Source organism: Acinonyx jubatus, chromosome D2, assembly GCF_027475565.1.
Source record: "Acinonyx jubatus isolate Ajub_Pintada_27869175 chromosome D2, VMU_Ajub_asm_v1.0, whole genome shotgun sequence".
NCBI classification, from domain to species: Eukaryota; Metazoa; Chordata; class Mammalia; order Carnivora; family Felidae; genus Acinonyx; species Acinonyx jubatus.
Window position 1 is genome coordinate 940472 of NC_069393.1, and position 71850 is coordinate 1012321.

At 44.9% G+C, this 71850-nt stretch overlaps 2 long non-coding RNA genes across 9 annotated transcripts; both read left to right on the forward strand.

The window, feature by feature from the left end:
• Nucleotides 1-8847: 8847 nt before the first annotated feature.
• Nucleotides 8848-29335, forward strand: LOC113595825 (uncharacterized). 5 transcript variants are annotated; one of them, XR_008292108.1, is made up of 5 exons: nucleotides 8848-10293; nucleotides 21077-21335; nucleotides 24446-24741; nucleotides 25464-28104; nucleotides 28807-29335. It is a non-coding gene; the product is annotated as an uncharacterized LOC113595825 (long non-coding RNA). The 5 variants fall into 5 exon arrangements; XR_008292109.1 differs by lacking the exon at nucleotides 28807-29335 and having other exon boundaries at nucleotides 25464-25682; nucleotides 27809-28714; XR_003416436.2 differs by lacking the exon at nucleotides 28807-29335 and having other exon boundaries at nucleotides 25464-28714.
• Nucleotides 29336-39083: 9748 nt separating this feature from the next.
• Nucleotides 39084-46932, forward strand: LOC113595827 (uncharacterized). 4 transcript variants are annotated; one of them, XR_008292136.1, is made up of 4 exons: nucleotides 39084-39336; nucleotides 40087-40233; nucleotides 41712-42479; nucleotides 42678-46932. It is a non-coding gene; the product is annotated as an uncharacterized LOC113595827 (long non-coding RNA). The 4 variants fall into 4 exon arrangements; XR_008292137.1 differs by having other exon boundaries at nucleotides 41712-42015; nucleotides 42323-46932; XR_008292135.1 differs by having other exon boundaries at nucleotides 40084-40233; nucleotides 41712-46932.
• Nucleotides 46933-71850: the final 24918 nt, after the last annotated feature.

Genomic DNA, 71850 nt, shown 5'->3' on the forward strand with positions numbered 1-71850 from the left:
TCTGCCAAGCAGGGCACTGCTTCTGAAATTCAAGGGGGCATCCAGACATACGTGTTCTTCACCGTGCTGGCAAGGAGTATCATCCTTCAGTCTTCTGCCTGGGTTGATCCCCTATTATTTTATTTTATCTATTTTATTTTATTGTATTTTATTCTATTCTATTCTATTCTATTCTATTCTATTCTATTCTATCTATTCTATTTTATTTTATTTACTTTATTTTATTTTATCTATTTTATTTTATTTTATTTTATTTTTTCTATTCTATTCTATTCTATTTTATCTATTCTATTCTATTTTATTTTATTTTATCTATTCTATTCTATTTTATTTTATCTATTTTATTTTATTTTATTCTATTCTATTCTATTCTATTCTATTCTATTCTATTCTATTCTATTTTATTTTATTTTACCTATGGTGGTAAAATACCAAACCATAAAATTTACTAGTTGAACTGTTTTTTAAAAATATTCATTTATTTTTGAGAAAGAGACAGAGCACGAGTGGGGGAGGAGCAGAGAGAGAGGGAGACACAGAACCGAAGCAGCCTCCAGACTCAGAGCTGTCTGCACAGACCCCAGTGTGGGGCTCGAACTCACAAACCGTGAGTTCATGACCTGAGCCAAAGTCAGAAGCTTAACTGACCGAGCCACCCAGGCAACCCTAGTTTATTTTAAGTGAACAATTCAATGGCAATGTTTTTGCCACCATCATCGTGACCCACCTGCAGAAATTTTCATCATCCCAAAGAGAAACTATCCATTAAACAATAACTCTCTATCCCTGGCAACCCCAGGTTACTTCCATTCTCCTCTATGCCATTCCGGACTCGCCTATTCTGTGTACCTCCTATAAGTGGAATCATACTGTATTTACCCTTTCGTGCCCGGCTAATTTTATCCAGCATAGTGTTTTCAGGGCTTACCCATGTTGTAGCAGGTATCAGGATTTTTCTTTATTTTGTGTCTAGTTAATTCCATGGTATGGGTAAGCCACATTTTCTGTATCCATTCATCTGTTGATGGACATTTGGGTTATTTCTACCTTTTGGCTATTGTAAATCATGCTGCTATAAAGATTGGTGTACTCGTGTCTATTTTTGGGCATATATATCCCTGGGAGTAGAATTGTTTGATCCTATGGTACCTCTAGGTTTAACTTTTTGAGGAACCACTGAACTGTGTTCCACAGTGGCCGCGTCATTTTACATTCCTACCAGCAGTGCATGAGAGTTCCAGTTTCTTCACATCCTCACCAAGACTTGTTATTTTCTGATTTTCTACAAGAGCCATCCTAATGGGTGTGAAATGGCGTCTTATCATGGTTTAGATTTGCATTTCTCGAATGACTAAGGATGTCGACATCTTTTTTATGTGTTACTGTATGTCTCTTTTGGAGAAATGTTTTTTCCAAATCCCTCTGCCCGTTTCAAAATGGGTTTTTGTTGCCGAAGTTGAGTTTTACGAGATCTTTCCATATTCTCTATATTAACCACTTCTCAGATACGTGATTTGGAATCTTCTCTTCCATTTTGTGCATTGTCCTGTCACTCTGTTGACAGCATCCTTTGATTCACAGTTTGAAACTCCGATGAAGGGGCACCTGGGTGGCTCAGTCGGTTGAGCGTCCGACTTCGGCTCAGGTCACGATCTCGCGGTTCGTGAGTTCGAGCCCCGCGTCAGGCTCTGGGCTGATGGCTCGGAGCCTGGAGCCTGCTTCCGATTCTGTGTCTCCCTCTCTCTCTGCCCCTCCCCCATTCATGCTCTGTCTCTCTCTGTCTCAAAAATAAATAAACATTAAAAAAAATTAAAAAAAAAAAAAGAGAAACTCTGATGAAGTCTGGGATGCATGGGTGGTTTGGCTGGTTAAGCATCTGCCTTCAGCTCAGGTCATGATCCCACAGTCGATGGATTTAAGCCCCGCATTGGGCTCTGTGCTGATAGCTCAGAGCCTGGAGCCTACTTCGGATTCTCTGTCTCCCTCTTTCTCTGCTCCTCTTCTGTTCACACTATGTCTCTTTCTCTCTCTCTCTCTCTCAAAACTAAATGAACACTTAAAACATTTCTTTAAAATTTTGATGAAGTCCAATTTATCAATTTTTTTCTTTTGTTGCCCAGACTTTCGGTGTCATTTCCACGAAATTACTGAATCCCGTGTCGCAAAGCTTTTCTTCCATGATTTTGGCTTTTAAGGCTAGGTCTTCGATTCATTTTGAGTTAGTTTTTGTATAGTAACTTTTTATAGTATGAGGTTTGGGTTTAACTACGTTGTTTTCGCATGTGGATATCCTGTTTTCCCAGCACCTCTTTCTGGAAAGGCTGTCTTTTCCCTGTTGAATAGCCTTGGCAATCTTTTTTTTAAAACAACTTTTTATTAAAAAAATTTACTTTTTAAAATTTTTACATTGAAGTATAGTTTGCGCAGTGTTACATTCGTTCCAGGTACAACATCGTGATTCAACAGCTCTGTATGCTGTGCTCACTGTAAGTGTAGGACATCTATCATCATTCATCACTACCACAACACCATTGATTCTATCCCTCTGTTATATATTTCATCCCCGTGACTTATTCATTCCTAAACTGGACCTCATACTCCCCTTCACTCATTTTGCCCACCCCTCTGGGCCTCTCCCCTCTGGCAACCACCAGTCTGTTCCCTGTATTTGGGAGCCTGTTTCTGCTTTCTTTGTTTGTTCATTTGTTTTGGCTTTTAGATTGCACATATAAGTGAAATCCTATGGTATTTGTTTTTCTCTGAATTCACTTGGCAGAATACCATCTAGGTCCATCCGTGTGGTTGCAGATGGCAAGATCTCACTCCCTTTGATGGCTGAGTAATATTCCTTTGTGTATATATAACCACGTCTTCTTTATCCCTTCTTTATCCCCATTGCTGGACACTGCGTTGGCTTCCCTATCCTGGCTATTGTAAATAATGCTGCAACAAACACAGGGGACATATATCTTTTCAAGTTGTGTTTTCATTTCCTTTGAGTTAAATATCCAGTAGGTGTCTTGGCAATCTTGTCAGCAATTGACCGTATATATGAGAGTTTATTTCTGGGCTCTCTATTCTCCTCAATTGGTCTCTATATCTACCCTTATGCCAGTGCCATTCTATTTTGATTAGCGCTGTTTTGTACTTAGTTGTGAAATCGAGACGTGGAAGTCCTCTAAGTTCATTCTTCTCTTTAAAGATTGACTTGTGGATCCTGAGAAACTTAGCGGAAGACGATGGCGGAGGGGAAGGAAAAAAAATGGTTAGAGAGGGAGGGAGACAAAACATAAGAGACTCCTAAAAACTGAGAACAAACTGAGGGTTTATGGGGGGTGGGAGGGAGGGGTGGGTGGGTAATGGGCATTGAGGAGGGCACCTGTTGGGATGAGCACTGGGTGTTGTATGGAAACCAATTGACAATAAATTTCATATTAAAAATTAAATAAATAAATAAATAAACATTTAAAAAATTAAAAAAATAAAGATTGACTTGGCTATTCAGTGTTATTTGAGATTACATATGAATTTGGGGATGGGTTTTTCTAATTCTGCAAAAAACACCATTGGAATTTTGATAGGGATTACATTGAATCTATAGATTACGAGTATTGTGAGTATCAAGTCTTCTAATCTATGACCATGGTGTACCTTTCCTCTTATTTAAGTGTTTAAAAATGTATTTTGGCAATGGTTTTCAGTGTGCAAGTCTTTTGCCTTCTTGGTTAAATTTATTCCTAAGTATTTAATTCTCTTTGATGGCATTATAAATGGAATAGTTTCTTGGCTTCCTTTTTGAGTTGTTCATTACTAGATATAGAAATGCAGTTAATTTTTGAACATTGATTTTGTATGCTGAAAGTTTTCTGAATTCATTTATTGGCTCTAACAATTTCTTTTCCTAACTTCCTTCCTTCCTTCCTTCCTTCCTTCCTTCCTTCCTTCCTTCCTTCCTTCCTTCCTTCCTCTCTCTCTCTGTCTCTGTCTCTTTTTCTCTCTTTCTTTCTGGTGGAGTCTTCAGGGTTTTCTACCTATTAGATCATGTCATCTGTGGACAGAAGTAATTTTACTTCTTCCTTTCCAATTTAGCTGCTTTGCATTTCTTGTTCTTGCCTATTGGCTCTGGCTAGAACTTTCAGTAATACGCTGAATAGTAGTTGTGAAGCGGGCATCCTTGTCTTGTTCTGGATCTGAGGGGAGAAACTTTCGGTCTTTTATCATCAAATGTGATGTTAGGTGCGAGTTTTTCATATGTGGACTTTATTATGTTGAGAACGTTTCCTTCTTTTACTAGTTTGCTGACAGTTATTTTATCACAAAAGCGTGCTGACATGCTTTTTCTGTGTCAACTGAGGAGTCTCTTTAAATTCCCTGGAAGCCACTCCAGCCCATGAGGATTAAAACGATGGCTGCCAGCCCCTCAGTTCTCAAAAGAAGCAATCAGCAATCGGAACACACAGTCTTGATATTTGGAGGACTTGGTGCTGTTGGTCACCCTTAGCTCCAACAAGCCACCTAAGAAACCTAGGCTAGCCATCCCCCCAGAGGCTTGCCACTGTGGCTGACAGTCTCTGCCAGGCAAACAGGCTGAAAGTCACTGAAATTTACCAGCCTCTTCATCAAGGTCTTGCTACAAATGCTCAGAGTGTTCGACTGGATACAGAGTTCCAAAATAGTTAACTTCAGACAGTTGCAGCCAGTTTAATAGTTGTATGGGTGCAAAGAAGGATTTCTGGAGCTTCCTATGCTCTCTTCCAAGATGTCACTCCTGGGTTGATCTCTTCCTGCTATTACTGTGTCCACTTTTTTCCACCACCTCGTTTAAATTCCACTTAAGTGGCTTTTTATGATCAGTCAGCTTAGAATCCCTTTCCCTGAAGGACCGCTTAGCACTTTCGTGTGGTCTTTGTTTCACATTTATTTTTGTATACTTTCTCCACCGCCGGATTATTAGTATATATATATTTTTTATTATTTATGAGATTTTTATCCAATTTATGTATATATTTAATTCTTTTGTTCTTAACAATTAGTGCTTGTTTGTTGGTTTTTAAGTCAGAGTCATGCCTATAAACATAGAGGACAGGGGCGCCTGGGTGGCTCGTCGGTTAAGCGTCCGACTTTGGCTCAGGTCACGATCTCACAGTCTGTGGGTTCGAGCCCCGCATCGGGCTCTGTGCTGACAGCTCAGAGCCTGGAGCCTGCTTCCGATTCTGTGTTTCCCTCTCTCTCTAGCCCTCCCCTGCTCATGTTCTGTCTCTCTCTGTCGCAAAAATAAATAAAAATGTTAAAAAAAATAAAAAATAAATAAACATAGAGGATAAACTGATGGTTGCCAGGAGGGAGGGGGGTGAGGGAGATGGGCAAAATCAGCGAAGGGGAGGGGTAGGTACAGGCTTCCGGCTATGGAAGGAATCAATCTGGGGCACAAAAGTGACAGCATTGGGAATATATTCAATGGTATTGTAATAGTGTTGTATGGCGACAGATGGAAGCTATGCTTGTGGGGAGCATAGCATCGTGTGTATACCTGAGACTAATGTAACATCGCGTGTCAGCTATACTCAAAAACATTTGGAAGTAAATATTCACATACATTTTGGATTTGCTGTATAATGAAAACATTTGCGATCTCTAAAGGATACAATCGTTCAAAAAAAAAACCTACCCAGTGCCTTTATCTTACCTTTTCCCCTCGCTCTGATGTTCTGTGATGGGGTTGCAAATCACAGTTTGGTCTTCAGCTCAGCAGGACCTGGTCTGGAGGCCAACAGCCACGCGTGGGCCCTGTCACCATTTCTGTCTGTGCAACGGCATATGTATTTAAATATTTTATTGCATTGGTCCTTATTATTTTTATAAAAGCGGAGGGACCTTGAAAATCAACCATAGTGATAAAGAGGAGAGATCTTTAAAAAAATTTATGATTGAGATTTAGCTGAGATACAGTGTTATGTTAGTTTCAGGAGTGCAATATAGTGATTTAACAATTCTGTACAGGACTCAGTGCTCGCCATGGTAAGCGTAGTCATTCTCTGTCACCGTACAATGTTGTTACTCTCTTACTGACCATACCCCATAGGCTGTACTTTTCATTTCCAAGACTTATGTATTTTATAACCGGAAGTTTGTACCTCTTGATCCCCTTCACTGTATTGCCCCCTCCCCCGACCCCTCCCCCCCCCCCCCAGCCGCCTTTAGCAACCACCAGTTGGTTGAAACAGACTATTAGATACAGACAGGAGTATAGACCTAACAAACTTAATTTGACTGCAACAATGAACCAAATCACTAGATATGCTGCTGACAGGGGAAACTTAAGTCTCAGTTGGATGTTCTTTAGAGTTAAGCTAGTTGAGGATGTATTCAACTGTGAACGAAAAAGGACAAAATTTAGAAGTGTGTGCAGAATGCTGAAAATGTCATCAAATATCAAGTCAAAAAGGCCTGGTGTAACGAGCTACTTTACAATTTCTTATCTCCTTGGAAATATAAGCCTCTCATAACGTGTAAAGGCATTAGCAGTTTTCATATTTTTACTTCAGTGTTGTTTTTCAGGGACTGTTAGTATTAAAGTAAAGGACTTAGACCTTAGCAACCACATTTGTTCTTTGTATTTCTCAAACCATTAAGGGAACAATCTTATTGTCTGACTCTCTTCCTTTTTACTCATTGATTCAACAATAATTGAGTGTGCCAGAGAGAGGCAATTTCCTAGAGAAACTGTTGTGAATAAAATCCTACACCATGCTTACATTCTAATGAGGGAGAGGGATATTAATCGAGTAATTAATGAACGACTATTAAGCTACCATTGGAAAGAGGGATGGCACTTCTGAGATGGCCTAGAGTGCAGGGACTTGGCATAAGCTAAAGGTGTGGGTGAGGCTTCTTAAGGAAGAGACGGAGGAGGAACTGAGATCTGAAGGATGAGCAGGAGGAGTTTCCTGGCCAGTGAGGCTCTGGGTGGTGAGTGCAGCATGTGCAAAGGCCCTGTGGTGAGAATAAACGTGGAGAATTTGAGGAGCCAGCAGGAAGACAATATGAATGGCGTGCCCGGAGAAGAAGATGGAGAGGCAGGCAAGGTGTGGATCACATGGAGAATCTAGTCTTTACTGGAGGCTATTCCTCGAAAATATTTTGTTCCCTTATATAGAACATGTATATATAATTGTTACCAAATTCTGAGTTTTGAACTTCTGCAAATAAGTTGGATACCTTATAACACATAAATGTAAAGGATGTGAGTCGTGCTCTAGCCTCCAGCGTTTCTCATGCAGGTTGCTGGCAACAGTTCACAGTCCCAGGTGGCTGGGGCTGCGTCTTGGGCTGCTTTTCCAGCCCTGACCTTCCCCCTGGGCTGCCTGCTTTTGCACCCAATTGCCTATCCAACCGCCATACATCCAGTCAACTCCCGGTTTCTCTCACCAGGCCTGCTCCTCCTCTCATCTTCTCAGTAAATGGTGACCCAGTCCTACCAGTTGCTCAGACAGAAGTCCAGACTCTTCCTTGAACCCCCCTCCTTCCTACTGCACATCTAAGCCATCACCCAGTGTTGACAGCTCAGCCTTCAAGACATGCTGAGCTCTGACAGCTTCCTTCCGCAGCCATCACTTCCGCCCTTGTCCCAGCTACCATCTGTCCTGGATGATGGCAGTCACCTCCCAAAGGTTTTTTCTGCTTCTAATCCAGCCCTAGACAGTCTTCTCTTCTGGCCCAAATGATATTTGGACTAAATGATATTTAAAAAACCTGTATCAGGTCACATCTCTTCTCTATTCCAACTCCCTAATGTCTTGCCAGCTCACTCAGAAGCAGAGCCAAAGTCCCTAGCATGGCTTGGCACCCTCCTACTCACCGGCACCATTCCCATCACGTTCTCCTCACCCATCCCTCTAAGCCACACTGGGCTCCTTACTATCCCTCCAACATGCTTAAGCTGCTTTCTGCCCCAGGCCTTTTGCACAGTCTCTTTCTTTTGCCTGGATTTCTTCCCCCGGATATCTGCACGGCGCACCGCCTCTCATTCTCTCTCTTCCTTCAGATCTATGTTCAGACGTTACTGTCACACAGGATCCTTTGTATAAGGATTTTTGTATAAAATAGGAACAGTCCTCATCTTTTTGTATAAAATAGGAACAGTCCCTTGAAATGTGTGATATTTCCTATCATTTACCTTCTTGTTTGTTTTCTCTTTCCCATTGTGCTCTCTTCGCTACTCTCGCTTACGTTATGTTACGTTTCTCTTTCCCATTATGCTCCCTTCGCTACTCTCACTACTCTTCGCTACTCTCGCTACTCTCGCTTACTCTCTTTCTGATCTCCAGAAAATGTCTGGCTTCCCGGCAATGACATCAGGAATGTAATTCCAACAGGACACAACCCATACTTCTCCAGGGTTTTCTAGTTCCTGAGAACAAGAACGGGAATGGTTCTTTTTTTAAAAAAAAAGAATTCGCATGTAAATGTGGGAGAGGGCCCAACCTGGCTGCCGAGGAGAGACCATCATTGTCTGCTTTCTTGGCAGAAATTCCCTCTTACCACCTTTAACACATTGCTACCCACCTTGTGTTCCACATCTTTATGGGATATCAACTACTCGGATCACACCCATTAGGATGGCTATAGTAAAATAAAACCACCACCACCACCACCACCACAACAACCAGAAAACAACAAGCGTAGGCAAGGATCAGGAGAAATTGGAATCCTTATGCGCTGTTGGTGGGATATGAATGTGGAACGGTGTAGTCACGATGGAAAACAGAGTCTTGTAGAGATGTTTGTACGCTCACATTCGTAGCAGCGTTATTTACAATAGCCAAAAGGTAGAAACAGCCCCTGGGTGGGCAGGGGAATAGAGAGTTGTTTCATAGGTATAAAATTTTAGTTTTGCAAGTTGAGAAGAGTTCTGGAGGTTGGCTTCATAACAAGGTGGAGGTACTTAACACTACGGACTTTACACTTAAAAATAGTTAAGACAGTAAATTGTATATTATGTGTATGTTACAGCAACTTAAAACATCTTCATCGATCAATCACTGTGAAAATATACTGGAAGATGGAACGTGGGAAAAGGGATTTATAAAATCTCACTGAATGTCTTTTGAAAGCTTACAGACCAAATTTATATATAATATTTTAGTGCTGGGCAAATGATCAACTGTGTTAACGACTAAATGCATCTAAAATATAGCAGCTTAAAAATCTGCTGAAGACTTACTGTATTACTAGAAATGAATCAAAATGATATTACTCAATGTTGGCAATATTTTGGGGAAATAGCTATCCTAATATACATTACCATTATACTATTGTTTTATTACAATTTTATTATATATCGACACTTTTTTTTTTTTTCTTAATTTCTGGAGAAGAATGTGGCAACGTGCAATGAGATCTTTTATTTCCTCAACCTGGTTATTCTACTTTGGTGAATTTACTCATTCAATGAATAGTCACTAAACATTTACCTTTGATAAATGGAGGTTCTGGGTGTGGTGAACACAGTGGCGATTGACGTCCACATCATCCTTGCCCTCAGAGCTTACAGTCTTAGAGGGAAAAACAGACACAGTCCTGGGTGTAAGGGACATATATTATTTGGTACCGAGCGTCCATATTTCCATTTTCTTTTTTCTTTTTTTAATTTTTAAAAAATGTTTTGTTGATTCTTGAGAGAAAGAGAGAGCATGAGTGAGGGAGGGGCACAGTGAGAGAGGGACACAGAATCTGAAGCAGACTCCAGGCTGTGAGCCATCAGCACAGAGCCCAACGCGGGGCTCGAACTCACCAGCCGTGAGATCATGACGTGAGTGGAAGTTGGACGCTCAACCAACTGAGCCACCCAGGCGCCCCCGTATTTCCATTTTCTGATAACAATAGTCCAAATCGTCCTTAGGAAACATCTTTCCTCATTTCTACCATGTGAATGAATTGACCACTCACCCATCCATACCTACAAATATAAGTCTATCCTTGTATTTTACCCTTCTGGCCTCTGTGATTGGTTCGGAGATGGCACATAACTCGTGTGGAGCCAATGAGATGAATAAAGATGTTTGCCGGGCTTTCTGAAAATACTATGTTTCTTTCTCCTGTATTATGAAGGTGTGAGGTTTCCAGCTGCCGCCACCATCACGATTCCCGGGGGCATGTCCAGACGGAGGATGAAATCGACTTCTAGAGAAAGGCAGAGCAAAAACAATTAGAGAAATGGATGGTGTCCTCTGAGCCTCTGGATTGAAGGACCTGCAGCCAGCTCTCTCCTCGGACTTTCAGTTGTGTCAGCCAGTAAGTTCTCTTTCATGTACGAGCCAGTCTGAATCGCAGGCTGTCACCTACAACAGAAGGAAAGTCAACTCATACACATTTGGTGTACTGACGGGATGTCACATGGAGTAATGGGGGGAAGAAGTGAGTCTGGGCATTGCATAGGGAGGAAGTCCTGAGGCATATACCTAAGGAAAGAGCTAAGAAGAAAAATAGAGCAATTTATACCAAGATGTTTATAGCAACCTCTTTCCTAAGAGGAAAAAAATGGAAATAACCCAAATGTTCAATAATGGGTACATTATTAAGCACATCATGGCCTATAAATATAATGTAATACATACCAATATGATGAAAAGCCATTTAAGTTGACAAATGTGTGCACTGTTTGGATACACAGAGATGCTCAGTCTGATTTTGTTCAGCACTAGGAACTCAGTGGGATATTAACATGAAATAGTTTAATGTTTTTCCAATCTCTGTGCTCTGTCGAGTCCCCCCCCCCTTTTTTACATTAGCAACATTTTTGGCCAATCCCATGGGTTTCCAGGGACTTTCAGCTATTCAAACTCCAGGCTTAGAGCTGATCTCAATCTGAAATCGACATCCTTTTCTCCCACCCAGCCTCAGCAGAGCCCAGGGGCCTCGCTTAAGAGGGTGAGGATGTGGGCTGGTATTTCAGTCTCCTCACTGCAGCCAGCTTAGAAGGAAGGCTTATTTGGAGTTCTGATTTTAGAATCAGCCTCTCAACTCCTACCCATTCTCAAAGCCCAGTTCCTGTGGTGTTGGGATTGGAAGAGGAAGAGAGGTAGAGATCTCATGACCCTGACTTGAGAGTGGACTTTCTTGGCACATGGCTGCTGGTCATCATCTTGGCATCCATATCCCTCTTTCCTCTATCCTCTAGGCTCCTTCCTTGCCTGCCTTTAGCTACTCCAAAGCTTTTTGCCTCCAGAAATTTCCAGAGGAGAAGAAAGTGCCTTTATCAAACTCACAAGGGCCACACAACTCCCAGGGCTACTGATCAAGCTCTCTCAATAATTCTCTCATTATTTTCCATTCTGGTGGCTGCCTCATTGTGGGTCCGCCGTTCTACAGCTCAGCAAGCATCCGGGCAGAGGAGAGATGGTAGTCTTTCTTTCTCAGGCTCTGTAAGGGATTTTCCTGGGGCCCCTTCCCAAAATTGGGCTTTGTTCTAGGGGAAACCTCTTAAATGTGAACCTCAGATTCCTCCCAAGAGAGAGACGTACAACTTTCATTTTTCCCCTTGACAGTTGTTTTCTCATACGGGTTGGTGATGAGATAGGTGGATGTTAGTTAGAATAATGGGAGGGAGGAGTAGGGCGAATTTGGCTGTCTCCTAATAAGGCAGTGCTGGCTCCAGTCTTTGGCAGATTTCTTTAGAATATTACATACTTAGAGCCTGTTGTTTTGAGATATAGACCCTAGTGTCAATTCTGAGACAACAGTCCTAGTGAGCATCCTATTTCATGTATTGTTCAAGTCTCTTGTATCTATTGATTTTCTGTTTACTTGGTCTAACAATTACTGGAAGAAGAGTGAAGGAATCTCCTAATGTAATTGTGGGTTTGTCTATTTCTCGTTTCAACTCTGTCAGTTTTGCTTTATGGTTTTTTTAAGCTTTGTTTTTTAGGTGCTTATGTATTTAGAATTGTTATCTCTTCCTGATGAAGTGACCCCCTCTATCAATGTGAAATGTCCCTTTTTATTCCTGGTGTATTTATTGTTCTGAGATCTATTTTTATGATATTAATATAGTCACTTCAGCTTGCCAGCTTTTTTTTGGAGGGGGGTGGTATTTGGATGGTTTGTATTTTCCCATTCTTTTATTTCTAATCTACTTGTGTCTTTATATTTAATCTGAATGTCTTATAGACTGAATATAATTAAGTTACACTTTTCAAAAAATTTAAAAAAATTTTAAAAATCTAGTCAAGCAGTAACTGCCTTTTGATAGTAGTTTAGATTGTGTAATATAATTATTGTGGCACACCTGGGTGTCTCAGTTGGTTAGACCTCTGACTCTTGATTTCAGCTCAGGTCATGATCTCTTGGTTGGTGAAATCTAGCCCCATGTCAGGTTCTGTGCTGACAGTGGGGAGCCTACTTGCGATTCTCTCTCTTCCTCTCTTTCTGCCCCTCCTCCATGCTCTCTCTCTCTCAAAAATAAACTTAAATAATTATTGATATTGTTGGAATTAAGTGTGCTATGTTTCTATTTGTTTTCTTTTTATTCTATACTGTTCTTTCCCTACTTTTCCTACTTTCTTTGGATTAATTGATTATCTCCACTATTGGCTTAGATATTTCTCTTTCATTTTTAATTGTGGCTCTGAGTTATAAAATATGCATTCTTAACATATCAAAGTTTACTTACAAATAATATTATAATACTTCAAGTATAGTGCAAGAAACTAACAACAGTGTATTTCCGCTTCCTTCTTATATCCTTTATGCTACCATTTTAATGGATTCTACTTTTATATAATATGTTGAACTTCTATAATTTATCGTCACTGTTTTGCTTTAAATGATCAATTATCTTTCAAGGAAATTAAAAGTAAGAGAAATGCCTTATAGATACCTATACAGTACCATTCCTGGCATTCTTCATTCTTTCGTGTAGATCCAAGTTCCATCTGGTTTCCTTCTGCCTGAAGAACTTCATGAAGAATTATATTTCTTGTACTGTGTCTGCCTGTTGAGAAATTTCTTTCAGTTTTTGCTCATCTGACTCTTTATTTCACCTTTATTTTTGCACTGGGCATAGAATTCTAGTTGACGGTTTTCCTTTATTCCCTTCAGTACTTAAAACATATTACTCTATTGTCTCCTAGCTTCCATACTTTCTGGCAAGAAGTTTGTAGTAATTAATATCTTTATTCCTTTGTTTGTAACGTGGCTTTTTTCTCTGGCTGCCGCTTTTATTATTTTTCTCTTTATCACAGTTTTCAGTTTGATTATAATTTGCGTTGGTGTGGTTTTCTTTCTTTCTTCCTTTTTTTAAATACTTTTGGTCTATTGATGGACACTTGGGTCACTTCTGTACCTTGACTATCATAAAAAATGCTGCCATCAATAATGCATGTATCTTTTTGAACGAATGTTTTCATTTTCTTTGGGTAAATGTCCCAGTAGTAGAATCACTGGGTCATATGGGAATTCTATTTTTATGTATGTATGTGTGTATGTATGTTTTAAATTTTTTGAAGAACCTCCATACTGTTTTCCATGGTGGCTGCACCATTTTGCATTCCCACCAATAGTGCATGAGGGTTTCCTTTTCCCCACATCCTCACCAACACCTGTTGTTTCTTCTCTTTTTGGTTCTAACCATTGCGATAGGTGTAAAGTGGTATCTCATTGTGGTTTTAATTTGCATTTCCCTGATGATTAGTGATATTTAGCATATGTTCGAGTATCTGTTGGCCATCTGTATATCTGCTGCGTGAAAATGTCTATTCAGGTCCTCTGCTCATTTTTTTAATCAGATTGTTTGTTTTTATGATGTTGATTTGTATTAGTTCTTTATATATTTTGGATCTTAACTTCTTATTGGCTAGATCATTTGCAAATAACTCCTCCCATTCAGCAGGTATGTCGTTGGATTTCCTTAGCCTATTTTTATTTGGTACTATTCTTTTTCTCTTTTTGCTGTTCAGCTCGTTGCTTCCCATTACTCTTATTCCTGGTCATTGATCCATTCTTTCTCCTCTAATCTGCTGTTGATTTCCTCTAGCGTATTTTTAATTTCAGTTACTGAGTTCGTTGTCTCTGATGGGTTCTCTTTTATATTTTCTATCTCTTTGTTGGTGTTCCCAGTGAGATCTTTCTTCCACTCTTTCCAAGTGCAGTGAGTATCTTTGCAACTATTACTCTGATTTTTTTTATCAGGCGTATTGCTTATCTTTTTCAGTTAGCACTTTTGCTGTTGTTTTGCTGTCCTTTCACTTAGGACCTAATCCTCTCTCTCTTCATTTTGTCTTACTCTCTGTTTGTTTTGATGCATTAGGTAAATCAGCGATATCTCCTGATCTCGAAGTAGTGGCCTGATGAAAAAGAGGTCCTATGGTGTCCTGTAGCACGATGTCCCCTGTTTACCAGAACCAGGCACTTGAGGAGTGTTTCCTATGTGGTATGCATGCACCCTAGTGTTGTGGCTGAGCTGGGTTTGCCTTCAGTCCAGTTGGCTATAATGGCCCAGTTTGCCTGTTGAGGACAGGGTTTGGTCCTTGTTCTGTGAAGAGACCAGTCTGAAGCTACCATGGGCTTGTAGATGGTCATTGTCAGCAGTGAGACCAGATGCCTACCCTCAACCCATTTGCTGGGGCTGAAGTCATACCCAATTGCAGGCTCTCTCCCTGTGCTGCCCCTGAGAGTTTTTGTTGGTGGGCAGGGCCAGCAGTCAGATCACTTGTCTGCTGGGGCTGCAGTTGACCTGGTGTACATGTGGTTATATTCCCCTCTCCCCAGGGCAGGAGTCACTTTGGAATGACTCGGGTCCCTGCCAGGGCTGCTTTCTGGATGTGACATAGCAGGAGCCACTTTGGAGAGATGATTGCTGAGTGAGGTGGGTTGAATGGGGCCGATACGTAGGAGAACATGGGGGCAGTTTGTGTGGTGTTGGCAAGGTAAACGTAGGTTGTTTGTGCTTGTTCCCACGAAGGCTGGGGGAGGGGAGAGAAATAGCACCTGCCAGCTGTTTTGTTCTTGAAGAACACTCTTAAAGGTCCTTCTCCCCTCCAGGGGTGCCTGGGTGGCTCAGTCAGTTAAGCGTCCGTCTTCAGCTCAAGCCGTGATCTTGCCATTGAGAGTTCAAGCCCCGCGTCAGGCTCTGTGCTGACAGTTCAGAGCCTGGAGCCTGTTTCAGATTCTGTGTCTCCCTCTTTCTCTCTCTGCCCCTCCCCTGTTCATGCTCTCTCTGTCTCTCTTGAAAATAAACATTAAAAAAAAAGGTCCTTGTCCTTCCAGCACATGTTCTGAGATTAATAAATAAATCTCTTTCATGTATACCCCAGGTACTTCTCAGACTGCTGCCGCTATGCTGTATCTCCTGAGTTGTTGGTTGTGCTGTCTCTGTAAGGGTGGGGACTCAGTTTCCTATCACCTTCCAGCTTCCCCAGAGCTAAGCCTGCTGACTTTTAAAGTACCCAGAGTTAAGCCCTGCTGATTGCGAAAACTTGCCAAGTTAAGCCCTGCTGGCTTTCAAAGCCAAGTGTTATGAAGGCTCGACTTCCCAGTGCAGGTGTCTGGGGTGCTTGGTGTGGGGTCTGCTCCTCTGCTCTGTGCTCGTGGTGTCCCACGCACTTGTGGTTCGCCTGGACAGCTTAGTTCCTCACCATGTCTCTGTCCCTCCTACCTTTTTCAACAGGGCCTCCTTTCATAATTCACCGTGGCAAGTCTGTTCTGCCGGTCTTTGGGTCGTTTTCTGGGTTAGAGTCCCTGATGTGGCTGTTATCTAGGTTTGTCCATGGGGCAAGGTGATTTAGGGTCCTTCTACTTGGACAGGTTCTCAGAAATCTCCCTCAGACATTATTTCTTCAAGAATTTTTGTTTTCAATCCTACTTTTTCTTTGGATTCTAATTATATATTTATATTGTAATTATATGTATGTTATATACATATAATATATATGTATATACATATACTTGATCATGTTCCACAGATCACTGAGGTTCTTTTCATTTTTTAAGTGCTTTTTTTCTTTTTGTGTTTCATTTTGCATTCAAGTTCCTTGCTGGTTTTTTTTTTTTTTTTTTCCTGAGATGTCGGATCTGTAAATTCCACTTAGCAAAATTTTCATTTTGGGTATTGTATTTCTCATTTGCTTCCCTTTTATACCTTTCACTTCTCTCCTCATTATACTCATGTTTTCCTTTAAATCTTTGAGCTATCATACGTTTATAATGTCTGCTTTAGTGTTTTTGTTTGATTATTCCATTTTCCCTATTATTTCTGAAACTTTTACTATGGACTGATCTTTACGGATTATGTATCACATTTTTCTCCTTCTTGGAAGTCTAGTCATTTTTTATTGGCTGTAGGACATGGCAATTTTTTTTATTATTGAATGCTAAATATTATTTTATTCCTTTAAAGAGTGGTAGAGTTTGATCTGACAAGCAATCAAATATTCATAGGTCAGTTTGGTCCTTTCCAAGCTCACTTTTAAGTTCTAGGTCTAGAGTCTAGAGCGTTTATTCTAGGGCTAATTTAGTCCAATTTCCAAGGTCTGAAAATAGTTTGTTAAGGTTTTTTTTCTTTTTTTTTTTTTTTTAATGGGAGAAGGCAATTTTGGACTCTTCTTTTTCTTTATATATATATATATATATATATATATATATATATATATATACACACACACACACACACACATACACACACACACATATATATACACACATATATATATGTGTACATATATATATATATACACACACATATTTGGAAGTCTCTTTTGATGACAGCTAAATAAGCCTATAGAGATTTGATGTGTTAAGTTCATGGGACAGTTTGGGGTAAAGCAAATTTACAGCAATGTATTTAATAGTATGAGCCTATGTGCATGAGGCAGATAGGGCTACTCTGCAAATATATAAAAGGCTTTCTAGAGAAACAGAGATTAGCTGAGGTGATGCCCAGCTGCCAGATCTACAAATAGGAGGGGCGGGGTCAGTGACTCTTAACCTCTAATGCAAAGAGAAGCATTTAAGTGTTTGCCAAAAGGTAGGTTCCAAGCCTCCTACAAGAGAAGGTCTAGGATAGGACCTTATAATTTGCGTTTTTGTGTTTTTAAATGTTTCTTTATTTTTGAGAGACAGAGAGAGTGAGCAGGGGAGGGGCAGAGAGGGGGGCGGTGAGGACCTGAAGCGGGCTCTGTGCTGACAGCAGAGTCCAACGTAGGGCTCAAACTCAGGAACCGTGAGATCATGACCTGAGCTGAAGTCAGACGCTTAACTGACTGAGCCACGCAGGTGCCCCATAGTTTGCATTTTAATAGGCACCCTAAGGTGATTTTGATACAGGCGTTATATGGACTGTTCTTGGACAAACACCAGCTACGGATCTCAGGCACATGGGCAGGGGCCAACGAGAAAGCACTTGTCTTTTAGGACCGGATGGAAAGTAAAGGAATAAGGAAAGGGTAAGAGGTGACAGGGTGCTGGGTACGAGAATTACTTTCCCTTGGTAGGCTGCTTCGACCGTATAGAAAGTATGCCTCAGGATTAGGTGGCTGAAGGCCTCCTACAGGGAGAGGTTCAGACACAGGAACAAGAGAAGCCCTGGAGGTGAATAGCTAGAGTCAAAGCAAAATAAAAACCTCACTTTGCTGGCTGACACACTGGCAACTCCAAATACTGATTTAGATGAACCCTTTACCTCTGCAGTGATCTAGCCTTTTTCATGAAATACTCGTCTCCGTCCCAGTGAGCTCTCTAGGGGACACGATTGTAGCTTTGTAGTCCTTCACGCTGGGTTGTTATATTGGCCAACTTGCCTTAGTGCTGTGTTGAAGAGCTCGGTAGAAACAGAGAGTGGGGTTGATCTCTTCATCAGGGTTCCTAAAAGCCCTATCTCCGCAAGAATTCAAGAATTCGGGTCGATTCAGTGCTGCTCAGAATCCTTTATTAATTCCCCCTTGATGTATCACCAGTGAGGAGTCAAATCTTCCTATTTTCTGTCCAAACACTAACCACCACTGGGGCTTGGAGCAAAGACAGAAGCCTTTTAACTACAGATAAAGGAACTACACAAGAGGAATCCGTGGGGACAAAGAATGAGTCCTCTGACAAAGAGGCCTACTGTGTGGCTTCTTCAGAGCAGGAGGTGCGCTTGGATCTGTGAGCAAGGAGGAAACACTGGATTAATGACATTGAAGAAGAGAGAATAGAGGTGAAACAACCGGAAAAGGCCTTCGTGGATTATTTTGTGATCTTTGGTGACTGAGTACTGCTCACAGTGCCGGGAAGTAACCCTGTTCAGAGGTGAGTGGCAGTAAAGGGGGGAAAAAATGTCAGTGGAGAACCAACCTGCCGTGTGAGGAGTCAAGAAATTGCAATGCTTAGGACTTTGCAATCACAGTTGCAAACTGTCAGTCGCAGGTCTATGTTCTTAGAAGAGTTGTACTTATGGAGCATCTGTAGATGATTTATTTTTCTTTTCTCTCTGCATTGTAGCAACATTTCCCAAATGAGTTTTGCCCAATATTTACCCTGTGGGATGCTCCTTTGGAAAAGAGTTTCATGATCAGATTTTGGGGGAACACTGCCAACTCTGTCTTCCTTGTAGATGTACGCAGAAGGCGATTCAACCAAGAAAAGAAAAAAATACAAAAGCTATTTGTTTGCTTATGTACGTTTTAAAGGAATGCAGGAGAAAACATTAAAAATGGTTGTCTATAGGAGAGGGAGGCAATAGTGAGAGAGCATGGAAAGTAGACTTCTTCGAATGTACCTTATTTTGTATATTTAATTTTGGAGTTATGTAAATATTATGGAGAATTCTAAAACAAAGCTGAATAAATTAAAAAAAAATGAATTGCTGGAAATTGAAAGTAAAGGAAAACAAATGAACCTGTTCCTGGGTGGGACATACTTCTGAAAAGGATCTATTCCAATTGACTCTAAAACAGAAAATTTTAACTGTAGATCCCTTCTGGGGATATGCCATAAGGTTATAAACCAAGCTAAACGACCTAACCAAATAAGAAACCCCCCAATGTACTGTTTCAGTAATCATATTGTTGATAGTAAGGTTGATATTGTTATTTGGAGATTTTGTGTGCATTATTATAGGAAAAGTAATTATGCTGGTGGTGTTGAAAGTTGAAATTTTTTGGCATGGTTGAAAAGAAACACACATGTAAAACTGACGATGTTATGTACAAACCCCAAAGCCCTAAATTTGAATTGGAAACATCAGTATGAACTCACAATGCATTTTATCCTCAACAACACAAAACATGTTTTTTAGCTCTATCCATCCCAAACCCTAGGCACAAAGACAACATGGTAGCAGTAAGCATCCCTCCAATCTAGACTATGTTCTCTAAATGTCACTAGAAGGAACCAGGAGTCTTCAGAGAAATGCCTGCGTCTAGGTCTGGGGTGCAAATGAGCCTGGAAATTTTGTCATACCGGAAAGAAAAGACGCTATGAAATAACACTAGAATGATGTCCACAGGACTGAAGACCTAACTTGAACAAGTTCTTAATCAAAGATGGGACAATTTTAACATTAATAAGGATCATGACTGCAGTATTTGAATCTATAGGCTCATAATGACATCAAAAAGAAGAAACATTCATTGGATATCTTTGAAGGGTTTCAGGGAATCATTTCGTTATTTTAAAAACAAGTACATTAAAGAAAAGAAGCAGAGGACTATTTCAGGTTTCTTGTATGATCTGCATTTCAGAATAACCAAATAGTAGAGTTCCTCTTTAAAGGAATTTAACTGATAAATGAAAAAGGGATAGCAAACTGAAGATATGACCAGACAATGCCTATCAGTGGTTGATGACATTACAGAGAAGGAAACCATCAGAATCATGTGCCTCCTGAAGAAGTAGTCCTGGGAAAAAGAAAAAAAAAATTAAGTTAAATGTGATCAAGACTCTAAATCTTACTAGTGACTTATAAGAAATACAAGGGACAGAGGAACATGTGAAGTGTTACCACAGAGGTATAATCAAAAAACCCAAACTGGAAAACTTTACAAGACAGTTGAGACTCTGTTTCTTCAACAAATATTTTAAGGGGAGGAAAGAGATGGGGAATACATTGGAGGTTAGAAGAGACTTAGAAGATATAACAAGCAATTGGAACATGTGGTTCTTATTTTGATTCTGACTCAAATGAACTGTACGCAGAAATAAACAAAATGTAAATAACATTACAATACAATCCAGGAAAAGTGAACACTGACCGACTTTGATAATAGTAAGGAATTATTAGCATTTTTAGGTCTGAGGATATTAAAGAATGGAGTTCTTTATATTTTTTTTTTAATTTTTTAAAATGTTTTTATTTTATTTTTGAAACAGAGAGAGACAGAGCATGAGCAGGGGAGGGGCAGAGAGAGAGGGAGGCACAGAATCCGAAGCAGGCTCCAGGCTCCGAGCTGTCAGCACAGAGCCCGACGTGGGGCTCGAACTCACGGACTGCGAGATCATGACCTGAGCTGAAGTCGAACACTCAACCGACTGAGCCACCCGGGTGCCCCTGGAGTTCTTTATTAACTTCTTTTAGTATGACGGAGAAAAATTGTGTACGAAAGAACAAAGTTTGTGTCTTTTAGAGCAGGGGGTTGGCACACTATGGCCTGTGGGCCAAATCTGGCCCATAGCATGTAACATAAATGAAGTTTGTTGGAACACAGCCGGCCCCCTTTGTTTACATTATCGTCTGTGGCCCTTGCGCACTCCAGTGGCCGATTTGAGTAGTTATGACGGACACCTTCTGGGGCCCTTTGCCAACTGACTCCTGTTTTAGAGATATCTACTAATATATTTACCGGTGAATTGATACGCTGCGTGGAAGGAGATATAGGTGGTAATCTAAACGAATCAGGATAGATTGTGTTGAATTCGGGCTTGTAATTTTGTGTCATTACACTGTCTACTTTTACATAGTCTAAAAACTTTTCACAACAAAATATTCTTTAAATAATGTAACTCTTGGAGTGGACATGGGTGGGATGGGAAATAGTTTTGTTGTTTTTACTTTATATCATGTTGTTCTGTTTGCTACTTTTCTTAACAATGAATATGTTTCTTATAGTAATTTTTTAAAAAGATGAAGACTGTGTCACAAGTTTCCGGTACTCCCAACTGAATTCCAAATAAAATTGACGACCGGCTCTTGGCAAAAGATTTCCCAAAGACATTTTCATGCACGCTTGTCTATTTATTTATTGGCCATGGGATTCGCCACCATTGGGCGAGTGGGTCAGTGGAAGGTCTGCCTGTCCTGAGGCATCTCTTGGCATCTGACCCATGGTCCTGCAATGTGAGTTGTGCAGTTGGCGCCCAGTATGGAGGTAGGTGTTGTTGGGAAAAGTGGTGAGGCTTTGCTAGAGCAGCCCTTCCGGGTTGCCTGGCCAATTCCCGGTTGCAGAATGTCTATAAACCCCTCAAAGAAATCCCTTTCTTTAAAATAAAACTCAGTGGAGACTTTGTTTGCAACCGTGAATCATGATATTACTGTACATTTTTTTTAAAATTTAGATTCAAGTTCGTTAACATATAGTGTAGTATTGGTTTCAGGGGATTCATCATTTGCATATAATGCCCAGTACTTATCACAAATGCCCTTTTCAATGCCCATCACCCATTTGGCTCATCCTCCTACCCACTTCCCCTCCATTAACCCTCAGTTTGTTCTCTATATTTAAGAGTCTCTTATGGTTTGCCTCCCTTTCTATTTTTATCTTACTTTATTTTCCCTTCCCTTCCTCTGTGTTCATCTGTTTTGTTTCTTAAATTCCATATATGAGTGAAATCGTATGATATTTATCTTTCTCTGACTGACTGATTTCGCTTAGCATAATAGCCTCTAGTTCCATCCACATTGTCGCAAATGACGAGAGTTCATTCTTTTTGATCTCTGAGTAATATTCCATTGTGTATATATACCACACCTTTATTCATTTGTCGATGGACACTTGGCTCTTTCCAATAATTTTGGCTATAAATATTGGGATCCTGTGTGCCCCTTTGAATCAGCATTTTTGTATCCTTTGGATAAATGCCTACTAGTGCAATTGCTGAGTCATAAGGTAGTTCTATTTTTAACTTTCTGGGGAACCTCCACACTGTTTTCCAGAGTGGCTGCACCAGCAGTGGAAAAGCGTTCCCCTTTTCTCTGCATTCTCACCAACATCTGTTGTTTCCTGAGTTGTTAATTGTAGCCATTCTGACAGGCGTGAGGGGGTATCTCACTGTGGTTTTGATTTGTATCTCTCTGATGATGAGTGATATTGAGCATCTTTTCATGTGTCTGTTAGCCATCTGGATGTCTTCTTTGGAAAAGTGTCTATTCATGTCTTTTGCCCATTTCTTCACTGGATTATTTGGGTTTTTTGGGTGCTGAGTTTGGTAAGTTCTTTACAGATTTTGGATACTAACTCTTTATTCAATATGTCATTTGAAAATATCTTCTCCCATTCCATCAGTTGCCTGTTAGTCTTGTTGGTTGTTTCCTTTGCTGTGCAGAAAGTTTTTATATTGATGAAGTCCCAATAGTTCATTTTTGCTTTTGTTTCCCTTGTCTCCAGAGATATGTCTAGTAAGAAGTTGCTGTGGCTGAGGTCAAAGAGGCTGCTTCTCGTTTTCTCCTCTAGGATTTTGAAAGTTGCCTTCTCACATTTAAGTCTTTCATCCATTTTGAGTTTATTTTATTATGGTGTAAGAAAGTGGTCCAGGTTCATTCTTCTGCATGTCGCTGTCCAGTTTTCTCAACCTCATTTGTCTTTTTTCCATTGGATATGATTTCCTGCTTTGTTGAAGATTAGCGGGCCATCCATTTGTGGGCCCATTTCTGAGTTCTATATCCTGTTCCAATGATCTATGTGTCTGTTTTTGTGCCAGTACCATACTGTTTTGATGATTACAGCTTTGTAATACAGCTTGAAGACTGGAATTGTGATGCCTCCAGCTTTGGTTTTCTTTTTCAACCTTACTTTGCTATTTGGGGTCTTTTCTGGTTCCATACAAGTTGTAGAACTGTTTGTTCTAGCTCTGTGAAGAATGATGGTGTTATTTTGTAGGGATTACATTGAATGTGTAAATTACTTTGGATAATATAGACATTTTAACATCATTTGTTCTTCTAATCCATGAGCATGGAATGTTCCTCCATTTCTTTGTGTCTTCTTCAGTTTCTTCCATATATATTCTACAGTTTTCAGTGTACAGATCTTTTACTTCTTTGGTTAGGTTTATTCCTAGGTATCTTATGGTTTTTGGTGCAATTGTTAATGAGATTGATTCCTTTATGTTTCTTTCTGCTCCTTCATTATTGGTGTCTAAAAATGCAACCGATTTCTGTACTTGATTTTATATCCTGTGACTTTGCTGAATTCATGAATTAGTTGTAGCAATTTTTTGGCAGAGTCTCTCAGGTTTTCCTCATAGAGTATCATGCGTCTGTGAAGAGTAAAAGTTTAACTTCTTCCTTGCCAATTTCTACTGTGCATTTTCTTTATATGATTGTAATAACTGCTGCTTTCTTTTCCTATTCTTTTTTCTTTTAAAGTTTTTTTTTTTTTTACGTTTATTTATTTTTGAGACGGGGAGAGACAGAGCATGAACGGGGGAGGGTCAGAGAGAGAGGGAGACACAGAATCTGAAACAGGCTCCAGGCTCTGAGCTGTCAGCACAGAGCCCGACGCGGGGCTCGAACTCACGGACCGCGAGATCAGGACCTGAGCCGAAGTCGGCCGCTTAACCGACTGAGCCACCCAGGTGCCCCACCTATTCTTTTTTCTATTAAAAATTTATGTGATTAATAAATATTTGTTGGATGAATGAATGAATGAATGAACGAGGGGTTAAGTGTGTTCCTCCTTTTGTTACACAAGGCCCAATGCAAGAACAGGTTTGACACAGATGTATAAGGAACATTAAAACCTCACAGAACTTATTTGCAGAACAAATCACTTTTGAGCCAGGCCCAGAGTTGTTGGATGACTTTCCAGGACCAGGAGGCCCGAAATGAGTACAGTCAGAACCAGGTCCTAAGCCTCCTACTTCCGAAGCCAGGTCTTTGGCTTTGTTACTCTGTCTAGTATCATCAGATACATCTCCCAGGCTTCCCAGGAATGGGGGTAGAGAGAAGATGTGAGGAAGGGGTGGGGAGAACAGCAGAATTGCTCTTTGGTTTGTTTTTGTGCTTATTTCCTATTTTTATCGTATCTTGGAATTTCATCTAAAATTTGCCTCTGTACCAAAGTCCTTTAAAGGCAGTGGCTGTGTTATCATTTTCATCCCAATATCACCAAGTACAATGTCTGGGGGGAAAAAATTAACCTCTATGAAAATTCAGGGTGTCGGGTCACCCAAGAACAACCATCCTCATGAGCTCAGTGGGTCAGACAGCTTTCATAAGAGGAGGAAGAGTTGCCATGATGACCCATTTTTCCATCTGCAGCCTTTTGCTTTCTGTCCTTCACAAGCTGGGATGATATATCTTCTACGACAGGATAAAGAAGCCATCCTGAGTGTTGGATACCCAGTCCTGGCGAGGTAGCATCTTACCGAGGACAGCAATGGTGGCCATGTCTCCCAAGACAGCACAATCTTTCCCAGAGACAGGAAAACATAAGATGAATCTCACCAAGGCCAAGGAGAGAAGATCGCCCACTCCCTTACTGCTCCAAACCTAGAGGCACAAGGCTAGAGTTGCCAAGAAAGTTACTGTATTGACAGGCTTCACGTTTCAGTTCTGTAAGTTTCTAAATTTCATCTTGGCTCTTTGGGAAGTTCATTAACATGCCTTTGCACTAACTTCTTGGAGGCAAATGCTTTTTTGGTTTCTTAAAACATTCCTCCACAAATCCCTTCGTGGTTTCAGGCAGAGTCTGGGTGGGCAGCCTCCCCCATTTCTTCCCTGGGAAAAAACCCTGGCCATCTAAGACAGATGGAGGCACATTGATTGAATCTAAAGCTACTGAATAATAAAAACTCATGCAAAATAAATGCGCCCAGAGAAATAAGCTTTTCCATAGCAGCCCATTCCATCATATTTTCCTGACGGCCCATCTAATTTATGATGGCAATTCCATGGCAATTCCTCTTAATTTCCTATTATGGGTAATTTATTTTTTCCCCTTCTGAACATGCAGTATAAAAGTTTTTATTGCACACATAAGGGACCAGCAGACAGCCTCCGACACTGAGCTAATGCCAACACAACATCTTGAATTGCCCCTTGGACATACGCTTTTGAAAAAGTTAATCAGCTGAAAGACTGAACCACAAGACAGTTTTGACTAGAGTCCCCATTTAAACTCTGACTGCAAGAAGTTTTAGCGGTCACAAGGTGGAAGATTTAGGTTAACAGTGGGATGCCCTCAACCACAGATTTTGGAAACAAGTCACACCATTTTCAGGCAGATCCAAACGAATCTTCCAACGTCACACTTTCCATTTCACTGCTGGGCTTACAGGGCTTGCCGCTGGTCATCTAAACACTCTTTGGTACACTGAGGAACCGAACGGCCATCAGCACCGAGGGAGAGAACAGAAGTGTGGTCGTTGGCTGAGTGGAACACACGAGACGGAACCTGGACTGCTCCACCCAACCCATGGAAGTTTCCTTGGGGAAGAAGAAAATTGCAGAGAAGGGGCTGTTTTCCTGTTTTCTCGGGACATCCCCGAGGGTGGAGGTGAGGGACATGATGTAGCATAACAAAAATGTTATGTTTCTTAAATGTTTGTTTTATGTTTTCTCAAATGTTTGTTTTGGAAGCGAGAGAGCATGAATGGGGCAGGGGCAACGAGACAGAGAGAGAGAGAGGGAGACAGAGGATTCAAAGTGGGCTCTGTGCTGACAGCAGAGAGCCCAATGTGGGGCCTGAACTCACAAACCGTGAGATTATCACCTGGGCTGAAATCAGGAGTTTGGACGCTGAACCAACTGAGCCACCCAGGCACCCTCTCCCTCTTTTGGTCCATAAATGTGGACTCCGTGAGTGTAACTGTCCTATCGAAGAAGGCTGAAACTCTCTTTTTCCCTCTCCCAAACGGAATGAAGAGCAGCTCTTTAAATTTCTAACGCATCTGTGAAATACGGTGTGGTGGAACGGACGGAGATCTTAGAGCTGGAATACCCGGATTTGAACCCGGGCTCTGTGATCTTTCATTTGATGGTTTGTTGGTTTAATTTAAGTTTTTGTTTCAACCCCAGCTGGTTAACGGACGGCGTTAGATTGGTTTCAGGTGTACAATATGGTGACTCGACAGTATTGAACTTGTACGGACCACGTGCCAAAGGGACGTGAGTTTCAGTGCTAACTCTGCCACTAAGCACGGTGTGATGTGAGCAAACGCTTTCCTCTCACCTCTCCCTGCGAAGCGCTGTTTTTAACGTTGCAGTGTTTAATGCATTTATTGTCATTACCATGCAACCCAGTCCTTAATTCTATCGTCGCATCTGGGTTTGTCTTTTCTCTTGAGCTCAGCTAGAAGCCCCTGGAGAGACAGGCCCATGTTTTAGGACCACCCGTTCTGCAAGATGCTGGGGGTGCACTTACGCTCAGCACATACAGAGTACCTGAGGAAGGGCCTGGTGACAAAGGAAAAGACCTTCGTTCCCCTCACACGTGACTACCTATCAGTGACCTAAAATGTCTGGTAACCACTTCTTGGGACTCCGGGACTGCACAGACCCTTGGGGTGTCCATGAGCATCACCGAGAAAACACAGATTTGGGGCCCACCGCACCACTGCGAAACACGTAGCAAGACTTTCCCCCTCAGCCCACCAGATTGCTTTTTTAATTGGTTGAAGTTGGTAGGCTTTAAATCATAACAAGAGGATACAAGTTGGTTATAACACAGCAATTTAAATGTAGGCACAACTGTGATGTCTGAATTACAAATGGTGTGCTTACGATGCTGCATTTTTCTGGAGCGTGGGAGCCCAGCCCAGGACCGCCTGGCCGGTGCTGATAAAGAACCACGGCTATACCCAGTTAGCGGGAAGAGAAGGGGGTCCCCAGGCCGTCACTCCTGACAAGGTGGGGCGGAGCCGGTAAGCTGCCAGGACCCTGCCAGCCCCCACCCCAATCTTCAAGGGAGGAGGAGGAGATACTGTAGATATGATAGCCACCCGAGGCTCAACGTCTACTGAGCAGTAGTATGATGCCAAGTCCTGCTGTTAGTAGTGAGAATTCAGGAAAGAATGAGATAGTTCCTTGTAGGTTCTAAATCATTTAGTGATTCAGGGTCAGTTGAGAGATTGGGTGGATGTTTCTTTCTGTCTCTCTGTCTCTCTCTCTCTCTCTCTCACACACACACACACACACACACACACACACACAGACTCAATCATCACAGTGAGGGTGATTAGTAGCACTGACTCTAGAGGTTGGGAAGGGGAAGTGCCAAGAGTTTCAGGAAGAGCAGGATCGATGTGAGCTCTCTGCCTTCCAGGCTTTGCCCCGGGCTAGCAAACAGAAAAGATCTACCTTGAACATGGGCAGTTACCTGGTGACCTATGGAAGGTCGACACTCTCTGTGCTTTCCCAAAAGAAAGCGTCATTAACCATCTGGCTTCTGTCACTTGTGCTTTCCAGATTGGCTCTGGGAGGATCTGCACCCGCCCCCGTCCCCACCTGCTCTGCAGAAGTCCCAAGGTCAGAGTCTCAGGGTCAAAAGACCACTATTGGTTCACCCATGTCCACTCCCCCATCAGATACCAGCCTTGCCGTCATCACTGCTTGGCTAAATTGTTGACCTGGTTCTGGTCACCAGGGTGCAACGTCACCTACTGTGGTTGTCACTCGCTGTAGCTGGTTCCAGAAATGCTTGGCTTTGAGAATTGGAAAGTCCTTTCCTGCTTCCCCGTGGTTTCCTCCCGTCCACGGATTATCTGGCCCTGTGATCAACGCAACCTCAGGATGTCCGATACCCCCGGAAGTCTGCCTGTCTGAAAGAAGGAGAACGTGGAAAAAAGAAAGAGCTGTAGATCCGACAGGGTAAAGACAGGTCTCCAGAAAAGCTCAATTTCTCCTTTTTCAGAAGAAGAGGTGTTTCCCAACGGAGCAAACATCAGTAGGGAAAGGTGAACTGCAGGGGATTCTCAGAGGTAAGTTTCCCTCCTACCTGTGGGGTTCCAGCCCACGGACTCTTGTCGTTTACTGTTTGCTCTCTCCTCCAACCTGATGTCTCAGGTTGGAGGCCATCTGAAACAGAGCGCTCGGCTGTGAGGCTAATGGTTTTGCCGGCAGATCACCACCCCCGTGTGGAGATCACCATCTCATTTCCTCGGAACGGCTGTCTTCCGTGCTTCCTTGGGGGTCCGAGAGCAGGGACTGCAGGCAGATAGTTCCTCCCTCGGCTTTGCTATCTTCTCTACTCTGCCTGGGGCTGGATCACTCTGTGTGAGCTTGCTCGCTCTCCCAGGACTCTGTTAAAAGGGAAGCATAGAAGACTGCATCGGGGTCTAGCCAGAGGTGCAGAATCACTGAGCAGGAACGCCTGTATAATCTTCCGGACACAGTGCAAAGTGCAAATGCAAGGGTTCTTGTTCAAAAATTCCAAATTCCAAGATGGTAGCAGCCGAGCATCCAGAGCAGGGTACTTCTAAGTAAGGGCCTGGCGTGGGTCGCACCACCGGGAAGCTGGAGGTCTACCTCTGGAGGGGAATCCAGAGGAAAGTGGAACAGTTTCAAACCCACCCTAATGGACGCCTTTGGCCAGGCAGGGCCTGGGCAGGTTGGCCCATTACGAAGCCATAACGGCCACCACCTGCCAACTGAATTCTCTCCATCGATCCTTCTCTGCACAGATCTCAGCTTGTGGTCTTTGACCCAAGGAACCACGGGTGACAGTTTTACCAAACGTTTTGTCCCTGCGTAACAAGGCTCACCCAGTTTCCAGCTTACCATCTGTGTCATTATCGCCTGCCATCTGACCTCCTCCAAAAATTGTTACATTTTAGGCTCTCTCGTCCCTACTGACTGCGACTTTGGGGCATTAATTATTTGCCAGATTGGGTCAAACTGACTGTGACCTCAAACTCAAAATAACAGTGGCTGAAAGAAGATGAAAGCTTATGTCTCTCGCCCATAGCGACTCTAGAAGCATAGCCCAGGCTGATATGGTGCCTCCAAGGTCATCAGGGACCGAGGCTCCCACTAACCTGTTGTTCTGTCATCTTAGCCTCAGTCTCCATGACTTAAGATGGCTGCTGAGCATGAAACGCTGTCCCCTTGTTGAAAAAGCCTCCCAGAAGTCCCAGACAATACTCCTGCTGATATGTCACCATCTGGAATTTGGTCACTCATCCACAAGTGGCTGCAAGGGGGCTGGGAAATGTCTTTTTTTTTTTTTTTTTTTTTTAGTTTTGAGAGAGACAGAAAAGGGGGAGAGGGGCAGAGAGAGAGGGAGACACAGAATCCAAAGCAGGCTTCAGGCTCTGAGCTGTCCCAGAGCCCGACACGGGACTCGAACCTGTGAATAGAGAGACCACGACCTGAGCCGAAATCGGATGCTTAACCGACTGAGCCACCCAGGCACCCCTGTCGTCTTTTATCCTGGGTGGTACCTGCTGACACGATATGGGATTCTGTTATTGCGGAAGAGGAAGTAACTATTGAGAGATAATGAGGGAGTTTGGGTAGGGTTAGCACTCCTTTCCCCCGTTACACGCTGGGGCCCGCTCTTAGCAGAAGGACCCTGTCTGTGGGCTACAGGCTGCCGTGGACCTGGCTGTGCTTCGCCTTAGCCCTGAAATCCCTTTCAGCAGCTCTCTGCCTCCTGGATCAGATCCTCCTGGATATACATTCTGACTTGGAGTCATATGGGTCTGTTAAGTGTAGCGGAAACATTCGCTCCTGGAATGACAAGTGTGATACTGTAGCCGAATAGAAGCTGCTGATGGGAATTTAGAGAACAGCTAGACAAGTGGTTTTCAAGTACTTCCAGCAGTGGAAACATTTCGTTCACTGCATTCTGAGCAGGGAGCCCAGTGTGAAGAAGGGGTGAGAGTCGAGCTGCCTCTGGTAGAAGCGGGGGTGCAGGTGGGGCTGGTACTCAGCCCGACTCCCTCTCGTCTGCTGTGCAGGCTTCCCCGCTCCCTGCCTGGGCTCTCTGGTGTCTCTTCTGGACCCGCTGTTCTAGTCCAAGTGCATTGTTTTGCCGACGAGAACACTGAGGCCCAGGGAGATTGTGACCCGGACAGAGCTGACAGCAGGCGTGTTTTGTCCTCGCTGGTGTGCAGGTGGTGTCATAGTTAACGGGGCCCACGGGGGGCACAGATCTGACACAAGCAAAGTCCTAATGCTCGGCTGACACGCCAGTTCTCAGTACGTGGCCACAACTGACTGAGACCTTCTGTGTATTACAGAGGCCGTCACTCTGTCAGATGGGCCGGTGGGAACCGGGATCGTGCTGAACTGACCCTGGTTATTGATTTGGTAGGTTTTTTTTTTTTTTTTTTTTTTTTTTGGTAGTCGGAGCAGCAGACCTTTAATCCCTTTGATGGACTTAGAGGCAGAGGGTAGGTGGTGCTTTAATTTGTAGGGGGGTAAGAAGGAGGCACATTAACAGCTGGCACCAGAATTCCTCTTAGGGAGAGAGCTTCGTTCCAGAAAATGTGATGATAAGCTGCTAGAGGCCGAAGGAGGGCACAAGGCGAGGCAGGGGTTAGCTGTTAGGCTGCCGTGGGCTGTGCCAGGGCCTGCCTAAGCCCCCCGTTTCCTTCAGGGTTCCAGGCTTTTCTCCAGGCACCTCCAACCTCCCTCTGCCCGTCTGCTTCACTTTCTTCTCGCTGCTCCAGAGTTCCAGGTGCTGGCAACTTTGGCTTTCCCGTGGCCTCCTGGGTCTGCCCCACATCTTTTGCCATCATGAACTTTTTGGGTTGTACTTCCTCCGCTAATCGCTTCTTTTCCTCAGCGTCTCTTGATCCAGATTCCTGAGACATGGGGGCGGAGGCAACCGGAGGCAACTCTTTTTCATCAAGTCATGGGTCGAAGGCCAGCCTAAAGAATTGTTGCCATTAGGAGGGTGCCCACTTGGACTTCTCAGCAACGGCCGACGGAGTGACAGGTGCCTTGGCTACGGAGCCACTGCTCTGCCGGCCAAGGTGACCGGCAGGGCCGGCTTCCTTCAAGAGGGCGAATAGCCCCCATGACTGTTGTTGTTTGTATACGACCGCGACGAGACCCGTATCCTTTTGTCCTGGATCCGATTCAGCACACCACCGCTCTGCTTGCGTGCAGACGTGTAGTAAAATCCTCTCCCGCACATTTTTTCTGCTCGCTGACTTCGTCAAAAAGTGCTTTCCAGGCGTCCGATCGCCCGTGGTGGAGGATGGTTGTTTGGCAGAAAGGATTAAGGTCTTTTGCTGTGTTTGGGTGCCGACTGTCTTTGAGAATGCTGATCAGAGAGGACTCCCTTCTGTTGGCCAGGCCCTAATTAATTTATTGGTTGTCGCATGAAGCAGGGAGCTAGGAACTCAGGATGATATGACGAGTATCAGGCCAAAGAATTTTTCCAGGTCTCTCTTCTTTCTTATTCAAGATAAGTTTGCGTAAGACACTACCTGCCCCCCTGCCCCCGCCTTATCCGCTGTTTCACTTCCTGTGGTTTCAATTACCCACCACCAACTGCGGGCTGGAAGAAGATGATCCTCTCTTTGACATATCGTCAGGTCAATAGTAGCCCTAATGCTGTGGTGCCTCTGTCACTCACGTTGCTTCATCTCGTCACGCAGGCATTTTCTCATCTCACATCCTCACAAGAAGGGTGAGTGCGGTACAAGAAGATATTTTGAGAGAGAGAGAGAGACCACATTCACATAACTTTTATTAGTTTATTATAATTATTTTATTTTATTAATTACTGTTGTTAATCTCTTATGGTGCCTAATTTTGTTTATGTTTATTTATTTTTGAGAGAGAAAGAGAGAGAGTGTGAGTGGGCGAGGAGCAGAGAGAGACACACACAGAATCCAAAGCAGACTCCAGGCTCTGAGCTGTCAGCACAGAGCCCGAGTCGGGGCTCGAACCCACGAACCGCGAGATCACGACCGGAGCCAAAGTTGGGCGCTTAACTGACGGGGCCACCCAGGCGCCCCTCTTATGGTGCCTAATTTTTAATTAAACTCTATTATAAGATGAATGTGTAGGAAAAAACGTAGTATATACATAGACTTTTTAAAAGTTTATTTATTTATTTTGAAAGAGAGAGAGAGAACAAGCAGGGTAGGGCAGGGTGGGGTGCGGGGACAGAAGATCCAAAGCAGGCTCTGTGCTGACAGCAGACAGCCCAATGCGGGGCTCAAACTCACAAACTGTGAAATCATGACCTGAGCCCAAGTCAGATACTTAACTGACTGAGCCACCCAGTTGTACCACTTTTTTTCTTTTTCTTTCTTTCTTTTTTTTTTTTTAGTCATTCTGATGGATGTGGAGTGATATCACATTGTGGTTTTAATCGGCACTCCCCTGATTGCTAGTGATGTCGAACAGCTTTTCTTGTGTTTATTTGCCACCCATGTATCCTCTTTGGTGAAATGTGTTTTCATATGTTTTGACCATTCTTAAAGTGATTTGTTTATTTTTTACTGCCGAGTTCTTTATATATCCTAGATGCTAGGTGTTTGGGTCAGTTGTATGGTTTGCAAATATTTTCTCTCAGGCTGAAGTTTGTCTTTTCACCTTCTTAACAAGGTCTTTCACAGAGCAAAAGTTTATAATTCTGCTGAAAGTTTTTAAAAAGGTGTAATTTTTTCTGTTTATGGATCATGCTTTTAGAGCTGAGTCTAAGAAATCTTTGCTCACAGCCCTGGATCCTGCTGGTTTTCTCCTATAGTTTTATGTTTTGCACTTAAATCTGTGATCCATTTTGAGTTGGTTTTGTTTTGTTTCGTTTTGTTTTTTGCTGGTGGTTCAAATGCTTACATGTCCAAATGTTCCTGCGCCATTCGGTGAAAAAGCTATCCTTCCTCACCTCACCTCACCTCCAAAAAGGTGCTTTTTGCACCTTTGTCAAAAACCAGCTGGGCATATTTGTATAGGTTTATTTCTGAATTCTCTGTTTTGGTCCATTGATCTGTAAGTCTGTGCTTCTGCCAATACCACAGAATCTTGATGACTGTAGCTAGAAGTCTTGACATTGGGTGGACTGATTCCTCCAACTGTATTCTTTTTTTTCAACATTGTGTTGATTCTTCGAATTTGTTTGCTTTTCTCTATAAAGTTTAGAGTAACCTTATCTATACTTATAAAAACTCTTGAAGGGCTTTTGATAGGCATTATGATAAATCTACGTATCAGGTTGGGGATAATTGACATCTTTATTGTGTTGATTCTTCTAATCCATGAACATAGTATATTTCTCTACATATTTCTATGTTTTAAAATTTTCTTTCATCAGCATTGTGTTGTTTCAGTATACAAGTATTGTACCTGTTTAGTTAGATTTACACCTAAATGTTTCCTTAAATTTTTTGTTATTCTAATAAAATACACATAACATAAAATTTACCATTTCAAGTGCATAACTTATTGGCATTAAGTGCACGGACAATGTTGTGTGACCATGACCACTATTTATTTCAAGAACTATTTTTATCATCTCAAACTGAAACTCTGTACCCATTAAACAATTGTCCCCCTATTTCCCTGTTCCTCTAGCTCCTAACAACCATTATTCGATTTTTATTGTTTCTATGAATTTGACTCCTGTAGGTACCTCATATAAGTGGACTCAAATTGTATTTGTCCTTTTGTGACTGGCTTATTTCACTTAACATGATGTCTTCAAGATTCATCCATGTTGTAGCAAGTGTCAACATTTCAGAGTCTATTTAAGGCTGAATGGCATTCCATTGCATGCCTATATCACATGTTGTTTATCCATGCATGCACTGAGGGCTACTGGGGTTGTTCCACACTTTGGCTATTATGAATAAGGCTGTTATGGATATGTGGGTAGAAATATCTGTTCAAATTATTGCTTTCATGTCTTTTGGTTATATACCCAGAAGTGGAATTTCTGGATCATAGAGTAATTCTAGGTTTAACTTCTTGAGGAAAACTGTTTTCCACAGTGGCTGCATCATTTTACGTTCTTACCAGCAGTGCATAAAGGCTCTAATTTTTCCATATCCTCATCAACACTGGTTATTCCTTCCTTCCTTCCTTCCTTCCTTCCTTCCTTCCTTCCTTCCTTCCTTCCTTCTTTTTCCTTTATAAAAATACTGCAGTTTCAATTTGCATTTTGCTAGAGGTTGGTGAAGTTGAGTATCTTTTCATGTGCTTATTGACCATTTGTTTATCTTCTTTGGAGAAATCCTTTGCCCATTTTTAATCAGGTTATTTGGTTTTGTTGTTAAGTTGCAGGAGTTCTTTGTATATTCTGAATACTGACCCTTTATCAGATATATGATTTGCAAATATTTTCTCCATCGAGAGGGTTGGCATTCCATTTTATTATCTATCCTTCAATGCACAGAAGTTTTAAAATTTGATGGGGTCCAATTAAGGTTTTTCTTTTGTTGCCTGTACTTTTGGTATCATAGCCAAGAAATCATTACCAAATACAATGTCACGAGCTTTCCCCCTGTCTTTTCTCGGAGTTCTATGGTTTATAGCTCTTATATTTACATTTATGGTACATTTTTGGTCAATTTTTGAGTACACTGTAAGGTCTGGATTCAGCTTCATTCATTTGCCTGTGGATATCCAGTTTTCCCAGCCCCGTTTGTTGTAGACTGCCCATTCTTCATGGAATGGTCTTGGCATTCTTGTTGAGAATGATTTGACCATCAGGGCATCTGGATGGCTCAGTCAGTTGGGTGTCTGACTTTTGATTTCAGCTCTGGTTATGATCTCATTGTTCATTAGATAGAGCCCCAAGTTGGGCTCTGTGCTGACAGCAAGGGGCCTGCTTGGGATTCTTTCTCTCTGCCCTTAACCCACTCACACTCATGTGCTCTCTCTCTCTCTCTGAAAATAAATAAACATCAAAAAAAAAAAAAAAGAAAATCATTTGACCCCATATGCGAGATTTTATTTCTGGGCTCTCTATTCCATTCCATTGGTCTGTAAGTCTGTCTTTATGCCAGAACCATACTATTTTGATTGCCATCGCTTTGTAATAAGTTTTAAAGTGTGAGCCCTCCAATTTTCTTCTTGTTTTGAAAAAGTTTTTTGAAGTTTATTTACTTGAGATGGAGAGAGAGAGACAGAGTGCGTGCATGTGCATGCGTGCACGCACAAGTAGAGGGGAGCAGAGAGAGAGGGGGAGAGAGAGAATCCCAAGCAGGCTTTGCATAGTCAGCTCAGAGCCTGACTCAAGGCTCAAACTCACGAACCATGAGGTCATAACTGAGTTGAAATCAAGGGTCAGATGCTTAACCAACTGAGCCACACAGGTGCCCCTCCTTCTTCTTTTTATAAATTTTTTTTTTAACGTTTATTTATTTTTGGGACAGAGAGAGACAGAGCATGAACGGGGGAGGGGCAGAGAGAGAGGGAGACACAGAATCGGAAACAGGCTCCAGGCTCTGAGCCATCAGCCCAGAGCCTGACACGGGGCTTGAACTCACAGACCGCGAGATCGTGACCTGAGCTGAAGTCGGACGCTTAACCGACTGCGCCACCCAGGCGCCCTTCCTTCTTCTTTTTAAAGACTGTTTTGTCCCTTGAGTTTTCATATGCATTGTAGCACGGATTTATCTATTTCTGCAGAAATTGTCATTGGAATATTGATAGTGATTGCACTGCACTGGTAGATCACTTCGATTAGTACTGTCATATTAACAATATTAAGCTTTCCAATCCATGAACACTGGATATCTTTCTACTAATTTGTATCTTCTTTAGAAGATACTATCTTTCAGAGACATTTTGTGGTTTTCAGTGGACAACTCTCCTTGGCTAAGTTTATTCCTAAGCATTTTATATTATTTTATTTTTTGATACTACAGGAAATGGAATTGTTTTTTGAATTTCCTTTTTTAATGGTTCATTGTTAATATGTAAGAATGCCACTGATTTTTGTGTGTTGATTTTGTACCCTGCAACTTTGCTGAATTCATTTATTCTAATAATTGTGTGTGTGTGCGTGTGTGTGTAATCTTTAGGGTTTTCTGCATATAAGATTGTGTCATCTGCAGAGAGAGACATCATTTTACTTTGTCCCTTCTAATTTGGATGCTTTTTATTTCTTTTTCTTATTTCTTCTTTAATTGCTTGACAAGAAAACAATTTCCAGCTGAAATTATATGAAAAAGTCCTTCATACTCCGAGGAAGTTTCTGGTCCGTGATGCAGCCTCCTGGGCTTTCACTGACTCCCTCCTTGATGTTCATGGTGTATTGGTTCCGTGGACTCCCGCCAAATGGTGCCATCACCTCCAAAGTGATTCTTTCTCCTGGACTTGATTCCCTGAAACTTCCATTCTCAGCAAGATATTAAGACCAATGCATGGGATTGAACGATTTGGCAGTAAGCAGTAAACTGTAGAGTGCCCACTTCTGCCCACCAAAGATTTTAGTGTTTTAAAGGAGGCATTCTGTTTGCCTAATAAGAGTTTCCCTAACAGATGGAGATTCAGACAATGTGCTACATCTTGGGTGGTGTGGAAGTTTCCTGGTTGTCTTCCAGGGAAGGTTTGGCTTTAGTGTTCTCAGAAAAGCATTTTTATTCAGCTTCTTACTTCTTTAATCATTACTCCCTAGGAATATTCCCCCAGGGACATCTCCTGCAGATCCCCAAGGTTTAGAACTTGTTCTTGCTTTGTTCTTTGACGTATTCTTTGGATTGACGTGAAAGAGTCTGCCATCTTTCTCCATGTTTGCTCCCTATCTTTGAGGTCCAACCTGGAGAAAGCCCCCTTCAGCTTTGGCCCCAGATCTGCCATTGGAACTGGAGTGGGCCCTCCCATGAAAATTTGGGAGCTCGTAGAAGGAGGGAGCTTGCTAATCAGTCTCAACTGACCCCCATCTTCACTTCTACCCGAATTCCATGCACATGTTTAGTCTTCAGAATTTCTTGCCTAGTTAACTTGGCCATTTGCTTACGATGTTTTAAAAATGGAAGAAACCATTTATTATCACTGATAGATACAAGTGTCAATATCAGCCACTGTTAAACAACCCTTTGGTCCAGACACCACGCCGGATGCCTTCTTTCTTCTTAATATTTAATTTCCATGTGTAGTGGAGTTATTACACCTACTCTTCTAATGAGAAAAGAGGGTTATTCAAGGTTAAGTTACTTGCCTAAAATCACAGTGCTAAGTAGAAAGAGTCATGTTTGACTGACTCCAAATTCACACGCATTCCCTTCAATGCATATCCTGTGTCTTTTGTTCTGGTTTAACCTCAGGGAGCAGAAAGCAAGAGAAGTAGCCGGGAGAACCCTGACTCAGCAATTCACTCTGCCTTGGAACTCCCTCTGAGTTCCTAATAATCCCTGTTTGAGTGCGATGCAAAATACGATTTTTTGATCCAATCTAACTGCATGGTTATGAAGTTAGCGACACAACTACATTTTAAAACTTTTCTCTCTTAGGGATATCAATACTTGTTGTTTAACCTCCTAGCATTTTTGTAATGATGGATTCCTTTGTGCGTTGCTAAGAGCTTTGGATTTTTCAGGAGGAAGAGCGCTTCACAAATGCAAATTATTATGAGTATCATTCCCTCTTCTGTTTCGGACTCTGCCCTTGGGCACGTCATGCCACATCTATTTGCTCCCAGTTCTCTATCTGTAGAGTGGAGATAATAGAGACTTCTTACCTAGGTTGGCACTTTAAAAAGAGAGGTAGATAATAAATGAATGTATGTACCTCAGAAGACCTAAATATTGTTATCTGATTCCATTGGGATTAATATCAGTTATACGTGATTGTAAGTTTCCTGGGCACAAATCATAACCATTACACGTTGGACAATTCTGGGTGCACAGTTGGTACTTCGAAATATCGATAAGGCTAAAATACATATAGTTGAAACAATGCAGAAATCACAAACAGTATATTTAAAGGGTTCAGGTGCATCGCATGAACTTTTGTGCAAGAAAACATTAACAACAGAGCTGCGCAGCTTTTATAATTACAGTCTCCTGGGAAGCACTGTTACCATGCCCATTTTACAGAAGGAGTAACTGAGCCCCACGGTAGAGGGCTACAGACATCTTCCCAAGGCCACACGACCCCTTTGGAAATATCCGCCATTAATATTTCAGTGTGGCAGCCTGTGCCAAGTACTAGGAATATAGGGCAGGGCAGAAAAAGAAAGGACACAATCTCTGTCCTCAAGGAGTCCACACAGCCCCCTTAGGGATTTTGGTCTTTATGGTATGAATAACAGGAAGGAATTTTTATTAGAACAAAGAGAAAAATGCTCTTGAAATGAAAGCTTGCCCTTTGAGACAACACGGATGCAACTTGAGGGCATTTTGCTAAATAAGTCAGACAAAGACAAAAACCCTATGATCTCACTCATATGTGGCATTAAAAAAAAATCCCCAACAAGTTCATAGATAACAGAGAATAGATTGGTGGTTGCCAGAGGCAGGGGCAGGGCGTTGTGAAATGGGTGAAGGGAATCAAAAGGTACAAACTTCCAGCTGGAAGATAAATAAGTCTGGGGATGCGATATATAGCATGGTGGCTACAGTTCATCATGCTCTATTGAGCATTTGGAAGCTGCTAAGAGAGTAGATTTTTTAAGTTCTTACCACAAGAAAAAACATTTTTTTGTAACTGTGTATGGTGATGGATCTTAACTAGATTTGCCACAGTGATCACATAGATACTGAATCATTATGTCTGAAACTAATATGATGTCATATGTTAATTATACCTCAATAAAAAAGGAGGCTCTTAAGTGTGTGTGTGTGTGTGTGTGTGTGTGTCTGTGTATAAAATGTGATCATACAATTTTATGTTCTAAAAAAGATGGCTATGGCTGTGTTATCTACTATGGAATGGAGGGAAACCTACTGGGTGCAGAAAGGCAAGTGAAGGAGGCTTATTTTTTTTTTTTTTTTATTTTAGAGACAGAGAGAGCGAGAGGATGAGCAGAATAGAGGGGCAGAGAGAGAGAGAGAGAGAGAGAGAGAGAATCTCAAGGAGCTCGATGCTCAGCATGGAGCCTGACGCAAGCCTTGATGTGGGGCTTGATCCCATGACCCAAGGATCACACAACCTGAACCGAAATCAAGAGTCAGACGCTCAATGGACTGAGCTACCCAGCTGCCCCTGAAGGAGGCTTTTATAACGGCCCATGCAAGACATGATTGCAACTCGGACCAGGGTGGAATACGTGTGAGTGGCAAGAAGCACACCATTCCAGAAGCTAGGTAGGCAGCAAACTCAACAGGACTTGGTTACGGGTAGAACACGCTCCCCAGGGGAAGGCAAGAAGGGCTCCAAAACCACTGTCAGATTTCTGGCATGTCCAGGAAGATGACTTGAGACTGGATACCCAGAGGAGGATTGAGTTGGCGGCGGGAGAGCAAAGTGTTACCTTGGACGCGTGTCATTTTGAGATTGTGCAGGTGTCGAGCACCTGCCGGCGGACGGGCGTGAGCTGAGAGGGGAGGCTGGAGAGGAAGACTCATGAATCGCCTGTGCGTTGATGGTAACTGAAAGCCATGGCCTCATAGAATGGCTTTTTATCTGATTCCAGATAAGAGAGATAAGAGAGAGCCTGGGGGAGAACCAAGGAAAGGGACTCTGGTTCTCTCGGGGAAGGGACCACATCACCTTCAACCCATCAGCTAACTCTTTAGCTCTTTAGCTCACCCCTTACCTTTGGTTCTTGATGAAAAGGAAATACATCAAAATGCTAACCTTAGTTATCTTTGAAAATGTAGGTTTTTTTTTTTAAGCCTGTCATTGAGCAGACGTAAAAGGAAGTAGTAAAATCAGAAGCCCGCATAGTAGGAAAGATCAGGAAGCGGCTGGTAGCTTCATTATGTTTCAATGTTTTCAGCACAGTTCATGTGTTATCAAATCTCTTTCACTAGCTGCTTTCCTCACGTGGGAGGTTTTAAAGAATTGGCTGCTTGTAATGTTCCCTATTCTAAAATATTTATGTTTAAAAGCAGAAAAAGCATCGAGATGATTATGGTCTTTAGCAGCAGGATGGCGTTGCCACGAGTGATGTGAAATGATGTAAACCACTCCTGGGAGGGCTGCTGTGTTTTAAACCTCACTTCAGCTTTTCCTCACCTCCGTCTGGTGATGAACAGCAGGTAAGGAGGTGACAGGAAACCCCTCACCCCACTTACTGTAGCCTGTGGGGAGACAGTCAATGTGTGCCCTTGGGATTGCGACTGCTTTTCACGAGCCTGTGGGAAATGTACATTACCCTCATGGCACAGATGTGGAAATCGAGGCCTTGGGAAGCGTGGGGATCCCAGGCAGGGCAGGATTTAGCTGCCAGGATTCGAGTTTGAACCCCAATCTTCTGACCTGGTGTCCCGTGCCCTTCCATGCTAGCTCCTTTTGTCCCTTGTGTTTATTCCTCATTCATCCCTGACCTTTTTGCTTTAAGAGGATTTGAGGGGTGCCTGGGTGGCTCAGTCGGTTAAGTGTCTGACTTCGTTTGGCTCAGGGTCACGATCTCACGGCTCGAGTTCAAGCCCCATGTCCGGCTCTGTGCTGACAGCTCAGAGCCTGGAGCCTGCCCCGGATTCTGTGTCTCTGTCTCTCTCTGCCCGCCCCCCCCCCCACACTCTCTCTCTCTCAAAAATAAATAAACATTAAAAAAAAAAGAGGACTTGAAAGGGCTCCGAGATAAATGGCTGCCTTAAATTTCATGAACTAGAACTTCTTATTTTCTACCCCCCCCCGCCCTCCAAATCAGGAAAAAGGAGAAGGGATTCCCGTGGGCATTGACCTCGCCAGGATCACCCTGTCCTCTGTCTGTGCCTCGTCCATCTGCTTTCCTCTACCTCCCGGTGGCTTCCTGCTGCCGGCACCCCAGATTGAGAGGCACCCCACTGCCAGGCACCTCTGGAGCATCCTCCATCCAATCTCATTCGATCAGATTGCGGGGTGGGATTGCGGGGTGGGGGGAGTCTTTCCTGACACACCCGGAGCAGCACCTGATGTTACTCTCAGCCCCTTTCTGGTTTTTGTTACTTTTTAATTTTTTTTTATTTTTGGGACAGAGAGAGACAGAGCATGAATGGGGGAGGGGCAGAGAGAGAGGGAGACACAGAATCGGGAATCGGAAACAGGCTCCAGGCTCTGAGCCATCAGCCCAGAGCCTGACGTGGGGCTCGAACTCACGGACCACGAGATCGTGACCTGGCTGAAGTCGGACGCTTAACCGACTGCGCCACCCAGGAGCCCCTGGTTTTTGTTACTTTTAAAGGGCGTTAAAAACCCACGCATATGTACTTTGTTGTTGCAGAGAAGGTAGCTAGGAACCGGGCAACCCAGGATGTACGTCACCCACAGTCCAAGTGTATCTATGAGACTGACGTCTGCCCCAGCTTCTCTCTCGTTCTTTCTTTGCCACACGTCCCTTCGATAAGCAATCGGCATTTCCTTCTTAAAACACTTTACAAGTAACTTCTTACACTGTGTTTTTGTACGGTGAGTACTGGCCCCCTTGCTTTGCAGGTGGGGGAAAATAAGAGAGAGTTTCTGCAAGGCGCTGTGCGGCAGAACATCTGCTGAGAATAAAATACACAGCCCGTGGCTTTTCCTTTCATAATCTCAGACAGGAGAGAAGGCTTCGTGGGAGCTTGCGCAACATGTGTGACAATGGATCAATGGCCACAAAAGTCCCGCCAGCCTAAGCGGTAGCTCCTAAAGCGGTGGTTCACAAAAACACATTCCTTCTGTGGTCAACGGGGGAGCGACGAAAAAGAGTTCCACGCTCATCTCTCTGAGTTTAGGAAATTCTGGGCTCACTGAAGTTAAATAGGTCTCCCTCCTACAGAATTTCTCGGAGTCTCTAGCATGAAGATATGCATGGAGAGCCTGCCTGAGGGGTTCCACAGAATTCTGGGTCTCTCTCCAGGGTACCTTCCCCCGACCCTACCCCAGTATCCTCTTGGCGTCTCCCGGATGTTCTGTGCAACACAGTTTACTTATTTATTATTTTTAATATGAAATTTATTGTCAAATTGGTTTCCATACAACACCCAGTGCTCATCCCAACAGGTGCCCTCCTCGATACCCATCACCAACCCTCCCCTCCTTCCGACCCCCCATCAACCCTCAGTTTGTTCCCAGTTTCTAAGAGTTTCTTATGGTTTGGCTCCCTCCCTCTCTAATTTTTTTTTTGTTGTTCTTCCTTCCCTTCCCCCATGGTCTTGTGCAACACAGTTTCGAAGAATATTCATGGACACTCCTCTTCTCAAAATCAATGGTTTCTTATCATCACAAGTACCTAAAATGTGTATTTAAACAACGCTTCACCTTGGGGAGAGATGACTACGTTTTGAGGTAGCCTCGCACGACGAGCTTGACTTGATTCCATCAGGTAAGGCGGAATGCACCCAGGGAGGGGCGCATTCACCCCCCACTCCTGTCCCCGGGACCCCCTGCAACAATTCCTCCAGGGTGTGTGGATGGGAAGGAAGGGGAGTGGGCCAAGTAGAAGCCGAGCCTTCAGATGTGCTTCTCTGACACCGGGCTTGAGGACACCTGAGCAGGTGTTTCTTGGGTATTACCCGTGCAGCTGGGGAACAAGGCCATCGGTCATTCGGTGAATAAGGCCATCGCTATTTGCGACATCAAATCAAGAAGTCTCCAACCAACAGAGCATCAGCCAAAGCGGTGGGCGTTTTATGAGGCGGCGATCCAACTTCTGGGACCCGGAGGACAGCTGCCGTATTTTGGTGCGCATCCATTGAGACCAACTAGTCTATTGTTTTTTTAAAGGAAGCTCGAGGTCAAACCTCAGCGGGACCCGCCAACTGCTCTCCCCCGTTCCACATTGATCTCCAAATGCCTGGCTCACAAGCCTTCCATGGTGGAAACTGGAAACTCCCGTCATGCTTAGCATTGCATTTAAGAGTTTCTCAAGCTTGTGCACACATGCCCTGAGCAGGGGGTGTGTGCAAGGTCACAGGACAAACATCTACCCATTTTATTTGTAGATTAAAAACATTATTTTTATATTTTATGATTATATTTATACTAACATGTGACCTAGAATGAAAAGCTCATGAGTTTTCCCCTTTTTTAAACATATTTATTATTTTATTTTATTTTATTTTTTTGAGAGAGAGAGGGAGCCAGTGAGCAGGGGAGGGGAAGATTGAGAGGGAGAGAGAGAATCCCAAGCAGGTGCTACGCCCATCGTGAGATTGTGACCTGAGCGGAAATCAAGAGTCGGATGCTTAACCAACTGAGCCACCCAGGTGCCCCTCAGTATTAAATATGAGCGCTCGGTGAAATTCTGTGGTTCTTTTGTGGGCTTTCTCTCTGAAATGGGAATGGGGTAAAGAGTTGGGTATCATCTACTACTCAGAGCTCTTGGATGAAAAATGTTGGTATTTTTACATCTAGCCCAACACTCATTTTGTAACTGAAGAAACCGAGACCCAGAAAGATCAAATATGTCCTAATCCCATGCCTGGCAGGCAATGTTAGCTGCCTACCCAATATTCATTCCGTTCCTCTAATGGCCCCTCCCCTCCTCCCATCACCCTCCCCCCCCCTCCCTTTTCAAACTACATAAATCCTAGTTATATTCTGGGCAGTAGCTAAAAATACTTGTTTTCTCAGAATTCCTTGTTGTTAGGAACAGCCATTCAATACAGTTCTGTCCAGTGGCCCAGCCCCGGATCCCTCGCTTCCCATGGGTTTCTGGATTTTCTTATACCTAGAGAGATGTGAGGAAGCTCTGTACTCTCCCCCTGGGGGCCACCTTTTTATTTCTTTCTATTACTCTGAGCTGTGAATATTTTTAACCCTATCAATATGGCCAGCTCTTCTGACACAGAGACAGTGTTAGAATTGTCAACCATCAGTCCCCATCCCCGTGGGATGATTCTTCACAGGTGGTTTCCAGACTTAGGCTCTGATGAGCCAAATAAAAATGTTTTGTTTGGTTAAAAAGATTTTTTTTTTTTGAGAGTTTCTAAAAAGATTTATTTTCCTGATTCTGGCGTCTCCTTCCTTTTTTGTTCTTCCTTCATGATTCTGGCCAAAAACATGGGTGTGAGGTCTGGAGGTGCTGCAGCCATGTTGTGCTAAGAGGCAACAAGCTTAAGGGTGAATTATCAACATGCTGGGGATGGCGAAAGAGGAAGTTAGGATGACACTTGGTCTCCAAAGATTTGTTGAGCAGGTGCTCCAACCTGGACTGCCCAGGCTCAGACTCTGTGATATGTGAGCACCATCAGCACTCGTTTTTGAGTTTTTGAAGGCCCTTTAATTAGGTTTCCATTAAGAAGCAAGTGAATTTCCGACCAATATGCCCAGCCAGCTTGTTTAGACCCGTAGGATTTCGGTGTCTTAAAAAAGGTATCTAGCCATGTAAACATACAGGAATTTGTTTAGAAAAGTTTCTGGTTTGTAAGACGTTCAAAGAATTAGTGGCATGGGCCAATCCTGGTACGGATTCCTAAACGACAGACCCTTTAATTCATAGGCGTTATAATCGTGATTCAGTATTGCTTCCCAGAAAATTATTAGCAATTTTGAGAGGCTGTGATGTCTGCGTGGCCTCCTAAATTGCGCCCATTCTACCGTCTAGCCTCAGCCACGAGAAATTCCAGAGAAACTGAAGGGGTACCATTCACAACCGCTGAGGTCCCTGGGGTAGGGGAGGAGGCGGCTATGACGGAGAGTAAATCCCTACTCCCCTGCAGACAGAAGGCCGAGTGGAAGTCCTCTGGTTTGACGCAAAGGGCTAGTCACCATCCAGTATGAAGGTCCCGCCTCTTCCCTCCCAGACAAATAGCCAGGGGAGATCTTGGTAAAAGGTAGCCAGCCCAGGGAGGCCAAAGGAGAGCAGAAGGAGAGGGGCCCTTCCCACCGGTCGGTCTATGGGACTCTGCAACATAATTGCAGCCTGCGGCAACATCCAGAGGTCATGGCCTTAAAGAAACAGGATCATGCGTCAGGGCAGGGAGAGCTAGGGCGCATGCTCATTTGTGGGTGGAAGGAAACTGAATGTTGAGAGCCAGGGGAAGCCTGCCGAACAGCTGTAGTGGCAAGGTATGAGGTGACCCCGTAGCAGAGACTGTGGGTGGTGGCCTGAGCCGGGGCTCACCAGGGTATATGGCTGAGGGGGTAGAAATGGGGGTAGGTGAGTGAGAGGGACCCGCCGGGTGCAAACTGCGTGAGGGGCTGGCCCCGGCCTCTCCCCTGCAGACCTGAGCAGCTAGCGGGATGCCCAGGGACGGAGCCCGAGGAATGTTCCCGAGGAGGCCTCGGTTCATACCTGCGGGTCCGAGGCCGGTCCTCACCGAGTTTTCACTCCTGACGCACAGCCTTTGATAATCGGGGACTCTGGTGCCAAAAATAAAATGGAAAGATAAGGAGGCAGGCAGGGAGAGTGAGATTCCTTTCCCCAGCAGTAGGGCAGAGAGGGAAGCCTGATTCCAAATGGCGGACCCAGAAGAGACCAACCCCAGAGGCTCACGGTGGGAGAGCGTGGCTGGAACTCTCTGGCCCGGCCCTCTCTTTTCCAAACATACAAAAGTCAGTCCTGTGCTCACTGAAGGGCCTGGAGGGTCAAGGGTCAGGATATCCTGCGCCCTGCTGGGCTTCGAGGGTCTTAATCTGTCTTGGGCAGGCAGAGGTGGGAGAGGAGGGAGCCAGGGGTTCCACGGCTGGTTGGGAGCCTCTGCCGGGCTCCTCCTCTCTTTGCATTTCGTTTTCAACACATGCTCACAGCCAGAGCTTCTGCAGTCCCAGCCCCAAGCCCGGCGTCACCATGGTAACAATCCTTGCCTCCTGTCACTTGCGGCGTATTCTTTTTCAAAGGGCCCCTGTGCCTTATTTATCCGCTTCATCTATTGTGTACCGTCTCCTTCCTGCGTGCCCCAGCTTTGTGCCTCTCACACCTCCGTTCCGATTCCGATTCTAGCACCTTCTTGTTGCCTGTACAAGGGGCCCACACCCGTCCCGGTAAAAACCAAAGACACAGGACAAAAGCCAGGCGCTGACGGAGTTCAGGGTCCGCCCGCCTGGGAAGGAGGGGAAGGCGGGGCCGTGGAGGAGCACCGAGCAGGGTGTGGCCTGGTCGGGGTCACCCCGGAGCGGAGCAGGTGGGGGGACTCTTTAGAATGCCACCAACACCCGCTCCAGCTAACAGAAGAGGCGGGCTGGCTCGCGCCCCCCCCCGCGTGTGACCGTTGCATCGGGTGGCTCAGCGGTTAGGACTGCGTTTGGTGACAGTTGACGGAAGACTCAAATGGACTGTGAACCTTCTCAAATGGAAGTTGATTCTCCTCTCACGGAGGTTCAGGGGCGGATGGGGCCAGGCCGCTGTGGGGCACCGACCTCAGGGCCGAGGCACCTCCCGCCTTCAGCGCCGCGCCTCCCACTGTGGGCACCCATTCTTCAGGTCACCTCGTGGCCCAGGTGGGCTGCTGGACCGCCGGTGCTCTCATGCACCTTCCGAGGAGAAGGGAGAGGGAGTCAGAGCAAAGGAGTTCTGCTCCGTGGTCTGTCTGTCTTTCAAGGAACCTCCCCAGGTGCCCTTCTCAACACAATTCTATTTATGTCTCGGCTCCAAGAGCTTAGTCCCTCGGCCCTAGCACACCATGGTGCTTGTGGTCTGAGGGAGCCCTGGTGGTCTCGTCCTTGCGGATCTGACGAGGTGGGGGTTTGCAGGGGACAGTCATTCCTCTCTGCGCCGATGGGGAAGGTGGGGAGGAGGCATTTCCAAAGAGCTTCTACTTTACGTGCTTCTGAGGCTTGTCCTCCCAGCGATGGGCGTCTCGACGTTTCCACCTGGAATTGGGGAGGCGGTGGAAACCACAGATCTGCTGGTGCAGAGCGCTGGGGGCGGGGAGGGGGGAGACCGGCCACTGCGGACGGTCTCCTCTGCAAAGCACCTAAATGCTGTCAGTGTCTATCAGCTTACCTGTCCTTCCTGGGCAGCAGGGACCCAGGCGTGCGGCAGGAGAGGAGTGACCTGAATGAAGAATAAACGCCCTCCACGCACAGGACCAGCATCCGAAAGCCGTTGGTGCACCTCTGTTTGTTGCCGGCCAGACAGCAAATCAAAGGGTCCAGACCTGCCTGAATGTGCTAGAATTCCACGTGTCCCTTCTCGGGGGCCCCGCCTGCCTGGACACAGGCACTCAGAGCCCAGGAAGGAAGCCGCGACCTCGCGGTTGAGGTTGGTGCGTGAGGCACGAATGAAAAACAGTCCCGAGAGCTGATGGACTCTGCCCGAATCTTCCATTCGGCCGAAAGGAAGTGCCCGCGACTTCAGTTTGACCTGGAGGGGACTTGAAGATCCTAGGGTCCACACTTTTCGTCTTCAGTTAAGAAGCAGGCTGGATCAGGGGCAGCGGGCCCAGAACTGCCAGCCCCCCGCCCTCCCTTGCTCGTCGATGGCCGCACACGTTGTGCGTCTCTGGGACCAGACTCCGGCTGGTTTTTGTTCTCGGCCCCTACCAGGAGGCTGACTCGTGCCTCGCCGCTTCCCTTGAGCCCTGGCTTCATTATCAGCAGCTCCACGCGAAATCTCTCTGGGAAACAACCCCTGGAAGAAATCGGAAACTCAAGTCCTACTGATTCGGCCGACCTGCCAGTGGTACCTAAATGCTAAGTATGCATTGTTAATTTCACGCCCTCCGTGGCGGGCCACGCTCTCCACGAGGCGCCAAGGCTGTCGCTTCGAAAGGAGCCTTTGAGCCGAACTTGCAGCTGCGAGGCTGCAAGCTTGGCTGCCAGGCGGGGATTTGCACGGCTGCTCGTTGCCTTGGAGCTCGTTGCTCCCCTTCTTCCAGCAGGAAGATCGGCATGCGGTTTGCACAGCCGGACGAGCGGCCAGGCGACTCCTGATGGCCTGTCTGCGGGGGTGGGGTGGGGGGATGGGGGAGTGTCGCAGGCCGCTAGGTGACTGCACACGCTGGGACCTTGCCTGGGCTTCTGGTGGGAGCAATTAATTTTGGTTCTCTCAGATTCTCTTTGTCTCGCCACATAGAGTTTTCATTTGTCCACGAAAGAAGAAATCCTAGTTTGCCCCCGTGTACAATGACCCAGTGGTGCCGAAAAATGCGTCGGAAATTTCCGTGTCCTTTATTCATTTTTACGACTGAATCGCTAAATGAACATCGCCTGTCTTGCTCTAAATTTCCTTTACAAAATGTAGATTTGGGATATAGCTGATGTGTGCTCTGGGAAGATACACTTGCAAGTGGGTCTTGATGGGGAAATTCCCTGAGTGTCTTTGTATATTCACTGGGTGCCTAACTCCGGGCCAAGAACCTCTGCCTTCATGGGGCTGCTGCACCATCAAAGCCGTGAGCGAGAAATTGATCATTTTTAGGCAGGCAGAGCATAACTGTAGCTCATCGCAGAGAGAGGCACAAGACATCCTGGGAAGGGAAAGGGGGCTGGTCACACACGTGTCGCAAGGAATCGGGAGGTGCCCCCCCCCTCCCCCCAGAAAAGCATGGATCAGAGTTTAACCAACAAGAATGGTAGAAGGGAGTACTGGAGAGAGCAGGAGCCAGGAGAATGTGTTAGTCTGGGTTCTTCAGAGAAACAGCACCGATAGGATGTGTGTATGTATGTGGAGGGAGAGGTAGAGACTGATTTTAAGAAATTCACTTACACGGCGGGAGGAGATGGCGAATCTGAGATCTGCAGGGTAGGGCCAACAAGGCTGGAGACCCGAGGAAAAATTGCAGTTTGGGTCTCTCTTTAGTGACGGGGGGTGAGGACCTCAGCCTTTTTCTTAAGACCTTCAGCTGATTAGATAAGGCCCACCCACATGATGTAGAGCAATCTGCTTTAGTCAAAGTCCACGGCTTTGAAGGTAGATCTTACCCAAAAGAATACGTTAACAGGAGCATCCAGAGAATGTTTGACCAACCATCTGGGCACCATGGCCCGGCCAAGCGGACACATGAAATCAACCATTACACATTTCTCACGAAGTGAGACAGTGCGGGCATTTTGGGCAGAGTGAGTGACCCATGCAGCAGAAGGGGAGGCTGGCGTGGGGGTTGGGGAGTACCAGGCCTGTGAAGGGGGTGAGGTATGCCTCACGGGGCCATGTTTGTGAAGAAGTGGAGACAGGCGGTGTGCCGTGGATTAAGGGGTTACTGGTGCTGGTTCAGGACGGACCCAGGGGAGCAGGTGGCTTAAGGAAGAAAGTCATGAAAAGTGAAGGTGGAGGCAAGTGTCAACTTAAAGAAAGAAGCTACAATCGAATAACGTCTTCCCGAGCAGTGCTCTGGTCGTATGCCATGCACCTACCCCGAGGGACGTGAGGCGTAGCCTTACGATCCTTCCCATTCTTTCCCACGTCGTCGCGGGCTTTCGGTCTGAAACTTCATGAGTGCTTCCTTTCCTAGGTCTCGGTACCAAGGATCGCCATGCTTCTCTTGAACAACTCCTTGGTTTCCTCTCTGGGCCATGGTGATTAGTAACACGGAGCACGGCTGCCTCGTTGTGTTAGGTGCTCAGATCTCCAAACTACGTGTCCAGATCTCCTGCGAGTGGCATCGCGGCACACGTGTTTTGTGTCAGATTCCTGTCTTTATCTTATTTTCCTCTTCCTCATGTTCCCTCCCCTTTTTCCTCCCTTACTTGTTTTCGAGCTACTTCAAATCCTCTTTGGAACACGGTGGGATGTGCGTAGATTAACAAGCGGCTGCACCTTGACAACCGGGGGAGGGAAGGGGTATGACTTTGGAGAGTCAAAGATGATTCCAAGCCTTCATTAGAGAAAGGGAAATCTGGAGGCAGGCTGGTGTGGGGATGTCTCTGAACATGAATCCTATTTCGGGAGGGGGAGTTTCACCAGACCTTGCCAATCCCAGCTGCCAAGTGGTGTCGGCTCCCGGCAAGCTGAGCCTTCTCTGGACTCCAGAACGATGAAAGTCAAAAATGGGTTGGTTTCCATCTGAAGCTGCCCCTTCCTAGTGAGTGGTGTCCGGAATTGATCTGCCTTCCCAGAGTCCGGGTTCTTATGTAAATACTGACCGTTAGTCTCTTTAATTTTTTTTTTCAACGTTTTATTTATTTTTTTGGGGACAGAGAGAGACAGAGCATGAACGGGGGAGGGGCAGAGAGAGAGGGAGACACAGAATCGGAAACAGGCTCCAGGCTCTGAGCCATCAGCCCAGAGCCTGACGCGGGGCTCGAACTCACAGACCGCGAGATCGTGACCTGGCTGAAGTCGGACGCTTAACCGACTGCGCCACCCAGGCGCCCCCCGTTAGTCTCTTTAAACCCACCCACCATATATGTAATGCCTGTGGCTCTTCTGCTCTAGCTTTCTGTAGTGTCCTGGTCCCCCTGAGGAGTTTCTGTCTGCCCCTTTATGCACCGACCTGGACTTTGCTTTGGGCATCCTTCACTTTATTCCAGATGATTCTGTCTGGTTTAGGACCTGGGCGGACCACGTGTTGATCTGCGACATCAGAGCTTCCTGGGCTATGAACGCAGGTCTGGAGCCGACTGGAGTTTTCTTTGTTGGCTTTGATTGGGTTTCGGGTTGCCTCCTTCTCCTGAGGAGGGCACCTGCCCGAACTGGTCTGGCTAGCCCTTGCTCCATGGTTGCTGCAGAAGGGCCCCCTCTGGTTGCCTTCTTCCAAAGGTGAGCTCCCGGCATATCTTGCAGGCAGGACCAAGCTGAATGTGATGAGTTTGAGGTCCTAAAGGCAACCCATGCAGAGATATGTGCCAGGCAGTCAAGAAATATGAAGCTGCCAAGATTAGAGAGAGTGAATATTATTGATTTAGGAGGTATCCTCATGAAAGGACTTACCTGTAGGCATGGGCAAGAAACACATGATGGGGTAAGAAGAGAGGAAGGGCAAGGAGATAACCTTGGGCGCAATATCCCTATTATAGATACAGAAGAGGAAAGGAGGTCAGTAAAGCCGCCCAGGATTATAGGATGGAGAAGACCCCATGAGAACCAGGGGGAACAGAGGGTATGGGAAGCTCAGAGAGGAGAGAGCTTCATGAAGAAGGCAGTGAAGAGTGACAAATGCTGCCTAGAGATCAGGGAGGAGAGAGGAAGGAGGAGAGGAGGTGGAGGGGAAGGGAAACAACACATTGACACGGTGACCACAGGTCACAAGTGAGCTCCGTTGAATCACGGCCAAAAATCTGACCGGATAGAATTAAGACATGAGCAAGTGGTGAGAAAATAGGAGATTAATGGGAAGCCCACATTTTCAGAAATGATTTGAAGGTGAGAAGAAAGAAGAAGGTGCTGTAGAAGCACAGGGCCATGAAGCTTTTTGTTATGCTGAACCTGGAACAATCATGAAGCCTAAATTTCCACGTTCCTCCTGGGGGAGAAAGAAGCAAAGCAGTATTTCTTCCTTTGGTAAGCCTGCGTGGACATCTCTCACAAGGGCATGTGCCCTTCCAAAGTCTCCTGATCAAAGGTGCAAATGTTAATATCCTTGAAGAGTCTACAGGGGGACCTAGGACGATTTTTGACTCATCACGCACAAAAAGGATAGCTTTGAGCTTTTACTAGTGGCCAGCTTTCTAGGGATTCGTCGTCCAAGACCAGGATAGAATATCATTTACATATTTTCTATATTCTTTTTTTTAACGTTTTTACTTATTTTGAGAGAGAGAGAGAGAGGAGAGAGCAGGGAAGGGTCAGAGAGAGAGGGAGAGAGAGAATCCCAAGAGGCTCTGTGCTGTCAGCAAAGAGCCTGACATGGGGCTCCGTCTCCTAAACCATGAGATCATGACCTGAGCTGAAATCAAGACTTGGATGCTTAACTGACTGAGCCATCCAGGTACCCCTAAATATTTTGTGTATTCTTACGTTGAGTTTACTTTGTGGACCATGGCCCAGGATATTGGGGGAGAAATCTGTGGCATATGGTCATTAAAGCAGAGATCGCATCACGAAAGTAGAAATGAGCAGTTTTTGAGTGACTACACAAGGAGAGAATTTGACAATTTAAATTCCTATCCAAAAACATATGTAGTTTTATTCACTTGAGAGTAAATTACTTTTAGAGTGACAGAAGATTAGCTGTAGAAGTCTCATCTGAATATAAAGTCTGGTCTATCTCTAATACTTAGAGATGTTAAGTCACAAGGAAATTGGGTTTTGATGCCGATAAATGGTCTCTCTCGTGTTCACTGATCAAATTGCAAAACAAATTTAATTCTGAGAGTATTAGCAATGTTTTCACACTTGAGGGCTACTCCGTCAAAAATACAGGTCCAGGATGCATTTTTATTTATTTTTTATTTTTTTTAAGTTTATTTATTTTGGTAGAGAGAGAGAGAGAGAGCATGCACAAGCAAGTGAGCAAGGGAGGGGCAGAGAGAGAGGGAGAAAGAGAATCAAAGCAGGCCCCACGCTGTCAGCACAGAGCCTGACACAGGGCTCGATCCCATGAACCCCAAGATCATGCCCTGAGCTGCAACCAAGAGTTAGCTGTTTAACTGACTGAGCCACCCAGACACCTCAGGATGAATTTTAGAAGTTGAAAAACCAAAAGCACATTTCTCTCCACGGGCCTCCTATAGCCACATGCTTTGAATCCCAGCTCTTGGTGTTCAAGGCTCCTCCCGATCTGGCCTTGTCTTTGGCTTCCTGTCCCCCACGCAGTAAGGATTGCGTGACCCATTAACATCTGCCCCTTTAGCTCTATTGGAAGAGCTTGACTATAGAATCTTTTACTCATGAACTCACCCTGCTTCATTCTGGTTTTCTCTAGGTCCATTGTGGCTTGTATTCAGTTTCTGTCTCCCTTCATTTTCCAGTTCATCCGTGGTCATTCCTCAGGCAGCTTCAGCTGGGCATTAGCTCTTTAGCTCTGATTTTTCTCTAACAAGACACCAACGCCTAACCCAATTCTGCTGAGCTCCAAACCTGCTAGGCTAGTGCCCTTGATCCCTGGGAGTCTGAGGAGTGTGTGTGTGTGTGTGTGTGTGTGTGTGTGAGAAAGAGAGAGAGTAAAGGTGCAGTGTTCAGAAGTTTCCCCATTAGGAATGACTACTTCTCTCTTATCTAACCAAGGTCTACTTAGGCAAGTTGGGTAACATCTAAGAGCTTCAATACTCTTATCTCTAGGGGCGCCTGGGTGGCTCAGTCGGTTAAGCGTCTGACTTCAGCTCAGGTCATGATCTCACAGTGTGTGAGTTCAAGCCCCGCATCAGGCTCTGTGCTGACAGCTCAGAGCCTGGAGCCTGCTTTGGAGTCTGTGTCCCCCTCTCTCTCTGCCCCTCTCCTCCTCATGCTCTCTCTCTGTCTCAAAAATAAATAAAAATATTTAAAAAATATTCTTATCTTTAGAATAAAGATAATAATAGTTATTCCCAAATGCTGTTGTGATGATTCAAATTTAAGACAGATACATCGCATTTAATAGCAGAGTCCTTGGCACATGTAAAGCGTTCAGTAAATGGATGCTCACCTCAGTCTTAGTGCTATTATGATGATCAGATTTCACCAGTCAGATTTCTGGTGATCTCTTTCTTTTCTAATATTTGGTAGCACTTAAATCTGAACCCTCAGGCTGAGTATTCCATAAGATGTTAATTTGTATTATCCTCTTTTTTAATGTTTATTTAATTTTTTTGGAGAGGGGGTGGGTGGAGGGACAGAGAGGGAGAGAGAGAAGAGGGAGAGAATCCCAAGCAGGCTCCACGCAGAAACTGATGTGGCGCTCGATCTCACAACCATGAGATTATGACCTGAAATCAAGGGTTGGACGCCTAACCGATGGAGCCACTCAGATGCCCCTGTGTTACCCTGTTGAATCCCGAACCAGATCGTAAGAAGGTCAAGAACAAGGATGATGCATCATATTTTCCTGGTGTCTCCTATAAAATTAAGCACACAGTGATTTTTGGTGGTGGAGAAGTAGAGAAGGAAAGAAGGTAAGAACACCAAGAAAGGTCTAGGAGAATGTGCTTTTCAATGGTGCCCTATAAGAAGGATCTTCCACCAAGAGATAAGCAAACACTGGTACATCTCTGAGCAGATTTCCAAGCTGAATTCTACTGTCGCTCACTCTTACCCTAAAGCTCATAAAGAGAGCAACAAATCTCTCTGTTGAAAGATGTGATGGTCATCCTTCCACACCAAACATATCACATTTCTCCTCTCCTGTCTGCCATAGACACGGATCTCAAAGAGTCGTAAAACAGAATGTAGTACTTCCTCACAAATAGATCGGGGGCCCCAGGCTAAAAAATGTTGTCAATGTTCCATATGTTGCTGTGTGCAGTCACTGGGCTGAGAAGGAGGTGGACCCTCATCTAGTCTCGATATTAACAGGATTCCAGCAAGCTCTCTCTATCTTCACAAGCCCAGCCCCACCCCTTTATTTGGATTAGTCACGGGGTTTCTGCTCTGGGAACTTCTGGGAGGGTGAATTGAGAAGCCGAGGGGGCCTCTGTTGGGGTTGAAAACCTACATAGGAGCCACCACAGCCCATGCCCTTTCAGAGAAGTCCACTTTGCCTCCTTTCCACGCTATTTGTTGACTTAAATAATATTTTGCAAGCTATTACCCAGGGAAGTGAAGGTAGGATGCCATTTGCAGGAAATTCAGGGGCTCTTCCGGGTGGTGGCTCATTTCGTCCCAGAAGGGACTTCTGATTAGTGCGGTTACATGGCATTTGAAAGGCATGTCAGCAGGCTCTTGATTAGCTTAGAAAGGAAGCCAAGTGCCCTTTAACCACCGACTGGTCCTAATTCTACTCATGTGTTTAAGGTGTCTTGTAGCCAATCTGATAACCAGCCCTAGTAGATTAGTGAGTACAGCTATTCTGAATATTTCTAGGACGGCTGCCATTTTCTTGCATGAGAAGGATCTGGGCCAGCGTTTGCTGCCATGTCTTCTCTGCCGGAGCCGTGATTAGTTGCACCATTGAATTCTAAGACTCTCTTTCGGCAATTATGGTGCCTTCTATTATGAGCTTGTTGAGAGCTGGTTTGGGTAAAATTTTGCTTATTTCCTTGCTCCACAGGAAAATCACATTCTGTCCCCTTGCCCAAAGCAACTATGCCTCTAAGCCTGTTCAGGGCATCTGGCTTTTGAGATTCATGGTGACACAGACACAATTGGACCATGTTTCTCTCGTGGGCCAATCACTCCCTTTCCCGGATCCCAGCAGTGTCACATGAAGTGGGCAACCACTGGGCTGTGCCATCCAGAAGAACAAACCGGTCCACCCGTGAGTAAACTGCTGGGATACCTCAAGGGATTTAGAAGAATTTATCGTTGTCTCGTTCTTTTGCTTAATACGTAATTTCTGTAAGGGATATGTAGATATCCCTACAGATACAGACATACAATCTGGCAGAACCTGCTGTAAGCGTGGTGACTGCCGCGGGCACACCCATGGCTCTCCTCTGAGGGCACGTCAGTGGAGACGGCTTGGAGACAAGTGATATTTCACAGAGAAGCAATCTCTCGGCGTGTTCGGTGTATGGCAGAAATAGGAACCATGGTCTCTGTCCCAGCGACAAGGAAGTGTTCCCTTACGGAACTCAAGGGCACTTATGGGGACCTTACCTGGACACCTGGTTGCCACAGACGTAGTACGCAGACAGCCAAGCATCTGGAACAGACCCCCACTACATCCCATATCTTGTCTCTGATGCTTTGCCCTTTGGGGTTTGTGGAAATTCCTTTGAGAAGATGTCACTTTTTCCCGATTAGTCAGCGTATTCATACGTCAACTCTTAAAGAAAGGGGTAAAAAAAATCCTCCCATATTTCTATATTGTTTTCATTCATTGAGGTTTGTCTTCGTCACCCGGAGTGTGTCTTATCCACCTTTGCATGCCTCATGCCTGACGTGGCTTCCATGGGTTGTCCGACGAAAATAACTGGAGGGACTCTAATCGACATTGAAGGCTGACACATGTCAGGAAGCACCTGACAACCAGGTAACTTTCTTTTTTTTTTTTTTAACGTTTATTTATTATTATTGAGAGACACAGAGACACAGAGTGCGAGCAGGGGAGGGGGAGAGAGAAGGAGAGAGCAGAATCTGAAGCAGGCTCCAGGCTCTGAGCGGTCAGCCCAGAGCCCGACGCAGGGCTCGAACTCACAAACTGCGAGATCATGACCTGAGCCGAAGTCCGGCGCCTAACCAACTGAGCCACCCAGGCACCCCCAACCAAGTAACTTTCTAGTCAAAACAAGGTTGGAGTTCTATGGGGGGAAGGAAGGGCACACGGGCATGTCCTGGTGATTTGGGTCAGGTAAAGGTTTTGCTCATTTATTGGTGTGAAACATGAAGTTGAAGATTGTCCCAGGTTGCACACGTCTCGGCATGAAAGGATTGTTCATGCGGTCCCATCCTGGTACCACTAAGAACAGCACTTCCAAGAACTGTGTTTCACAAGCGTTGCAGTTTGTTGGTTACCGAGTACTCACAGGGTGGGAAAGGTAGGGAAAAGGGGGAGAAGGGGCTAACGTTGAAGGCAACGGTAAACCCGAGAACTTTCTGTCGTGCCAGTTGAAGTCTTTTAACAGAGTAAATGCCTAGTAGATGTTTGTGGAATGGACGAAGATATGGCCAAAAAGGTCTAGGGTCCGAAATGCCCAACGCTCTCCTCATTTGACGAGTATAAAATATGGTCTGACTGCGAGAACGCAGAAACTTCCCAGGGCTCTGGACCGAGTCAGAAGAATGAGCAGAAGCTGACAGAAATGGGACGTATCTGTAGCTTAAGGAAGTGGGCATTTAATACAGGGCATCCCGGGAGCTCTCAAGAGCGAGGGTTGAGTACCCCCCCCCCCCCCCCCCCCCCGGTAGCAGCCCCCTGCTCCACCCCTCCCATGCCCCAGGCTTCAGAAAGGTGGGTAGAAAGCAATCCTCAAACCAGAAGTTACAACTCTGGGGAAAGAAGGAATAAACCGGGTTCCAATAAGGCGTCACGTGTACCCCGGTGAAAATTCACTCTTAACGCATCAAAAAATGGGATGTTTGGATGGAACTATGTTAAGAGTGAGCAAGGTGAAAAGAACATGGTCTGGGAACTCTGCAAACTTGCCCCGCCCTCCACGCACAAGTGGGAAAGAGGGACATCACACTGCATTCAAAATACAGAAGAATCGGGGTGCCTGGGTGGCTCAGCTGGTTAAGCGCCCAACTTCGGCCCAGGTCATGATCTCACGGTTCGTGGGTTCGAGCCCCGCGTCGGGCTCTGTGCTGCCAGCTCGGAGCCTGGAGCCTGCTTCGGATTCTGTGTCTCCCTCTCGCTCTGCCCCTCCCCTGTTCACGCTGTCTCTCCCTGTCTCTCAAAAATAAATAAATATTAAAAAAAAATACAGAAGAATCCAGTCTGGAAAAAAAAATTATAATCCCTAAGTCAGCATATTCCCCGAGTGTTTCAAACTACAGGTGAACTTAGTAAGAATACACACCCATTTTTATTTTTTTATTTATTATTTATTTATTTTTTCGCACCCATTTTTAAAACAAGAGCACAGAGAGGAAATGGAATGATATCCACAGAATTCGTGAAGAATATTGGCCCCTGTTGTTCATTTAAATATAAAGACAACAGGTGGATATTTACAAGCAAAACAAATTTAGAGTATGTGACTTTCAGGAGCTTCTTGATAAACACTTCCCAGTGATAAAATTTAACTGCTTGAGAGGTGAAAAAAAATTGGGAATTTAGACGGGGCCCCTGAGCGACTCAGTCAGTTAAGCATCTGACTCCCGATTTCGGCTCAGGTCATGCTCTCATGGTTCATTAGATTGAGCCCCACGTCGGGCTCCACACTGAGCACGGAGCCAGTTTGGGATTCGCTCTCTCGCTCTCTCTCTCTCTCTCTGCCTTTTTCTTGCTCGTGCATGCCGTCATGCTCTCTCAAACTAAATACATAAGGGTAACAAAAATTTAGAAATAGGAAAATTTTTAGAAAATGAGAGATTGTTAGCTAGCAAACAAACACTAATGCTGAATTTGTTTAACTGTAGAACTAAGATTAAGCCACTGGGGGCGGGGGATCACAATTGCACAGCAGAACATGAATGTCCAGGGCCCTCTGGAAGTCCCAATAACGCACAAAACCAATGTTGGGAGGTGGGGACAAGAGGACACTGCGGGAAGGCTTATGAATACCTGATATCTTGTCCCTCATAGCAAGTGATCAATATTATCTGAGACTGAAATGTGTACTTTAAAGAAATGATTCCAGCTTTTTAAATAATTTTTGTAGCCTTTTCTTATAAACGTGACGAGATATTTACGGAACTGATACCTTGGGAGCAGTATTTTTTAGCCAGCTCTCCACGTATCTGTTATTCTTTTCATCAAACTGTCTTTTTATATGTAGTTGACCCTTGTTTTCATTTATTTTTATTTTTTACACGTTTATTTATTTTTGAGAGACGGCGACAGAGTGTGAGCAGGGGAGGGGCAGAGAAAGAGGGAGACACAGAATCCGAAGCAGGCTCCAGACTCTGAGAGGTCCACGCAGATCCTGATGCAGGGCTCGAACTCACAAACCGTGAGATCATGACCTGAGCCGAAGTCAATGAAGTGGGGTGCTTACCTGGCTGAGCCACCCAGGCGCCCCCCACGGTTGACCTTTGAATAACATGGGTGTGAAGTGCGTAGGTCCGCTTACACATAGATTTTTTTTCAACAAATAATGTACAGCACTATAAATGTACTTTCTCTTCATTATGATTTTCTTAATAACATCTGCTTTTCTCTAGGTTGCTTTATTGTAAGAACACAGTACATAGTACAGATTTTTTACTGCACAGGGGGTAGGGACCGCTAACCCCAGTGTTGTTCAAGCGTCAAGTGTATAGGCAAAAAGAGATGTTTGGGGTGATGTCACCAAATGTTAACACTGATTTTTACTGGGCACTATGATTTTGAGTAATTTCTTATTTTCTTCTTCCTGCTTCTCTTTATTGCTTGAATTTTTAATAACGAGCCCATGTTTATTTTGTAAAAACAATAAAAGTATTATGTTGGCCAAAGATCAGAGGGCCACGTCATTGACACAGTTTTTCTTGTTGGTCAGAATAAGGCCCTGGGTAGCATTTCTTCTAACCACATCTTCAATTTTGGAGACGCAAAATCCTAAGCAGGACTAGCCAAGGGATTTCTAATTCCCTTCTCCTAAGCTTGTGAATTTGAAAGGTATTCCCATGCAAGACAGAAGTTAAGGGGCGCCTGGGTGGCTCAGTCGGTTGAGCGTCTGACTTCAGCTTGGGTCATGATCTGACAGTCTGTGAGTTCGAGCCCCGCGTCGGGCCCTGTGCTGACCGCTCAGAGCCCGGAGCCTGTTTCAGATTCCGTGTCTCCCTCTCTCTCTGACCCTCCCCCGTTCATGCTCTGTCTCTCTCTGTCTCAAAAATAAATAAACGTTAAAAAAAATTTTAAAAAAAAGACAGAAGTTAAGGAGAGAGAGGTGTAAGGGAAAAAAAGGAGATAAGAGGGGGGAAGCTGACACAATTGTAAGACTGCAGACATGCTCAAGGTGTCAGACTCAGGATGCAGCACTGGAGGAACAAGATTGAAGGCGTGACCTGGGGGACACGGTAACCGCGAGACTTCCAACACGTGACCTCATGGGAATACGACCGAGGCCCTGGGGAACGTGCGATGGAAGGTGGAGCATTAATGGCGGCGAAAGGAAAGAGGCAGGCACGTACTGGGAGGAATGCCAGGTGCAGAACCCCTGAAAGTTCAGTACACAAAGGACGCCGGGCCGACTCCCACCTGCTCTGGGTGCGGCCAGAGGAAGATGGGGTGCTCGAGGCTACTGACAGACAGTAGGCAAAATGGCAGTCCCTCCAAGCCAGATGCACGCAGCCATCTTAAATACGAAGGATGACAATGTAGACGCCACTAAAACCTGACACGTCTGGGGAATTAAGACCCTTGCATTGAGTCACAATGAAATCACTGGACACCAGACTGAAACCTTTCACGGCCCCAGATTTATTCTGCAAGACAACGTGCGCGGAGGAGAGGTGCATTTTAACCACCTTAGTTGGTGTTCCAAGTAATGCATGTAAAGTTCCAATTCTGGTCTGTTCGCCTGGGGGAGAAATGTGAATGTCGACCACAGAACAGCAGCCTCTACAATGGAAGTGATCCCGGGGCTAATCTTAAGATTTGCTGCGATACAAAAGATGGGCGGGGGGTGCGGGGGGGCGGGGGGAAGGCAAAGAAAGACCTTAATCAATTGGAGTTTAACCTTTGGTTCAATGCTTTGTGTCTTGTGGTCAGAACTGCAAGGGCTGAGGCTGCTTTATTTCAAAAGTTGTGTTGATAACTTATCAAAAACAGTTCTATCTGGGAGATCATTCAGGTGAGAGAATACTCCAGAGTAATTTCTCTTCTACTTAGCATTTAGATAGCACCAGAGAGCTGTATGGGGTTATTAATACACATCTTGTACTCTGAAAGCAATTTACAATCTTTCTGGACAGTACCCTTATCCACAGGGTCTGAGTGGGAGTGGCCAAGGAGTCAGGCAGCTTGAACCTCCTACTTTAAAACCATCTATTTGTTCTTCTTGCTGAGGGTGGGCCCTTGTCTCCCAAATCAGCTTCCTCAGCAGCACTGTCCCCATCCTTGAAGGACAGCTCTGTCTTTGTCTGTGAATCCTCTGTGAGACAGGCTACTTCTTGGACAGAAACGCAGACAGAAGTTGGGGGAAACCCAAAGATACTCATGATGTGGCTCTGGACAAGATAGGGGATTGTGTTTTACTCCCCTCTGGCACCGACCTTCTTCCTGTTGAGACCACCCCTCACCCTTGCTCTGACCAAGACACTCAGGGACTTCATGCTCCCCCATGTTTTCCCAGAATCCCTCACATGTAACCCTACCCTTCCCAGACAGCACCAGTTTCTTCTCCTGGGGATGGCTGATGGGTCCCTTTTCTCTCTTCCTGGAATTGGGGCCAAATCTCTAGAGCGAGAGATGAGCGGCGTTTGGTTCCCCATACTCCTGAGAGAGCTTCCAGCGGCTGCCAGCAACCCAGGTCTGCGGCAGAACTGGCTTTCCCTCACTCCAGCCCTCTCTCTCCAGGTCATAGGAGAGGCAGAGGCAGGAGAGACAGGGAAAAGGGCCCTGTGGCTGTGCCCTGTGCAGAATGTGGTGTTCAGTTTAAGAGATGATTCCCTTCCTTTCACTGAGCCAATTGAGGGGGCCTCTGAGAGAATTGCTTCTCAAGGTTGGAGCTTCCTGTCAGAAGGGGAGACAGCAGGGTGGTTTCAACTCAGTCTATGGAGGCGCTCTAATAAAGAAAATATGACATGTCCTAAGGTGCAGTGGTTTGTAGTGTCCCTTGTCCCCAAGCACAGGGCTGAAGGCAAGCTCCCCAGGAACAGATTCCTAGCTGGGGAGGAAGATGGCAGGAGTGGGAGCAAGCCATCAGGGAGCAGGCTAGTTCAGAATTTGATGTGGGCAGGATATGTCTCCCCTGGATTGAGCGGAAACCATACAACACAGCACAGCTTGGGCTATCTTGCTATGTACTCTATACCTAGGGGCCGTTGGCTGGGTCAGGGACCCCACTCCCAGACACTCGAATACGGAGGGTCAGGAGTGGGTACTTCAGGGGATAGAATAAGTCAAGGGAGGCCTAACAGCGTTCTTCAAGAAGTTCACAGCAAGGGCGCCTGGCTGGCTCAGTAGGTTAAACATCCGACTCTTGATTTCGGCTCAGGTCGCGATCTCACTGACTGTGGGATCAAGCCCCACGTCAGGCTCTGGGCTGCTGGCATGGAGCCTGCTTGGGATCCCCTCTCTCCCCCGCTCTGCCCCTCCCCCTTTCTCTCAAATATAAATAAATAAACATTCAAAGAAAAAAAAAAAAGACGTTCACATCAGTGGATACTGCCACACTGAGCGCCCAGGGCCAGTCAGCGTAAGCCCCAGAAAGCGGGGCTGTCCCAGAAAGGTGGTTAGAGACACTTCTCTTTCCTTCATCCTTCACTGTACAACCTGGGTGGCGTTGGAATATGGATGAGAAAACCATGTGAATCGTATAACCTTTTTACTTCTTTAACCCACCACTTCTGGATCTGAAATTCAGTCATGGGACTATAAATTTTGTTTGGCTTGTTTAGATTCTGACGCGACGTTAAGTAATCTCGCGTAACATCTGCTAAGTTTTAATATCCGTAAAATGTACACGTGAAAGTAAATCTTATGTTGATATTTTCAAAGCACTTTTCCTTTACTCGATATCTCATTGCAGAGTAATACAAATCTTCCATAGAAAACCTAGAAAGCAAGGGTAGGCTTTATTTTTTTTTTTAATGTGACTGTGGGAAGAACACTTAACAGATCTATCCTCCTTATCCATTCATCCATCATTGGACACTTTGGTTGCTTCCATATATTGGCTATTATAATTAATGTTGCAATGGACATGGATGGGGTGCATGTATCTTTTTGGTTTAGTGTTTGGTTTTCTCCAGCTAAACATCCAGAAGCAGAATAGTTAGATCATAAGGGGGTTCTATGCTTAATTTTTTATGGAATCTCCATACTGTTTTCCATGGTGGCTGCACCAATTTATATTCCCACCAAGACTGCACAAGGGTTCCTATTTCTCCACATCCTCACCAACACTTGTTATTTCTTGACTTTTTGATAATAGCTCTTCTAACAGGTATCTCCCTGATGATTAGTGACACTGAGCATCTTTTCTCAAAGATGCTCACACCTTTTGTGGTCTGTGGGCCATCTGTGTGTCTTCTGTGGAAAAATATTGACTCAGATCCTCTGCCCATTTTTAAAATGGGGTTCCATCAGAGAAGTTTGAACAACGTGCTGCAGGAGGAGGGGGCAACCGAGGGTGTGGGAAGCCTCACAGAGAGGGTGATACCTGAGTTGAATTGGGGCAGGGGGGCAGCCGACAGAGGGAATGGCCGTGCATGGGGTGTGGGGGTATGAGCAGCTCAGGGAGGGGGGCGGTGCCAGGATTTGGGGAAGGGAGGGAAGAAGTTTTTGCTTTAATTAGCTGTAACAGAATGGACAGACATGGGATTTGTAGTCAGGCTGGTTAAGGCTTGATTGTTCAGCGCTTGGTCTGTGCAAGCTGGATGGCCTCAGGCAGGTTCTCCTTGCTGAGCTTTCATTGCCCATCCGTAAAAAAAAAAGGGGGTCAGACCTGATTCTCCAGGCTGTGCTAAGGATCAAGTGAGGAAATCAGGCTGAGAGCACCTAATATGCCGGAGGCCCCGGGGAGCAATGGTTTCTTCCTCCTACCCTGCTCGAGAACCTGACTCTCCCAGGAGACGCACCCTGCTGAGTGCCCGCCTCCACACTCCCTCTTCAGAGGGCAACACCGTGTCACTTCTCTGCCACCCGTCTGGAGCCTGTGAAAGCGGAGAGTCCGGATGAGTGTGTCGGGGCCCGGGTGAGGTCTAAAGTTTGGAACACCACCAAGTCTCTGCTTACATTCAGGGTGAGCCCCTCCTGCAAAGCTGTCCCACACAGTCCCGTGAGCTCAGGACACCTGCTATAGCTCCAATGCCTGTGGTGGGAAATCTGGCAGGAGAGGCTTGACAGACAAGCTCCAGGGGCGCTTGGGTGGCTCAGTGGGTTACGTGTCCGACTTTGGCTCACGTCCTGATCTCACGGTTCGTGAGTTCGAGCCCCACGTCAGGCTCTGCGCTGGGAGCACCACGGAGCCTGGAGCCTGCTTCAGATTTTATGTCTCCTTCTCTCTCTGCCCCTTCCCTGCTCACTCTCTCTCTCTCAGGAAAAACAAATAAACATTTAATTTTTTAAAAATATTTACTTTTGAGAAGAGACAGAGAGCATGCGAGCAGGGAAGGGTCAGAGAGAGAGGGAGACACAGAATCTGAAATAGGCTCCAGGCTCCAAGTTGTCAGCACAGAGCCTGACACGGGCTCGAACCCACACACGGTGAGATCATGGCCTGAGCCAAAGTTGGATGCCCAACTGACTGAGCCACCCAGGTACCCCAAATAGGTAAACATTAAAAAAAAAAACAAAACAGAACAAGCCTAACAGAACCCTTCTGTCAGAGTGTTGTGGTTGAATCGTGTCCTCTCCCCCCAATTCATATGCTGCCATCCTAGCCCCCAGTACCTCAGAATATAATTGTGTTGGGAGCTAGGGTCTTTAAAGAGGTGATTAAGTTAAAATGAGGTCATTAGGGTGGGCCCTAATTTAATAGGACTGGTGTTCTTCTCAGAAAAGGTGATTAGACACGGACACACAGCCGGACGACCACACGAGGACACGGGGAGAAGACGGCCATCGACACGCCAAGGAGAGAGGCCTCAGGAGGAGCCAACCCTGCTGACGCCTTGCTCTCCGACCTCCAGCTTCCAGAACCAGGAGGCGATAAATGTCTGTTATTGAAGCCTCCCTCCCCGTGTGTGGTACTTTGTTGCAGTGCCCCCCAGGAAACACATATGCAGTGTGACAATCCTCACCCCTCATTTCCACTCCTCTTTGTCACCAAAGATCAAACCGAACACATTCTGCCCGTGCTCTGGAATCCATGATGGGTCTGCAGCTCCGCCCCTGCCAGCGGAGGCGGGGCCAGTGTTCTTCTGGGGGAGAGACATTCTTTCCTGCTCACTCAAACCCTCGCGAATGACACCTTCAACAGCCACTTCAACCCACAGCTCTCCCTTCCCCGAACCCCTGTCGTCTGGGAGCCTTAGTATTTTCTCCCCGCTTCATGCGCGTTTATCTTGTGGCCTCCATGAGAAGATGGTCCTTGTGTTGTTGGAGGAGGCGGCCGCACGGTTGGGCTCTGAAGTCACATGTCAACCAACGAAAGACAAAGGTGCGAGCTGCAAAAGAAAATGGGTCTGTTTGTTTGGGGTCTCGGGGATTGCAATCCGGGAGACACAGATTCCAGGGCACTCAAAAGTGCGCTTCCGGAGAGACAAAGGAGGTTAGCGTATCTAGAGAGGAGAGAGGGAATTTACATAAGTTGTTTTGAACCAAATGTGATTGGTGCTGGTGTAGCTACAGTTACGCTAATCTATATGTGATTGGTTGCTAGGGCTGGTGTTAGGCAGAAAGTTAATTTGTGTCCATTTTATCATATAGCAGGTGCTTTGGCTTTTAGCTGAGTTCAGCAGAAATTCCCAGGGTTCCAGACAGGAGACATGCGAACGCCCCACGTCCTCAATGTTCTCCCAGCTCCATTTTAAATAACCCTCCCGGCAATGCCAACTCCATTTTATCCTCTCCCTTGTCACTCGCAAAGCTGGTTTGAACCTCACCTCCAACTTCCTGGCTATACCACCTTGAACTTTGGTCTCCTCCTCTGCAGTGCTCCAGGGAAGGCATTCTTACTTAGCCAGCCCTACCGAATGCGCCAACCAGATGAACCCAACCCTGGAATCCATGGCTCCTTTCCTAGCCCACGGTGGGATATGCCATTATTCCACACTGCAACATCCAGCGCCACGACGGGAAACACGCGTGGGCTGCCTGGCCCTGCGGTTCTGCCTCTGCTGGTCTGGACTCCCTTCTGGCCTCGGTAGTGGGTGCCCAGTCCACCGCCATTTGCGATCTGGTTCAAGAGCTTGACCCACTAAGGCTGTGCCTTCACACTGTGCAGTTACCTGATTTCTGTCCAGCCACCGGGTCCCACAAGAGGACAGAGATAATGAGGACTTCGTCTTACTTATGCATACCTGAAGGCATCATGTTTGGACTGCAGCAGAGTAACAGCCTCTCTATAGTTGAGGACTCTGACTTCCATGTTTTGACAAACACCATTTTTATGGGGTTAAAGCAGAACGACTCTGCCTCTGCGACTCTCAGGAAGCACTGATCGCCAAGACGTGGCTACAAATGACAAACCAAGGGGCAAACACATTGCCTGTAGGGGGCCATTGAACCCCAAACCTTATTGCTTTGCCACATAGGAGTATGGTTTTAAATAAGGTGGGTAGGTATAATTATGTCAGAGGTCATTGACGCAAACAGATTAAAAATACAGGGAAAGCATACTGGTTAAAGTAATAACAATAAAACCTCTGGGTTTTCAAAGGGGTCAATTACAACTACTTTTATTTGAATTCAGAAATCTTTCCTTAACCACAGCTAAATCTTTTCTCAATCTAGGACAATCTCCTGCTGCAGGAAGTTCAAAGGGCAGCTTTTTCGTGGTCGATGAAGGAGCATCACCGTGATGTCTGGTATCTAGAGGGAACAGCCCTCTAGGACGAGCCACCTAGATTGACTTCACCTACAGGTGTCAAGTCAACCAAGAGCCGGCAATTTTGGTGATGTGACATTTAAAAAAGATTTCTTCTCAGCCTTTCTCACTGCCATAATTTACTGTTGAATTCAGGGGCAGGAGCCTAATCCCTTTGGGAAATGTGCTGTGATGGCAGTGTGGGGTCGTTTCAAAGGCATGTGCGGTCTGTCCTTATACCCAGGTGCGAACTGCAATGTAACTACAAAAAGCCAAACCTGAATCTTAGCCGTGCCCTTCACTGAAGAGTACGGGATAATAAAACTCACACTGTGAAATGCATAAGCAGGGTTTGACTCCACAAAAGGACCTGTCCTGTAGCCCCACCAGCTCCTATGGGCTTCATGGTCCCGCTCACTGTGGGGTAAAAAAATTTCGACAGCAGCATCTAGATGACGTTTATGGGGCTCGAACCAGAAAACAGCTATGGGGACCCTCCTTAAGAAAAAGAGCAAAAAATGATCTTAACTTCACAAAATTTCCCGAAACACATGAGCATGTGAGCACTTTCTGGGGGCCCGCCCTGGGGTGTTGGAAAGGGGCTGAGGTTCTCATGCCCTTGGGAGTGCCGGTGGCCACGTGTTCCCAGACAAATCCCAGGGTCACCTTTAGCCCTTGGGCCTTGGGCCTTCTTCCTTCCCCGGGTGTCTGAGGTCTCACACCTTCATTCTTTCTCCGAGATTTAGTGTCAGATACAAAGATAAGCTATTTACTCCAGGCCTCAGTTTACTCTTCTATGAAGTGAGGGCTTAGGATGTTATCTTTATTTATTATTATTTTTTTTAATTTCTTAAGGTTTATTCATTTTTCAGAAAGAGAGTGTGAGTGGGGAGGGGCAGAGAGAGAGAGAGAGAGGGAGGCACAGAATCCGAAGCAGGCTCCAGGCCCTGAGTTGTCAGCACAGAGCCCGACGTGGGGCTTGAACTCACCAACTGCGAAATCATGACCTGAGCTGAAGTCGGATGCCCAACTGACTGAGCCACCCAGGCCCCCCCCCCCCACCAATGTAAATTTTAAATATCCAACCAGAGGCGATTGGTAAAAGGAAAGTATCATTATTCAGTGGAATACACCAAACTCATTTAAAATGATATCCATAGATTTCCATAACATATTGCTATGTGAATAATGCAGGCTATGGAACCATATTTGTAGTAGGATTCTATTTTTGCAAAATAACATACTTTACACACACACACACACACACACACACACACACAACCAGAAGCATGTATTACAACTGTTAACCGGTGACTATCTCAGTATGGTGAAGAAAGGGCCATTTTCTTGTACACTTGCCTGCCATTTGCTCCAAGACCGTGGCATAGGCAACGCCCCAGGGCACACCTTGGCCCACTCCTCCTTGCCTGAGCCCACTCCTACTTTGAGCTTATAATCAAATTTTCGTCATCAAGTAGGTGTGCTCTTGCAAGATGCTTTCAGGCTCACGCCAGTGAATTTAGAAACAGCAGGTGCTTCCAAGCATTTATTGCAGTGACTCTAGAAGAAGGATTACTTTCTCCATTTTGTGGCTCTGATGATTCTTCAGGAAATTGAACTGAAAGTTTAATATCAAGTGGTTTTGTGAACGGCATTTTTATTGGGACTTGAGCCTTTGATTTCTGAGATGTGAAGCACGCTGTGCCACTCAGTAGGGAGCTTTCTTGGACCATTAAAGACGTGATATATGGTTCAAACGGGAGCTTGTGCGGGGACCACGCACACAGGTGATCCTCATTGTCCACTGTCGCCAGTCGCAACATCCCATGTGTAGGTGGCCCCACACAGCGTACGAAGCAGCTTCCTGAGGAACCGTCGGCTTCATCTGTGAAATTCCATTTCCGAACAGCAACCTATAGAGCAGCTAAAAAATAATTGTGAAATAAACCTTAGGAATAGTGATCGAAGTTATTTCCAATGCTTATGTTCTGCTACTCTGTTTCACTACCAATAATAATGTTAGGTAAAAGCTGAGCTTTTGTATTTCATTTCGTAGTTTGCAAACTACCTTGTAAAAACGGTTCTGTTGATGGATGATTCATATGACCATACAACTCACCCATTGAAAGCGTACAACTCAGGAGTCTTCCCCATATTCTCAGAGGCTGCGCCCATACCCACGATCTAATTTTAGGGCATTTTTTTTCACCCCACAGAAGAAACTCCACACGTATTAGCGGTCACTTCCCATTGCCCATCCCCAACCTTCATCCCCAGACTTAGGTCAGCACTAATCTACTTTCTGTCGCTGTAGATTTGCCTATCCTGGACATTGCGTATAAACGGTCCCATGCACCATAAGGCCTTTTGTGACTGGCTTCTTTCGTGCAGCACGTGTTTTCAAGGTGCTCCGTGCCGGTAGCCTGTATCCGATCTCCACTCCCTTTTATTGCTGAATAATACTCCATTGAATGAATACACCCCATTTGACTTGTCCACTCATCAGCTGATGAACAATTGAGTTGTTTCAATTTTTGGCTATTACGGATAATGCTGCTGTCAACATTCATGTACAAGTCTTTTGCAGATACATGTTTTCATTTCTCCCGGATATATACCTAGGAGTGGAATTGCTGGGTCATACAGTAACTGTGTGCTTCGTGTTTTGAGCAACTGCCAAAATGTTTCTCAAAGCGACTGCCCCATTTTACAGTCTCGTCAGCAATGTACGGATATTCCGGTTTCTCCACGTCTTCACCCAACACTTAGTATTGTCTTTTAAAAAAAAAAAAAAATACAGCCACTGTTTCGTTTCCCACGTAACAACCAATTCTCTAGTTTTCCGACTTCAACTGGGAGTCCTACAACTCAACCCAGTTCTGACACCGTCTACCTGGAATTAGCATAGACTGAGCAGGTTTAAGGGCTCAGTCCAACAAGATGACCTGCATTTCAGACAGGAAGGGTGTTAGTAGTTCTAACTCTCTAATCACGTGGTTGGTTCCTCTGGGCACCAGCCCCCATCCCGAGGCTATTTGGGGGTCTTCAAAGAGTCATCTCATCAAGCAAAAACACAGGTGTGGTCCTAAGCAGCTCGTTATGAATCACAAAAGAAACTCCCATCACTCAGGAAATTCCAAAGATTTTAGGCACCCTGTGCCAAGAACTGGGGACAAAGACCAACTATATATTTTTAATTTTACCAGCCATCCTCCTGGGTGTAAAATGATATCTGTTGAGCTCTCCGTTTGTAGTTCCCTAATGACTAATGATGTTGCGTATCATTTCATATGCATGTTGTTCATTTGCATATCTCTTTTTGGAGAACTACCCATTCAGATTCTTAGCGGTTTTTTTTTTTTTAATTGGGATATTTGTCTTTTTACTATTGATTTGTAATAGTTCTTTATATATTCTGGATATGCATGCTTTATAGACTTGCAAATACTTTCTCCCAGTCTGTGTGTTGTCTTTTCATTTTCTTGACGGTTATTCTTTGCAGTACAGATTTTTAGTCTTCATAAAGTCCAATTTATCTATTGTTTCCTTTCTGTGTTTATGCTTTCGGCATCGTATCTAAGAAACTATTGCCTAACCCAAAGCCGCAAAGATTTACTCCTTTATTTTTCATCTAAGAGGTTTATGGCTTTAGCTGTTACGTTTAGGGTCGATAATCCATTTTGAGTTAGTTTCTGTGTATTGTGTGAGAAAGAGGGACAGCTTCATTCTTTTGCATGTGGATACATAGCTGTGCCTATACAGTGGAAAGTTTATTCTTTGCCATTGAATGGTCTTGGCACCCTCATCAAAACTCAATTGACCATAAATGTAAAAGTTTAGTTTCTAGACTCTCAATTTTATTCCTTTGATGTATATGATTATGTTAGTACCGCAGTCTTGGTGGTTGTAGCTTTATCGTCAAATTTGAAGTCAGATAGCGTGAGTCTCCTTGCTTTGCTTTTTTTTTCACTATTGTTTTTGCTGTTCTGAATCTCTTGCACTTCCACATACGTGTCATTTTCCACAAAAAATCTAGATGCTTTTGAATCTGTAGAGCAACCCTTCCGGTCCATGACCATGGCATGCCCTCTCATCTATTTAGATTATTTCTTCTAATGGTTTGTTTTCAGTGTACAAACCATTAGATTTATCCCTACTTTTTTTTTCTTTTCCATGTAATTATAAACGATATTGTTTTCTTAATTTTATTTTTGAGTTACTTGTTACTAGTGTGTTGAAATACAATAGATTTCTGTATATTGATCCTGTGTCCTGAACTTGTTGCTGAACTTGTTAATTAGCGCTAATAGTTTTTTAAAGTGGATCCTTTAGGATTGCAAGTGCTTTTACGTACATGATTTCGTTTAATCGCTAGAGGAGGCTGTGACCTATGTAGGACAGACATTAGTCTCCCAATTTTACAGATGAGGGAACTGAGGCTTGGAGTGGCAAATAACTTGCCCAAGATCCCACTGTTAACAAACGGCAGAGCCTTGACTGATTCTCAGGCCAGAGTCAGAGGACAGGACAGATTGACCACAGAGTCAATTTTCTCACCATCCCAAAACTCTGGAAGAAAAATTGACAGCCTGCAAGAAAAAAGAGGTTGGGAAAATTGACAATAGCTGGTAAGAAGTGTCAACAACTTTTTCTGGACGGAAAATATGGCAGTTACTGACTTAAGGGAAAAGAAGGATCCTTAGCTTGAGTCTCCAAGGCACAGTTTAAGAAATTAGCATATGTAGGGGCACCTGGGTGGCTCAGTTGGTTAAGCATCTGACTCTTGACTTTGGCTCCGGACATGATCTCATCGTTCACGTGTTCGAGCCCCGCGTCGGGCTCTGTGCTGACAGCTTGGAGCCTGGAGCCTGCTTCGGATTCTGTGTCTCCCTCTCTTTCCTACCCCCCCCCCTTAAGATAAACAAATATTAATAAAAATCTTTAGGAAATGAGGGTGAGGTATGGTGTGGGGAGTCAATGATATTTGCACAAGTGTACTTAAATCCCCACAGCTCCTCTCCCATCTGCAGTCTAGTGTCTCTTCTTCCACCTGGGGAACAGATAGTTGGTTTATACTCCAGGAAAGCTGACTGGGGACACTGGATAGAGTGTTGAGTGGCAGAGTGATATGGAGGAAACAGATAAATGGTAGAACCTCATTCAGGTCATTCTTGAATGCTGGAGCCAGACTTGCATTCTGCTACCCCCACAATCTCTAGGTAGGAGAATGGAGGAAAAGACCTCCCTCAAGATAGATGGCTGCTGACACTTGGGGTCCCCTCCACTGCAAACGTGAATTGTCACCAGCCATCTTGTGTAGAGTGCCCAAGCCCTTGCACACATATATAAATTGTGGTCAGCTTGTTGTTGTCTGGATTAATATGAATCAGTATTTGAGGGAAGTCTTCAATGTCAAAGAGAGAGATAAAAGAAAATAAATAGGAAAAAGGAGCCCAGAGGAAACGCAGATAATGCAGGAGGCAGAAAACTAAAACCAAAACAAAACCTCTTGATGTCTTCAGGGAATATGAAAGATCTCTTGAATATTAAAACCAGGACATGAAACACAGAAAACAAAT